This window comes from Vigna unguiculata, chromosome 3, assembly GCF_004118075.2.
Source record: "Vigna unguiculata cultivar IT97K-499-35 chromosome 3, ASM411807v1, whole genome shotgun sequence".
In the NCBI taxonomy this organism is placed as follows: domain Eukaryota; kingdom Viridiplantae; phylum Streptophyta; class Magnoliopsida; order Fabales; family Fabaceae; genus Vigna; species Vigna unguiculata.
Genome location: NC_040281.1, coordinates 53,101,708 through 53,172,782, shown reverse-complemented (window position 1 = coordinate 53,172,782; position 71,075 = coordinate 53,101,708). Strand labels below are relative to the sequence as shown.

General features: G+C 31.7%; 8 protein-coding genes across 18 annotated transcripts in view; 6 read left to right on the top strand and 2 right to left on the bottom strand.

Moving 5' to 3' along the window:
* The first annotated feature begins 10,810 nt into the window (after nt 1-10,810).
* Nucleotides 10,811-18,647, top strand: LOC114174972 (probable aldehyde dehydrogenase). Its single transcript, XM_028059707.1, has 16 exons — nt 10,811-11,056; nt 11,924-12,003; nt 12,440-12,543; nt 12,931-12,998; nt 13,300-13,357; nt 13,502-13,615; nt 13,876-13,959; nt 14,740-14,844; nt 15,168-15,281; nt 15,458-15,589; nt 15,676-15,765; nt 15,914-16,003; nt 17,420-17,629; nt 17,745-17,855; nt 18,128-18,207; nt 18,293-18,647. The coding sequence occupies exons 1-16, from the start codon at nt 10,974-10,976 to the stop codon at nt 18,429-18,431; spliced, it is 1,662 nt and encodes a 553-aa protein (XP_027915508.1). The 5' UTR covers nt 10,811-10,973; the 3' UTR covers nt 18,432-18,647.
* Nucleotides 18,648-24,714: 6,067 nt separating this feature from the next.
* Nucleotides 24,715-27,495, top strand: LOC114179212. 4 transcript variants are annotated; one of them, XM_028065465.1, is made up of 3 exons: nt 24,715-24,979; nt 25,073-25,118; nt 26,098-27,495. In XM_028065465.1, exon 3 carries the CDS (start codon nt 26,103-26,105, stop codon nt 27,288-27,290), a length of 1,188 nt encoding a protein of 395 aa, XP_027921266.1. In that variant the 5' UTR covers nt 24,715-24,979; nt 25,073-25,118; nt 26,098-26,102; the 3' UTR covers nt 27,291-27,495. The 4 variants fall into 4 exon arrangements, with proteins under 4 accessions (XP_027921266.1, XP_027921265.1, XP_027921264.1 ...); XM_028065464.1 differs by having other exon boundaries at nt 25,060-25,118; XM_028065463.1 differs by having other exon boundaries at nt 25,060-25,140.
* A 1,898-nt stretch (nt 27,496-29,393) lies between these two features.
* LOC114176352 (YLP motif-containing protein 1) lies at nt 29,394-37,852 on the top strand. 2 transcript variants are annotated; one of them, XM_028061374.1, is made up of 13 exons: nt 29,394-30,357; nt 30,447-30,603; nt 30,856-30,959; nt 31,091-31,192; nt 31,864-31,933; nt 32,365-32,420; nt 33,415-33,465; nt 33,699-33,803; nt 33,936-33,980; nt 35,334-35,433; nt 36,379-36,584; nt 37,036-37,122; nt 37,376-37,852. In XM_028061374.1, the coding sequence occupies exons 1-13, from the start codon at nt 29,545-29,547 to the stop codon at nt 37,538-37,540; spliced, it is 2,061 nt and encodes a 686-aa protein (XP_027917175.1). In that variant the 5' UTR covers nt 29,394-29,544; the 3' UTR covers nt 37,541-37,852. The 2 variants fall into 2 exon arrangements, with proteins under 2 accessions (XP_027917175.1, XP_027917174.1); XM_028061373.1 differs by having other exon boundaries at nt 29,395-30,357; nt 30,856-30,968.
* Nucleotides 37,853-47,483: 9,631 nt separating this feature from the next.
* LOC114179241 lies at nt 47,484-48,853 on the top strand. Its single transcript, XM_028065506.1, has 2 exons — nt 47,484-47,855; nt 48,135-48,853. Exons 1-2 carry the CDS (start codon nt 47,738-47,740, stop codon nt 48,755-48,757), a joined length of 741 nt encoding a protein of 246 aa, XP_027921307.1. The 5' UTR covers nt 47,484-47,737; the 3' UTR covers nt 48,758-48,853.
* Nucleotides 48,854-51,186: 2,333 nt separating this feature from the next.
* LOC114178023 (protein QUIRKY) lies at nt 51,187-54,541 on the top strand. The gene has a single exon (XM_028063697.1). The coding sequence runs from the start codon at nt 51,318-51,320 to the stop codon at nt 54,375-54,377; it is 3,060 nt and encodes a 1,019-aa protein (XP_027919498.1). The 5' UTR covers nt 51,187-51,317; the 3' UTR covers nt 54,378-54,541.
* A 6,181-nt stretch (nt 54,542-60,722) lies between these two features.
* LOC114179022 (mitochondrial outer membrane protein porin 1-like) lies at nt 60,723-62,654 on the top strand. 2 transcript variants are annotated; one of them, XR_003603419.1, is made up of 6 exons: nt 60,723-60,864; nt 60,953-61,039; nt 61,200-61,261; nt 61,514-61,740; nt 61,857-62,299; nt 62,440-62,654. XR_003603419.1 is itself a non-coding variant. In XM_028065209.1 (5 exons), exons 1-5 carry the CDS (start codon nt 60,816-60,818, stop codon nt 62,167-62,169), a joined length of 738 nt encoding a protein of 245 aa, XP_027921010.1. In that variant the 5' UTR covers nt 60,723-60,815; the 3' UTR covers nt 62,170-62,654. The 2 variants fall into 2 exon arrangements, 1 of the variants encoding a protein (XP_027921010.1); XM_028065209.1 differs by having other exon boundaries at nt 61,857-62,654.
* A 116-nt stretch (nt 62,655-62,770) lies between these two features.
* Nucleotides 62,771-66,924, bottom strand: LOC114179021 (hypersensitive-induced reaction 1 protein). Of its 5 annotated transcripts, none has more exons than XM_028065207.1 (7): nt 66,657-66,865; nt 65,877-65,920; nt 64,889-65,086; nt 64,329-64,449; nt 64,146-64,237; nt 63,956-64,052; nt 62,771-63,527 (listed from the first exon to the last, which is right to left on the bottom strand). In XM_028065207.1, exons 3-7 carry the CDS (start codon nt 65,075-65,077, stop codon nt 63,172-63,174), a joined length of 855 nt encoding a protein of 284 aa, XP_027921008.1. In that variant the 5' UTR covers nt 65,078-65,086; nt 65,877-65,920; nt 66,657-66,865; the 3' UTR covers nt 62,771-63,171. The 5 variants fall into 5 exon arrangements, with proteins under 5 accessions (XP_027921008.1, XP_027921006.1, XP_027921007.1 ...); XM_028065205.1 differs by lacking the exon at nt 66,657-66,865 and adding an exon at nt 66,133-66,267; XM_028065206.1 differs by lacking the exon at nt 65,877-65,920 and having other exon boundaries at nt 66,657-66,924.
* A 3,741-nt stretch (nt 66,925-70,665) lies between these two features.
* Nucleotides 70,666-71,075, bottom strand: part of LOC114177060 (protein NRT1/ PTR FAMILY 4.6-like) — a 3,323-nt gene continuing 2,913 nt past the window's right edge. For both annotated transcript variants that reach the window (XM_028062291.1, XM_028062290.1), the window contains exon 5: nt 70,666-71,075. This exon is cut by the window's right edge and continues 741 nt beyond it. In XM_028062291.1, coding sequence (XP_027918092.1) covers nt 70,845-71,075 — 231 coding nt within the window. In that variant the 3' untranslated portion in view covers nt 70,666-70,844.

The window sequence follows — 71,075 nt, the reverse complement described above, 5'->3', positions numbered from 1 at the left end:
TTATGAAAACATTTGTTGTCTCCTAAGATCACCCAAAACATAATATTAATGAAATCTTAGTTCAAATCATATTAAATTTATCGCTATTTATTTTCATATAATAAAGTTTAATTTTTTCATTTTTATTTAACATAAAATTTGGACTTATACTTAAATTTTTAAAACAGCGTTCATCGTGTTAAAGAAAAGAAGAAAAAAAAAATCATGAATTATCGAAGCAAAGCAAAGTAAATTGTCTTTCATAACTGTGCTGTAAAATTGTTTAGTTAGTCTATGAAAAATTATTTATATGATTTTTGGTTGAATCCTGGTCTTTATTTTTGTAAGAAAATTTCAAGAAAGTTTCTTTAAGTTCTTAATTCGAAAATTTTGTTATATTTAAGTCATTTCTATTAGTAATACACTAATACAGTTAAGTATGTATCATTTGTCTTTAACTGTTTTTCTTTTCTTTTAAATATTTTTTTAAATTTTAAATTTTGTTATAATTAAAAATAATTGTCACGTGTCATTCATTCGTATCTAACTACCTAGTTCTTTCTAAACACATGTTAATTTTTCCAATAGACAATTGAAAATAAATGTAAATATAGGAAACTTTAAAGTGATTCTTTCAAGTTTCAATTTATCTCACCTCAACTAATACTACTCTTGATAACGTATAAGGACCAACTGTGCCAGCATTATAATACGAAGAAGTTATATGGGGAGCTAGAGGATTTACGCATAATGTACTTCATATTCTCCATTTGACAAGTATACCAATTATTATTTCCAGTAATAAAAATATCCATCATAATAATTAAAATGATCGAATATCAATTTGTTGATATATTAAGGTTGAGATATTTTTAATTGAGATAAAAATAATTCATTTTAAAATTAACAAATGTACAATGATATTATGATTTTCATTTCTTGATTTTCATCTTTTATTTTACTTTCTGACGTGGTATGGTATAAATCATTGATTAATATACTAATATCTTTTTTTTAAACAATTAATTATCCATACTAATTCACGTCAGGACACAAAAGAAGAAAGTACAACAAATAGGAGTCAAAGTATAATTTTTCTTAATAAAATTAAAAAAATAATAGCTAGAATTATAAAAATCAAATTCAGTTATTCTATAAAAACATTGGAGAATTGATTTTGAATTCTTTCTTTCTTGTATGTTTCTGTCCTTTTCAATTTATGCAAGTATTCCAACAATCTTTTCAGTTAATTGGAGATTTTTATTCCTAATTCCTTAGGTAGTAAGATGTTCATTAAACCTAAATTCCTAATCCCTTGGGTAATTTAGGAAAATGAATATAGTAGTTAAGAAACAATAATCATCTCAAATGGAAACTAATCAAGTGTGTTCAATTTCCCATTTGCGAAAATTCCTAAAATTTAAACAGTGAAATTGCTCATAGATAAATAAACAACTATAATATATATATAAAATAAGGATAATTTGAATAACTTAACGTCAACAAAAAATTTATATAGACATATGCTAACTGGATAATATTAAGTAACCTCCACCTGTAAGCATTGGTCTCATTCTCTAGCGATGTATATATAATTGCTTCTAACCAAAAGCCCCTCTAATTGTTTAAATATTATCTTCCTCTAAAACCCTTTTTCGTAATTTAGGTAAATTCTACATTAAAATACAAAAAAAAAATGTTCTTATGAGAAAAACAAAATATATAATATAATAAAATAAAAGAGTGTAATATATAACATAAACAACTTATGAGAAAAAAAAATAATTCAATTATATATTCAAACAAGTTAAATGAAAATTTAAAATAAAATGTTAACAGTATAACCGTTATGTTTTTTTTAAGGAAAATGATATTTTAACCCACTTTTTTTGACCCACTTTTAACTCATTGCTTTAATCACCATTAGATCATCTTTTTTTATTATTTTTAGTGATGTGATGTGATGATCTAATGGTGATTGAAGTGGTGGGTTAAAAGTGGGTCAAAAAAAGTAGGTTAAAGTATCATTGTCCTTTTTTTAATATAACTTATTATACATCGTAAAATATTATAAATACTAATAAAATATTTGTATATAATCAATTAAATGAATATTTATATAGATTATATATAAATTTATAAGTGAAAGTTGAAGCTCTCAGTTTCTTTTTCATATTTATTATTTATTTTATTTATCATTTTATGTGCTTTTATTTTTATTTTCATTTTTTTCCTTTGAAATAAAATTCGGGAAAAGAATTATCGACAAATATCATTGATTATCACTAATAAAATTTATCGATGAATATTATATTAACAAATATTTTATTATTAATTTTGATTTTGCTAACGAATTTCTATGATCATCATCGAATTTTAACCGTGATTTAATCAATTTTTGCTTATAGAAGTTATAGCTTTTTGTTATGAAATTACTTATTAAACTCAATATCCTGATGCTGAATATAATTTCAAATTTTAATAAGTTTGATTGAGTCTGAATAATTATGATTAACAAAATACTATAAAAAGCATTTAAAATTTGGTAGAAGATATAATTGAATTTAAGAGTTTACGACATATTTATTAATTGAATAGTGTTAAACCTTTTTAAGATTGTATTAACATGTTGTTTTAGTGTTTGAACCTAGATTTTTTTTAATTGATAACCACATAAAATTGGATAAAAATGATTTTGTTTTGATGGTTAAAACTATACTATAAATAATTTAATAATTGCAAATTTAAATATTGATTAGCTTTTTGCATTTTAACTTACTCTGAAAGTAGTTTATTATCCTAATAGTAGAATCACATTTTTTTTAATTTTGTAATGTTTTTATTAAATGTTTTAAAATAAATTTATATTAAACCAGTTACTTGATCTTGATGATGTTTACGTTAACGGTTGAAAGTAGTGAATGAACGAGACTAATTCTGAGATAAACAAGTTGTTGCTATATTCAAAGAAATCCATTATTTTCGTTTCATTCCTTTGGATTTGTCAGTCTTTTATGAATGCCTGAAACATTGGGAAGGGGAGAGTGTTAAAAAGATGAATTTGAATGATTCTCTTAAAAATTGAATCTAAAGAAGGATAATGATACTATTATTATTTTTTTTTTCATCTATAATAATAAACTCTTTTTGTGTCCACGTTTCATAATATCCGTTTTACCCTTAATTATTTTAAAAATTAATTATCTATATCTATATCTATAACAATAAATCTTCTAACAATAAAGGGGATTCTTCTTTTTGTGTCCACATTTCATAATACCCGTTTTACCCTTAGTTATTTTAAAAATTAATTATTTTATAAATAAGTTACTTTTAATCATTTTTCTACATATCTAATTTGTTTTAAATCATCATTTATTTTTTTTATTACATATCTTATTTTTTTATAATTTTATATTTAACAACTATTTTAAAAATTATATATTTGTTATTGATCTTAACTTTCTTGAAAATTAAAAAATGCGAATACACAAGCGCGACAGCGACTGTGTGTTCGCTAGTAACAATAAAGGGGATTCCTCTTTTTGTGTCCACATTTCATAATACCCATTTTACCCTTAGTTATTTTAAAATTAATTATTTTATAAATAATTTACTTTTAATTATTTTTCTAACAATAAAGGGGATTCCTCTTTTTGTGTCCACATTTCATAATACCCGTTTTATCTTTAGTTATTTTAAAAATCTATAACAATATATAAAGGGGATTCCCCTTTTTGTGTCCACTTTTCAAAATACCGATTTTACCTCTTTAAATATAATAATTTATTAAATTTTTAAAAATTGATCGTTACTTTTACAAACTTTTTATAAAATCAGATGTTTCTATTTCTTCTCTTTTTCTTGATTTATCAGGTTATTCTTTTATTTATTCTGATATATTTCACTTTATTTTTAATAAATATAATTTTAATACACACACACACACATATATATATATATTAACTTAATAACATTATAATATTATCACATATTAATATAATATCACGCATATTTATAAAATGTATACACACAGACGCTATCGCGCTTGTGTTACGCTAGTAACAATAAAGGGGATTCCTCTTTTTGTGTCCACATTTCATAATACCTGTTTTACCCTTAGTTATTTTAAAAATTAATTATTTTATAAATAATTTACTTTTAATCATTTTTCTAACAATAAAGGGGATTCCTCTTTTTGTGTCCACATTTTATAATATCTGTTTTACCCTTAATAATTTTATAAATAATTTACTTTTAATTATTTTTCTACAAATCTCTTTTGTCTTAAATCATCATTTAAATTTTCTTTTTACATATCTTATTTTTTTATAATTTTATATTTAACAACTATTTTAAAAATTATATATTTGTTATTGATCTTAACTTTCTTGAAAATTAAAAAATGCGAATACACAGGCGCTGTCGCGCATGTTTGTTCGCTAGTATAATATAATATGAACTATTGATTAATATATATTTTTTTAATTTAAAAGAACCCATAATTCATATTAAATTATGTCAAAAAATAAAGAATGAGAACATAATTTTCCAACGATAAAACTAAGCAAAAGTCTTGAGATAGTTGAATTAGAATGTGTACATGTTTGACTAATCAGATAGTTTAGACATCTTCGTTTTTGGATTGTTGCTTTCTACACCACATAAATACTTATCTTTAATTTTTTCATTGTAGAATGAATATTTCGTAAAGTATATATATATATATATATATATATATATATATATATATATATATATATATATATATATATATATATATTTCAAAATACTTTTCCTGCACTAATAATACAATTCAAAATAGAGTTTCGAGATGTGGAAAGGATGTCCATATTTTGGACATTTCTATTACAATTAAACAATTTTTTTAATTGAAAAATAATCCGAAAATATATAATTTGGATGTAAACAATTACATGTGTTTTTTCCTTCGTATCCTTGTTTTCGGATTGTTGCTTTCTCAATGCATTCTAGTTGTTTCTTCTTGCACCTTCTTTTTTTTTTCTCCACCCATCAATTTTAATATTCTTATTTTACTCATGGAGTCATGCTAGATTTATAACAAAATAAGAAAAATTCAACTTGCACCAAACACTAAACTTACGGATAGGGATGTCAAAAAAATCCGTATCCACGAATATCTGTGAATAAAATTCGTAACGGATAGGAAACATATATTAAAAGTGGATATTCATTACCCGTGGGTACGAGTATTTTGATACTCGCATATTAACGGGACAGTACGGGTATCATAGTATTCGTACCCATGGATACCCGTACCCGCTGAACTTTAATTCACAAAAATACTTATATATATATATATATATATATATATATATATATATATATATATTAGTAAAAAACATTCTGAGTCTTCATTCAATAATAGTGGTTGGATTCTTACCCCACATTGGATTAGAGTAGATTACTTCCACTGTGGAGGCATTGATGTGTCTCCAAGATTGGTTATGGACCAACATGGAAGGTAATGAATTATTTTAATTGAGAATTAAGTGATTGTTATGAATTTTTAATGAACTTCTTATGTTTTCAAGCTCTTCTAAATTAAAATTGGACAACATGAAACTTTATACAATGTTGCAAGAGGTGGACATTTATGAAGTTAATAATTTCTTTAATATTTCATTCAAAAATAAATTACAATATAAATTGTTAGTGATTTTTTATTTGTTTATTTTTTAGAATCAATAGGAGAAAGTGAACTTGTTGATCCAAACATTAATTATGGTTAAATATTTGCATTTTAATATCTTTTTGTAAATACCTGCGAGTACCCATGGATACCCGCGGATATGATAAAAATAGACAGGTACCCGCATAACGGATACCCGACGGATATGGATACGAGTACGGAGCGAATATTTATCCAACGGATAGATACAGGGAAGCTATTACTCGTACCTGTCCCGTTGACATCCCTACTTAGAGACCTTATATCCGGATAATTCGCTCACAATTCTTAAGAGAATACAGAGGATACACAAAACTAACACTTCTTCTTGTTACTTCACAAATAACAATTAACCCTATTTATAATTTTGGTTTATAAAAGAATCTGTTTTCCCAAACCAAAATTACCTAACAAGCAAAGAAGATAAATTTTGTTTATAGATTATTCATTACCGGATCCGGAAAAAAAAAATCATCTTACTTCTTCAATTGGGGAAAACAAGATGGATGAAAATAGAGCTGACTCCGCACAGTGTAAAAGGAATAAAAAAAGTTAAGATTGAGGAGACGTTAGAGACTGATGGTCAGGGTCGGAAAAAAAATTAATTTTTTTATTTGATTAATTTTTGTTTTAATTCATTTAAGATTTATTTTATTAAAAATATAGGATATTTAAAATTAATTTTATTGGATATAAATTTTAATTATATATGTATTTTATATATTTTATTAATCGAATATTCTTTTTCTAAATTCAGGTTTTCAAATATAGATAATAAAAAAAAAATTAATTCAAAATTTTAATCTAAATTTGTAGTTAGGTTAGGTTAAAGTTCGAGATGAACTAGTCTAAATTTGGTCGTTTTTGGTAAAGTTAGTCTTGTACGAAATTTGGTCATATTTTAATGAATTCAGTCGAGTCGACCCTGGTCGATATTTGGCCCAATCGGCTTTAGACCAAATTTGCTCTATTCGACCAAGTTGACCTCGATCCAAATATGACTATATTGGACTGAGTCAGCCCTAGACGAAATTTGGTACTATTCGATCGAGTCGGTCACGACCAAAATTTGTTCATATTCAACCTAGTCGACCCCAGACGAAATTCGGTTGAATTCAGTCGAGCTGATCCTGACGTAAATTTTAGCTGAGTCGATCCTGATGTAAATTTTAGCAGAGTCGACCCTGACCCAAATTTGACAATATTTAGTTGAGTCAACCACGACCGAAAGTCAGTTGAGTCAATCCCATACTAAAATTCGACTGGGTTGGCCTTGGCCAAAATTATGCTAATTCCAATCGTGTCGGTTCTAAAGACACGAGTTTTAAAAAATTTAATTAAACTTCTTTTATAAAAAATAAATTTTAAATTTTAAACTTTGACCCAAATATTTATATCTGAAAAAGTGGATTTAAATTTAAAATGAACGTAAATTGGATCATTAAAAATGTAATCAACCTAGCATTAGGTGAAAACATTTATACGTAGAGTTTTTTCCTGTTTTCTCTTAATTTATTCTCTTTTGTTTTCTTTACTTTTCCCATCTTTATTAAAAGTAGCATTAGTAACACAAAAATTGGAAACTGATTTAATTAACAAAATGCTTTTTGTGAATTGGAAAATGAATTATATTTATGAAACACATTAAATATTTACGTGAGAAATGTTCAGTTGATAGTTAAGAACTTTGTCTTTTGACTTTTGCCATTTTAGGTTAATGGAATTTAAATTTAAGAGAAATTATATCTTAATTATTTTATCAACGAAGCTAATAACAAATATTGAATAATATTTATTATGTTAAAAGTTGTGGTTTAATTTCTAAAATTTTTAGCACGAAAATCAAGATAAATTTATAATATCTTTTGTACAAAAGTCAAACTATCTTTATTTCTTTATGTAGGTTTATTTAAAAATAATATTTATTTAAGAATAACTTATATTAATATCTATATCTATCTGTATACATTTTTTTAATGTTATCTTAAATAATTATTTTATTAATTTTAACTGTTTGTTTAAATTTAATTATATTTTTTTGTTTGACTATTTTTTTAGATATAACTATTTTTTAATTTTAAAACTACTTTTAAAATAAATAAAAATATTTATAATAAAATTACTAAAATTAATCATATATAATTTTATAATTATAATAACAACAAGAATAATAATATTTTTATTATTATAAGAAAAAGTTAACACATATCCACTAACGCATATATTTTCACTTAGTATAATATCTTTTTGTAAAAATCAATAAAACCAAATTAGAAGTTATTTATAAAAAAAATGTTATCTCAATATGTGTTACGTATTCATGTGTTATTTAAATATAAAAATAACTGTTAAACTTTAAATAAAGTGTTTTATAAATTGAATATACACTTTATAAACAATTAATGCATCTAAAACCACATTAAAATAATATTTCATTTATAAGTAACTTCTCTTATAGGTAAGTTTAAGAGTGAAAGTTGTTTATAAATAAATGTATTATTTTAACTTGAGTTCCTAAAAGGCTTGAATTTTAAAATAGAAGAAAATTGCTCAAAATTTTCAATTTATAAACAACTCTCTTCAATGATATTTTTCAAAGTTTTGCTTTGTTAACTATGATTTATAAAATTCACATAATTATATATATTTTATTATATTTTTTACAATTTTTTAAAATTAATTTAATTAGATAAATTTAACACCAAAAGTCTAATAGAAGCCCCGATCGTAAAATTTAATACTTCTCATTAATTTGTATCTCAACCATTTTTATTTTTTATTGGGTTAACATTTAATATATATATTGTTTTTATATTTTGATATATAACTTAAATGAAAAATATATCGCGATATAATATAAAATACATGTTTACACGAAAGAGAAGAAAAAAAGGAATATAACAACATTAAACAATAATTAAATATATAATATATTTAGTCAAACGAGTAATTTATATTATAGTCTTCTATCGTTACTAAAGATGACAACTTGGAACATAAACGATTATAATGATCTCGTGCCTATTTTTAAAGAAAAAAATACAATTTAATATGTAATGGGTATAAGATTTTTGTTTTATCCACGTTTTTATTAGATAAAACGTATATTTCTGACTTTTTCCATATCTATTTTGTTTTTTTTAATATCGATTAATTATTTTTTATAAAATATAAAAATCAAATAAAAAATATAATATATTTTTTATATTTTCATATTTAGAAATAAATTATAATAATATAAATTTCAAATAAAATATCGAATAACAATTACATGAGAGTGAATTAATTATATAAAATATCTAGCAATTATTTATAAATAAATTTTAATGATAATAAAAATACTTTTTAATTTTACCAACTTTGTTTATAAACAAAGTTGGTAAAATTAAAAAGTATTTTTAAAAATTTATAAAAAAATCATTTAAGTTTAAAAATATTTTAAATATTTATTTATTGATTTCTTTTTTTATACACAATATTGTATTGAACAAAATCACATTGAGGAAAAAATTAAACTAATAATAATTTAAATATAAACATGAATGTTTCATTTTTTTAACTTCTTTTTATGTTGAATGATATAAATAAAATTTATGACATTAACTTTAAATATATTAAATTATTATATTATAGTAAATAAAATATCTTTATAAAATAGTAATAGAAAAATTACACATATGATATAAGAGTGAATTAAAAAATAAAATAATTATATAAAATTATCAAAATAATATTTTATATAATAAATATAAACAACAAATAAAAATATTTAAAAAATTAAAAATTGTCAAACGATTTGATACACCAAATAAATTTAAACAAAGGAGCAAAAGCGTATAATTGAGTATGATAAAATGAAAAATATATCAAAAATGATAATGTTTGAGTAGAATGAAAGTTCTTTAAATAAAACAAAAATTAATGATCAAAGAGAATAAAAAATATAGTTTTTTGTATTATCGACTAAATTAAAGATCGAGGGGATTAGACATTTGAAATTGGAAGTCAATTTTTTTTACGTGAAAAGAGATAAATAATAAATAAAAACATTAACAAGAGAAAAAAAATCAAATATGAGTTTTAAAATCTATTTTATTCACTGAAATTGATAATACATCATTTAAACATAATTACGTAACAAAAAATATTATAAAGATTGTAATATGAGAATATATATATATATATATATATATATATATATATATATATATATATATAATAAACAATTTGAGATGAAAATAAGATGGATAATATTTATTAGTTAGGTTATCTAATAAAATATGATTACTTTTAGCAATGTAAACGAAAATGATATAGTATTGGCACGGAGCGATATATATGAGATCATATCCATTTGGTTTCTATAAGAATTGAAAAAATCGGGTTTTATATACGTTTAGATTTCTCATTGAACCAAGGATGAGTTCCTTTGTCACATATGAGAGATATAAGTAAAATAAAAGTTTAAATATTTTAAAGAATATAACTAAAAACAAAAGCAAGAACATAAAATATATATAAGTTGTTATAAATTAACAAATTTTGTCTTATTATATTTTTTAAATTAAATATGTTTTTATTCTTATTTTATAGTAAAAATTAAAATTAGTCGATATTTAAAATTTAAATTTATTTTAGTCTTTAAATTTTAGAAATACATAGATTTATTCATTTCAATTTTAAATTTTGTTAAATTTATTTGATATTTTATATATGTTTTATAATAATATTTAAGTTATTTATACAATTTAGCACATTTTTACTTTGATGTTAATTGATAAAAATGTTTGGAATGTCAACTAAATTTAACAAAATTTAATTAAAAGACTAAATTCATGAATTTTTAAAACTAAAAAGACCAAATTAATTCAAAATTTTTAAAATAAACTAATTATAATTTTTACTAAAATTTAAGAAATCAAAATCATATTTAACTTAATCTATCTTATAAATATTGTCATATTAGATGTTTGACCAGAATTATTTATTCTGTTCTTCCGAGAGAAGAAAATTCAACTAAAAAAAAGTATTTATGAAAAAAAAATAGAAATTCAGAAAATAAGTTATTTTAGGAAATAAAAGGGAAATCCGGAGTCTTTTCAAATCTGTTACTGGGCCGATGAGATCTCCACGTGTACTCACCTGTGCGTGTTCAACACGTGGGGTTTTCTTGCTAGTTCTTTTTCCGCATTCTTGCACGCATATATAGAAGATAGCATCACACCAACTTTGCAAACTAAACAGACCAGTAAGCGTTGTAGGAAAATACTCATCGATCAAAATGTTGAAGCTTTTGGTTAGTAGAGGAACTAGGGTTTCGACTTCACGCATCCACAACGGCTTTGCGGCATTCAGTTTCCCTAGGTATCTCCTTCTATTTCCCCTGGAATTGACTCGCCATGGATCCCAGTTTGTTCAATTGCGGATCCTCGTTTAGTTTCTGAGTTTTAACCACTTCAATCCTTAATCGGTTCGATACTCAGCCTGTTCTGTGATTTGGATGAAATCACCGCTTGTTGCATGTGAAACGTTGAAATGTGCTTATTGGAAAATTTATTCTTTCGACGATAGACTTGGTTTCTCTCGTTAAACATGTTAGAAATTCGTATTCTCACATGCATTTAAGTTTCTCTCAACAGAAGAGAGAAAAAACCTTGTACGTTTATGGTTAAGTCGTTTTCTGCTTACAAACAGCGACATATACGAGGATATCTTTTGTTACAGAACATTTTAAAATGTTAGTTCTGTATATAAAAATTATACGAGTAACTAAGGATTTAGGAAGAAGGCATTTAGTTTGTCACTTCCTAAGCTGAGTGCTGTCCAGAAATTAGCAAGGCTAAAATTAGAAAACGGATTCATTGATTTATTTGTAACATAATCACTCCATCTTGGTCTGCTATATCTATTCAAACTGACTGGGTTAGATCATTTTTTTGGAATTCAGGTCAAGAGCATCTGGAGCATTGTATTATTTTATATTGTTTAGTTAAAATAACTCATAGAAATGCTGTCAAAGTCATTCTGTAATTCCATCTGATTCACTTCTTAAAATTAAAAATTCAAAGATAGAGTATTAGCTTTAATTGGAATTCCATTTTTTTCGTCATATTTTGTTTTACGCAATCTTACACTATCTGTTTATTACTTTATTTCATTAGATTTTAACTCAAGTCTTTTTGTGTTTTCTGAACTCTGAATTCTTTTTTTTTTTTTTACATTATGTTGTAGATGTGTTCATTCATTGCAATTTGCAACTGTAGAAGCAGAAGAGATATCAGGTTCCAAGCCTGCTGAAGTTTTGAACCTGGGTATGCATCCTAACGTTTGATGTTTTTGTTCTTTGCAGATAGGCATTAGTACTCTTATTAATGTCATAGTATTTTGTGATAAATTTGGTGATCCAAGATTTGAAAAGGGTTTACCATCATAATCTGTGGTTAAATCCTTTTCCATCTACATTTTTCATGATTCCGTCTGCAAGGTGTCAAACCTGCTTATCAAGTATCTTTCAAATCCAAAAGCAATCTGTTAAATATCATGTTCATCAAAGAATTTGATATGCGATGGAAGCGAAAGGATTCCTGAATGTTTTTCCCATAATTCTTCTATGTATAAATATTTGAATGTTACCGAGTGCTGTCATACATTTCTGTTCCACATATTTACCAATACATTAATTTCTTTTATCAAACTTGTGCTTTGATTTGTTGGCTATCACTATGAGTGTATTATCTCCACTTTCAGTGCAAGGTAAATGGGTTGGAGCTTCAAAGTGGAATACAATTGTAGATCCCCTAAATGGAGACTCATTTATTAAAATTGCTGAAGTTGACGAAACAGGCATTCAGGTGCATCCCTGTAATATATTATTTGCCTTGTTAACTAATATTTATTTTGAAATATGTTCCATTTATTGCACAAATAAAGAGCTTCTGCTTAATGGGAATTCTGCTTTATATGTTGAAGGCTGTATTCTTTTTATTACTTACTCATCCATCAAACTAAGAAATTTAGGGCGTTTATTAATCACCATCCTCCACACCTATTTTTTTGAATAGGAGGTTCAAGTTCAAACCTTGAATCTCTGTTTGTGAGGCAGGGCTGTCACCTTGTGAAAACTTAAAATAAATAAATTTCTATTTGAAGGCTATATTTGAGTTTGTACTTGATTGGAATTCAACAGTACTTTGTGACTGAGATATTGACTAAATTTTTCCTTTTGTTGGACGTATCAGCCCTTTGTGGAAAGCTTGTCCAGCTGTCCCAAGCATGGTGTACACAATCCTTTTAAGGCACCAGAGCGGTAGGTGCAGAGATTCCTTTGTATTTCTTCTTCATTTTCTTTGTAGAAATATAAACATATGAAAATATATGTTTTATTTGTTGGATTTATGTTTGTCTTGATCAAAAGTGAAAAAAAAAATGATGGGATCCTCATCCTAGACCTTTATGTCACAGCTTTCATTTTCACTCCAAAAAAGCAACTAACTTGGGCATTTTAGTTGCAAGTATTTTATGCATTAGTGCATGATATCAATTCTTATGTTCTTATTTTGACTATCTTTATGAAATTTAATTTGGTTTATGCTATAAACCTTTTGCAGATATCTCATGTATGGAGATATATCTACCAAGGCAGCTCACATGCTATCACTTCCTAAGGTTTCAAACTAAAGAAATATTTTTTTAACTTTATCATTATTCTTTTAATGGTACTTGGTTATGTATTGTTACCTGTAGTATTCAACGTCAACTTTTTCTTCTTTAGTTGAATGCTGTGATTAATTTATACTACATGACCTTCAGGTTTCAGATTTTTTTACAAGGTTAATCCAAAGAGTTTCTCCAAAGAGCTACCAGCAGGCTTTTGGGGAAGTGTACGTGACACAAAAGTTTCTAGAGAACTTTTGCGGGGATCAGGTATATCAAAATAAGACATGCTAGTGCTAAATAAGTGAAAGTATGCAATTTTTTGTGTGGAATGATGGACGAATCTAAATTACCCATTGACTGGTGGATATTGATCAATTTCATATCTTCTGTTGATGCCTAGATTCCTCATTCATTAATGAAAAAATATAACACTGATGTATGCACATGTGCAGAGACACTGACACATAACCTCACAATTCCTGTAATGATTTCTTCTTTTTTGTTTCATTTCAATACAATCTTGACAGGTTCGTTTCCTAGCGAGGTCTTTTGCCGTACCTGGAAATCATCTTGGGCAGCAAAGTCATGGTTTTCGTTGGCCATATGGTCCTGTAAGGATTATGTTTTGTTTATTCTGTCATGATTATAGTTTATATGTGTGATATGCTATCATACTATGTACTAAAGGCAAAAAATTAGTCTATCGTTCTATCATAAACAGTGTTTTGTTTGGTGTATCTAAATTATCAGTCACCTTTTGGTCACACTAGTCAGTCTATGAGTAATTGGTTAAGTGTGCTCTAAGGGATGGAAGAAATGAAAAATAAAAGCAATTGTTCCAATATAAAACCTAGCAAAATGTAATAATTCTGTGACTTCAAGTTATTATTTAAAAGGTCGATTATGGTGTAACTGTTAATATGTCAATTCAGTTGCATAAGCCCATGTACATCGATGACCTTGGCAGGAGTGGCTGATTTCCATTTGGTTCTTTTGGTCTTTTATCCCAAAATGGAAAAAATTAACATTGCATGGAATTTCAATAAGTTACATATGATAATAAAGCAAAACCCTGAATTCAGGTATTTTTACCTACTAGAAAACTTTAAGTCTTTTATGCTCTGATTGCTATTTTTTATCAAAGGTAGCTTTTTGTTTTCTACAAAAAAAGTTTATGTTTTATAGATGTGACTTGACTCCTACTCATGAAAAGACATTAAAAATAATGAGATGCTTTCTGATGTTGAATTGAATTTTGCTTAGATTAGTGATGCAACGTGAAGAAGTTTGAGTTTTTTCATGAGTGCCCGATTAGATTTTTATTTTCACACACCAAAAACATTTACCTTTCACTCTTGTTGTAATCTTAAATCTGGATGTGTGTTCTGTAGGTGGCAATTATTACTCCTTTTAATTTTCCCTTGGAGATTCCTGTTCTTCAATTGATGGGTGCACTTTATATGGGCAACAAACCAGTCCTTAAAGTTGATAGCAAGGTGAGTTCTTTTGGAAATGATTTTTGGATACTTTATGACATTACATCTAATTCAAAATTCATACAGGGCTAGCTTAAGGATGCATGAAATATCAATGGCAATCAGTTATCATGAAAATAGTTGTGATGCGATGTTATTTAGATGTGTGAACTTGTGTGTTGGGGAGGGGTTCATGCCTAAAGAAACCATTGGATTTATTGCTTTTTCACATTCTTGTCTTGGCCCTTTCAAACTGTTTGATTTCTGAAATGTTAATTTTTATATGCTTTCAATATTTATATCTTTGTGCTTATAATACTGGGTATTATTGACTATTGTTATAGGTGAGCATTGTCATGGAACAAATGTTGCGCCTGCTTCATTCCTGTGGCTTACCTGTGGAAGATGTTGACTTCATAAATTCAGATGGGAAGACAATGAACAAGCTGTTGATGGAGGTTGTTTATTCATCGAATGCTTTTGATTTTGTAGAGGATTATATTTATGATTCTATTTCATTGATCTCCATGTTAACTTAGATTGATCTCTGTTTATAATTTTGTTGGATGATATTTGTACATGGTTAGATCTTCCTTTCGTAATATTGGATCATGAAGTAGTATTAAATTTACAGGCAAATCCTCGAATGACCCTTTTTACTGGAAGTTCAAGAGTGGCTGAGAAGTTGGCTGTTGATTTGAAGGGCCGTGTTAAATTGGAAGATGCTGGATTTGACTGGAAAATACTGGGTCCTGATGTCCATCAGGTTTCTTGCTATTTTTTTTGGATATCATAAAGGCACTAATTCAATTTTCAGTTTTATAATAGTTTCTCTATGGTTTCTTGGTTTAGGAAGATTACATTGCGTGGGTATGTGATCAAGATGCATATGCATGCAGTGGTCAGAAATGCTCGGCTCAGTCATTATTATTTATGCATGAGGTTTGTCACATTGGCTATCTTGAGAGTTTTGTTCATATTTAAATATCCCTAAGAACTACCGTGAAATGGACATCGGCTTAGTATTTTGTAAAATGCACTGATGTATTGTGTCTTTACTAACTTCACGGTCTCTATCTCTCTGGTTCAGAACTGGTCTAAAACTTCGTTGCTATCAAAGTTGAAAGATCTTGCAGAAAGAAGAAAGCTGACAGACTTGACAATCGGCCCAGTCCTCACAGTAAGTATTACATGTCTGTCATTTTTGTTTTAGTAATTGAACCAGGATTTCACATTTAAGGTTTTTATGCGATCTGCTTGAAGTTTGTGACAATCTATGATACACAGTATATGTAATGTTATCAAAACTGGACTTATCATCGGCTCGGTAAAGGTACCAAGTCAATACTTACTGTGAACCAGTAGGCCATTGCTTAAAATACATGAACGGATATTTATTAAAAATATAAATTTTGTGGAGAAAATTTAGTATATAAATAAATTGTCATACACTTTCCGATCAAATTAGCTTGGTGGTTATAAATTCATTTACGTTGTATAGAACTGGTGTTGGATTCCCACTCCATTCACTAAATTCTTTTACTTCAAATGTTAGAATTTAAAAAGTGATTCTCCCTGGAGCCGAGTAAAGCAAGTTGAATGCAATGTCCCGTTTGAAAGACAAACCGAACCGGTTATAGGTTTACTGTTCGAACATTTCAGTCCAAATTAAAAACACAAAAAATATAGTATGCATCTGGTACAACACTTCAATTATTCTAAAATTATATAGGATACATCGGGGAGGATAAATATCTACATATATATAAAACATAATAAATAGATATTTAATTTTAATTTTGAATATTTAAATCAAGAACTGGCTTCTTGAAAATTACTAAAAATAAAAGTTATAAGTCACTGGCACCATAAATGCTTCGTATTTCCATTATAAGAATACTATAAACTTCATTCATTTCACGAAATCATCCAGACAACGGACAGTTTTCTTTTTGATTTCATGAAGAGATAATATTTCCATGTTCTATATTATACATACATGCATTCTATGTCTCATATTTCTCATATACAACAAGTAGGTGAAGTACCAAAAGTATGTACTGGATGCCAATACATGACACAAATAAAAGTATTTATACTTAATTGTTGGAAATTTTCTCTTGAAGTAGATGAAAGATCAACCACTTTGTAATACATTTAAAATTTAAAATTTAAAATTTAATTATTTAATTATATGAATGTATTATATGTGCAATGTGCAATGTAGTAGTTTCAATTGTCATCCTTTAATCCCATTACTTAACATTTACAAAATGCAAGCTATCCATGCTTTTCTGTAATGATTAAAGAAGGGAGAGACTTGAGGTGAGTGGGAGTAAAACAGAAGGGTTTGCTTGCAGGTTAACTACCACATGTTGCCAGCTATGCCGTTGATTTGCCCTTATAGCCATTTAGACCCGTCTTTTAGTACATTAATTTGACATTACTAATGAAGGTCTAACCTTTGTATATTCAAAAAGAAAATTTGTTGGAAGCTATCTATCTGGGCATCCAAATAGGATACTGTAATATTTATTTGCTGTTTAATTTACTTGATTGGGAGTTCTTGATGATATTTATCTTCTTATATATGCAGGTTACTACTGATTCAATGCTTGAACATGTCAATAAATTGCTTGAGATACCAGGATCAAAGCTGCTTTTCGGAGGTCGACCTTTGGAGGATCATTCAATTCCGTCTATTTATGGTGCGATTAAACCAACAGCTGTTTATGTTCCTCTTGAAGAAATTATGAAGGATAAGAATTTTGAGCTTGTGACAAAAGAAATATTTGGACCCTTTCAGGTATGGAAAGAGAGACTAAATATATGAAAATAAAGTTTGCAGATGCATGTTTGAAGAAAAGATATATTAGTCTATTCTATTGCTACGGAAATAATTTCTTTTTATATTTTTTCAGGTTATTACTGATTACAAAAATAGTGAACTATCAGTTGTATTGGATGCTTTGGAAAGAATGCATAACCATTTAACAGCTGCTGTAGTTTCAAACGATGTTTTATTTTTGCAGGTAAGATTTTGATCAGTTATTTTCAAATGATTTAGTCAAAAATCATTTAGTCCTCGCGTTTTCATATTTGATTTATGAGACAAAATTAGAGGTTTGGCTATTGGACTATACATCTATACTGCACATACGTAAAAGTATATTCTGTAATAGGTCAAATTGCCTGCAAAATTTTGTTGTAATTGGAGTTCAACTCCAAAGTTTAGATAACTTGTTTGGAGAGCACATTAACAAATGTAATATGAAATTTTCTGAAACGTTGTCATGAATTGCAGGAAGTTATTGGTAATTCGGTAAACGGTACTACTTATGCTGGTTTAAGAGCAAGGACTACCGGAGCACCACAGAATCACTGGTAAATTGATTTTTTTTTTTTAAATTATCGTACTTGTGAAAAAATAACTAATGGTGTTGTGCTGAAAATAATAATTTCATTACAGGTTTGGACCCGCCGGTGATGCAAGAGGTGCAGGAATTGGTACACCAGAGGCCATAAAACTTGTATGGTCTTGTCACAGAGAAGTTATCTATGATATTGGGCCGGTGCCAAAGAATTGGGAAATTCCTCCATCCACTTGAAAACAGATTCCTATGATAGGAATAATAAAAGGAAGAATGCAAGACTAAGGATCCTATTTCTGACAGAAACATTGAGATTAGGATTGTAAATGGGTAGGTTATGCCGTGTGACCCTCGCTACATTTTTGGATTTTTAAATAAGTTTATGGAAATCGAGTTTTGATTAGGCTTTTTTAATTATTAATATAATGTGGTTGAGGTTTTGACATGATAAAATGGAAGGAACTTTTATTGCTGCCAAACAGACTAGAATAAATCATGAACGTCTAAGCAATTTAAAGGCTTGGATAGGTATTTCTTTTGCACAATCTAAATTTTAAGTTTCTGCCAAGCGTGGGTGTAATAGCATGGACGCTCTGACTAAAAAGATGTCACTGAAAGATATTTTTTTCATTAGTTTTTCCTATAAAATATTGTATTACAATACAATAACAATTTATATTAGTAGGTTAAATATAAAAAAAGAGATATATGAATAAATTATGGTCTGTAATATAATAATGTGAATTGAAAATTTAAATTAAAAAGTAAAATAAATTTAATTAAATATTATTATTTTGAATTGTTAAGTAAGTGTTTTTATTTTATGAATGTCAATATATCACTGTACATTGACAAATATATTATTTTTTGTGAGTTTTTAAACATTTTTTTCTTTTTTTTTCAAAACGATTGAAAAAAAACGGAAGAGTTTGATTTTAAAGTTAAATTATTTTTTACACAATACTTTATTATGAATAATTTTAAATAGTTATAATGATATTTCTATGTATGGGTCAGAGTGTGTTTCACTTTGAACGGTATAGTGCAATGAGATGAAAAATTGCAAATAATGTACAACGGCAAACTTATAGATCAAAAGAGAGGATAAACTAGTGAGAATGCTAAGGGAGAAGTCTAAAAATATCCATTTTTAAACTAGCTATATTTTCTTTAATAGAAAAATAAGTTCCATTTTTTGTGTTAGAATAATGGAGTGGGAAATATATTTTGTGAATATATTATTCGAAACGAGAGTCTGTTCATTTGGTGACTTCAAAATTGCAAAGTTAAATAGGGAAGACAATGCAACAGATCTATTTGCCTCAACAGTTGACATAAAAGAGTTTGGTGATCATAATTAATATATTAATATATCATTTTGTGTACAATAGTACATTACCATTTATGTTAGAGGGTGTAACACAATATATTTTAAAAGAAGTTGTGTGAAATCTTAAGCAATTTCTGAACTGAATTAACATCTTGTTAGGATCAAGGTTAACATAAAAATGGAAATGTTTTTTTCTTTGTCTTCTTTTTATAGTTTTCATCAGTCTTGTATAACATAATGATAACACTAAACCTTACGAAACAATCTAAATAATATATATTTAAATAGATAAATTAATCAAATATATCTATGTTTAAAATAATAGTGTCAATTATAATATCATAAATTTAATACCTAAAAACATTAACACCCAATTTTCGGAATACTTAAGAAGTGTTGTTCATTTCATGACACGAGGCAACATAAATAATTTTCACTGACATTCATTCACACCAACTACAAAAATCGCAACGGAGAAGGGAAAGTGACAAACACAAACAAAAAATAGTTACAAATAGTTGTAAATATGAAATTTCAATTCACACATGACTGAATGATGAATTTATCATATTACTGCTAATTTACTATTAGTTAAACGTAAACAAAATAGTCATACTAATTTATTTTGTTGTACTCAAAATGTAACACATATAAATGTTGTTTCTTACTATGTCAAAATTTTAAATACTTTTTACTTTTTTTGGTTTGACCGAAAAAGTTTCTAAATATTTTGCTTCATTTTATACAAATCAAACACACATTATGTTTTACTAGCGTAACACATGCGACATCGCGTCTGTGTGTATATATTTTTTAAATATGCGTGATATTATATTAATAGGTGATAATATTAAGATAATATATATATATATATATATATATATATTAAAATTATATTTATTAAAAATAAAGTGAAATATATCAGAACAAATAAAAGAATAACCATTGATAAATAAAGAAAAAGAGAAGAAATAGAAACATCTGATTTTATAAAAAGTTTGTAAAAGTAACAGTCATTATATTTAAAAGGGTAAAATCGGTATTTTGAAAAGTGGACACAAAAAGGGGAATCTCCTTTATATATTCTGATTTTATAAAAAGTTTGTAAAAGTAACAGTCATTATATTTAAAAGGGTAAAATCGGTATTTTGAAAAGTGGACACAAAAAGGGGAATCCCCTATTCTGATTTTATAAAAAGTTTGTAAAAGTAACAGTCATTATATTTAAAAGGGTAAAATCGGTATTATTATAGATTTATTCTCTAAGTGGGTTTTTTTCCTTCCAAACTTAATTCATTACTATAAATATGAGATTTCAATTAACACATGACTTGAATTATGAATTTATCATACTACTGCTAATCTACTATTAGTTAAAATAAATAAAATCTTTAAAATATCTCAATTATCATATTAATTTATTTTTATTGAGTATTATTAAGTTATTGCCATGATTATGGTGATCGCAATAATTATCACCATCACTAATATCATTTTCTAATAACATTTTTTTATTATAACCATCGCCAAAATAATTATAATAATAATAATAATAATAATAATAATTATTATTATTATTATCTATTATCTAGAGATATTAACGGGGCAGGTAGGGTACGAGTAATAATTTTCTTGTACTCTATTCGCTGGATAAATATTTGTCTCGTACTTGTACACATATTTGTGCGGATATCCATTATACGAGTATCCATATATTTTTTTAATATCCATGGGTACCCGTGGGTATTTATGAAAGAAAAATTTAATATTTAATAATAAATTTTAACCATAAATTCAAATAAAAATACAACATATACCATTTATAAAGTTAAAATAAGATGCAAATAACTCATTTAAATAATATTGAATGACTGTTTACAAATAAATAAAGATTTTTTAAAATCAATTGATAAAAAAAATAACACATTCAAAATCAATGTGTTAATATTTTAATCATTTTTTTTAATTTAAATTAGAATATAGCAGGTACAAGTATCCACGGGTACATATACTATGATACTTGTATCCGTCCCCAAGGGAGGATTAGGTATTTTTCTAACAGGGGATCAAAATGGTTTTCCTTGTAGATGGAAAATTTATCCACCCAGTTTTATAAATTTGCAAATTCTCCCTCAATTAGTTAAAAGAATGAAATTGGTCAATGTTATGACAATACAATGTAGCATAGATATTATTATGGGAGAAGTTAATCGTTAAAATGATAATTGATTTAATAGAAATATAACATATACATTTTTTTTTTCAGATTGTAATTTTTGAAAGAGATGTATGGAATTCTTTGGGTATTTGTGCCTATTCTTATTTTTATATTAGGAATTACAATAGATGTATACTATCAATTGTATGGTTAGAAAGAGAAATATATGCATGTATACAACAATGTATTGGACAAAGTTCAGATTTTCTATTGGTTTTCTTGTGTTGTCATCTGCTGAGCATTAAAAATACACTATGTTGCAATTTTAAATATTTTTTTTAATATATTTTAAAACGTCAAAATTAATGGTAATTAGTGTATTATAGAGACACAATAGAGAAACAACACAACAAAATCCAGTAGAGAATCCAAATTTGTATTGGACCTGAATACTCAAGTCCTTTTTGAGTTGTTCAAGTTCAAGCAGATGGAACAAAATTATATGCAGGTATAAAAATACCTATACCTGTTGTCTGCGGGTATCTATTTTCAATATCCATTTTCTAATTTTCTAGTCTTTTAATTATGGTGGTTTTGATTAAATAATAACAATAAAAGTTTCGAAGACAAAATTGATTGCAATATGTGATTAAAAAATGTCCTTATGTATATTTTTTAAAATAGAAAAATTTATTGGTTAAAAAATATTAGTTAAAAAATGAAAATAATTTATTTATTAAAAGTATTATTGCATTTGAAATATCTATTAATGTCCAATACTAATTATAAAAATAATTAAAAAAGAACCCAATAAATAAAATTATTTTAAAAATAAAATATTAGATACAAAAATAAATTAATAATTAATCTTCACAAATCCGCCACTATTTCCATCTTAAACTTTATTTTTTTATATTTAGATTTTTTATTGATGTTAATTTTATATTTATTTTTACTTAATTGAATTTCATAATTTTTTTATTCAATTACGTTCTCTTTTTTTTTTTAATTAATCTGGTCTCTTTTTCTAAATTAACATTAATATAATTTGAAAATATGAAAATCTGGATCATCCCTCCGTGTGAAAATGCTTAATGTAAAAGTTATTTACTTGTTTTTTTGTTTTCTGTTTCTCCCCACCTTTGGTTAAATTACTGAAATTTTGCTATCTTCTTTTTATCCTTAGACTTATAATGCATTATCAACTTAATATATAGAATTATCAAAACAAAAGTAAAGTAAATGAAAATAACAGTAATAATAAATAAAAATAGGCACAACAAATAAGTACACGACCATAAAAACATGACAACTAAAGAGTATATATAAAATGTTATTTTATTACTTAAAAAATAGTAATAATACATATTAAAACATTAAATAAACAATATAAGTTAAACAATTATAATTTAATCATAAAATATCAAATATAATAATTTTTTATTTTTATAATAATTGTCTTAAAAAGTGTAAAATAATTAATTAATATTTTACTGTTTGACGCTCATAATAAAAAAATAAACTATTCTTTGAGATTAAAATGACAAAACCCTAGATCCCATCATGTTTTTATGGTCGTGTACTTATTTGTTGTGTCTATTTTTATTTAGGCTTAAATACTTATTTGGTCCTAGTTTTGGTCAACTTTTCTTACTGTGGTCTTATTTTTGAAATTGTTTTTAATTTGGTCATATTTTTCGTTATATTTTTTCAATCAATTCCTTTCCGTTAACTCCGTCTAAATCGTTAACGGATGTGATCACGTATCATTTTGTGATTTTTTAATTTTTTTAATTTTAAAAAAATATACATGTGTCAAACTCATATTATGCCATATTATACCACGTGTCATTTTTTATTTTTTATTTTGATTTTTTAATTTTTTTAATTAAAAAAAATTCACGTGTCAAACTAATATCATGCCACGTGTCAGAATCAAATTTTTATATTCAATTTGGTCATAATATTCGTTATTTATTTTCAATTTGGTCCTAGTTTTTTTTAATTCAGTATTTTTGTTCCCCTCCAAAGACAAAATATAATTTGTATATAAATGTTATATGAATATTCTTATTAAAATACATATTTTTATTAAATATTTTTAATTTAAAATTAGAGTTGGTTTAAAATTAAATATTTTTAACCTCTTAAAATTCTAAATTAATGGTGTTATTTCTTTTTTTCGTTTTAATTTTAAACTAACTCTAATTCTAAATTAAAATATTTAACAAAAATATGCATTTTAATATATACAAATTAAATTTTGTTTCAATTTGGAGAGGAACAAAAATGTTAAATTTAAAAAAAAAATTAGGACCAAATTGAAAATAATTAACGAATATTGGGACCAAATTGAATATAAAAAACTGATTCTGACACGTGGCATGATATTAGTTTGACACGTAAAAATTTTTTAAATTAAAAAAATTAAATTTAAAAACAATTAAAAAAAATAAAAAATAAAAAAATGACACGTGACATAATATGAGCTTGACAAGTGTACATTTTCTTTAAATAAAAAAAATTAATTTCTTTTAAGAAATAAAAAAAATTAAAAAAAAATAAAAAAATCACAAAATGACACGTGACAGTTACTGTTCGTTAATAATTTAGAAGGAGTTAACAAAAAAAAGTTGATTGAAAAAATATAACAAAAAATAAAACCAAATTGAAAACAATTTAAAAAATAGAACTAAAGTAAAAAAATTCGATCAGACGGAATGACTATTTAAACCTAAATAAAAATAGCCACAACAAATAAGTACACGACCATAAAAACATGACAACCAAAGAGTATATATAAACTGTTATTTTATTACTTAAAAAATAGTAATAATACGTATCAAAACATTAAATAAACAATACAAGTTAAACAATTATAATTTAATTATAAAATATCAAATATAATAATTTTTTTATTTTTATAATAATTGTCTTTAAAAAGTGTAAAATAATTAATTAATATTTTACTGTTTGACGCTCATAATGAAAAAATAAATTATTATTGGAGATTAAAATGACAAAACCCTAAATCCTGGCATGACAATAGAGAGGGAAAGGCTCTTGCACCATTTGGTTCTTATTGCCGCCAGAGAGGAACAAGTAGTCGCTCCTCCATTTTTCTATTCTGGAATTCTCTCCCGTCTCCCCTCACAGCGGCATTTCTTCGGATTCCTTTAAGTTTCGAGGCGTTTTCGTAATCTCTTTTTGAATTCTTTCTGTATCTTCCTCTATTCTGCTTCCTTCTATCAACGCCTGTCAAATACCCTTCGAATTGCGCCTGTGACTGTTGCAGAGGTAACTCTTTATTCTCTGTCTTCTCAAACCTTGTTCGCTCTGGTTCTTAATGAAAAGTTGCTGTTTCTAATTTCTTCCAGTGCCTTGTGTTAGTGCTCTTAGTGTGTTGGTCTTTGACTTTGCCAAAAGGTTGTTGCAGGTGATTCAGTCCTTTTCATCTGGTACATGTAATTTTGATATTTCTATTTACTTGCCATATTGGAGATTCGACTCTTCTCTATTACACTCGATCATCTTGCATCTAGTCTGTTAAATCTGTCTGATGCGAAGTTTTAGTTATAGATAGCATATTTTACACTGTAAGGAACTTTGTTTGAGGACATAGCCTATAGACTGTTGTACTTGTATTACTTTTCCTTTATTTAAAATAATCATTGTCTGCTGGAACCTCTTGACCTGATAAACATTTATATATCACCAGTCTGCTTGTATAACTATTGACTCTAATTGCATCTATAGTACACACCTGGGAGCATCGTCATCTTATGTACCTGTACCGATTCGTTGGTTTCCAACCATTATTACTGTATTATAAGCTTTTGATATGCCATTCAATGCCACCTTCACTGCTTATCAGAGATTCTATATGGTTCTAAAATCTTCAGAATGATCCGCACTTTCCATTTTTTTTGTCTCTTTTGATACACACATGAGGGGATGTACTGCAGATGCCATCGAAGCTGTTTTTATTCTTCTTCCATCAAACTAACTAGTTTTGAAATTAGATTGATAGGCCTGCTTACCTATTTACAGGTGCTACCACAAAACAGACCTTTAGACAAACTAATAGGCTTGGATAGGCCAGACATTTACGTAGGTCAGGCTAAGCCTTTTAGAAAAGGCTTATGATTGGTAAAGTAGTCGGGATTAGGCTTTTGGTAAAAGTCTTGGTCCGATTTGATCTCTTTCCACTCGTGTACTGCCCTCCGCTAGTTTGATCTATAATTGCGTTTTGTTTATTAGCTTTCGTCACTTCCCATTCATTGGTTTTCCTATTTTTGGTTTTCCTGTTCTGAAACTACATAAAATGAAATGTTTCTTTAATAAAATGAATTCCTTTTCTGGTGAAGTGTTGTCATGCTGAGTGTCTGAGGTTTATTTCTCTGTTTGTTTTGCAGTAATCATGACTTTGTTAGAAGTAATTAAGGATGCTTCAATCAATTCAAAATCGCTTGATTCACCTTTGGACTACCCAATTGTTCTGAACCCAGATAGTATCTTACCCACTTTAAAGGCCGAAGTTAAAGATGAATCTACTTCATCACTCGTAAGGCCCCTTATTGGGTGGCATATTGCACCAAAGGATGCTGAGATCGTTGACATTAACAAAAAGTTCTTTACAGAGCTGAATGCTAAGGTCAAGAACACTAATAATTTTGATAAGGGTGAGTTTATTAGTAGTTTGAATTCTTATCTGGAAAACATCAGGGACAAAGCAGGGGTTGTGATTGAGGTTGATTCATCCCGGAGTGAGTATAACAAGACTTTGATCGATAAGCTTGGAGTATACATGGGTAAAGATGTTGCTAGCCTGGTATTGAATGGGTGTGTTTCTTTGGAGATGTGGGAAGTGGTCGAGGCTTTGATTGTTAATGCTATTATTGACCATTCTTGCTATTCAAACCTGATCACCAAATTAGTGGAAAAAAAGCGGTCTGATTTGATCTGTTTGTGCATAAAGCATGCTTTCGATCTTGGTTCATCAGAAATACTCACCATTTTGAGGTATTTTCTTTCTCCATCCAAAGATGCTTATAACAGTATGCTAAGTGTGAAGATTGAGTGGGAGAGGCAAGCAGTGTTAGCCATTCAGATTTTAAATGATAGCAAGCCGAAGAGGAAGAAATTGCTTTTGGCAAAGGAGGCTTCCATTTTGCTTATGATGGCCTATGATGGTTTCTCAGCGTCTGAGACTTGTTTGCATTATCTGATTGCATCATCCAACATCAATGACGTGATGCTATCCCCTTCATTAAGTAAGTTGAATGGGAAAGAATTACTAAATTTGATTCGTTATTTAGGCAAGTGGTTGAAGAAATACGAGAGGTTTCCTCAAGCAGGACCATGTCCAAGAGCATCATCAGTTTTGCGTTTGGAGGCTTGCGATTGGGTTCCTAAACTTGAAGATGTTATAAAATGTCTTGGCTTACTGCTAGATGAGAAATTTTCTTCATTGGTGTTACATCCACTGTTTCACGAGGAGTTGAGATCAATTGAAGGAGTGGTTAGTTGTTTAACTGCTGAAGCCAAATTTTGTCACTTAACGGCTGATGTAGTTGGCAAACTAACGATCGAAGCTAAAAATTTGTAAGCCTCTTGAGCGAGATTAATCTGATTTGTTTTTTCGCTTCTTTGCAAATGATGTAGTCGTACATGAACAATGGTCAATGGGCACAGATTTTTATTTCTGTATTGTCTTTCTCAAAATTCGCCGATAGAGACCGTAACACTACCCTCGTCCAATTCAGGGTGTGTATTTTTGTGGTTAAGGATCATAATTGCCATTCTTTTAGAGATACATGTCTTCACGCGGTGTGTCTGATATCCATGAAAAATATTATCTTGAAAAGTGCCTTTTATTCATTTTTTTATTTATATTGGGATAAACTCTAATACTATTTGAAGATGAAATAGGGAACCGATATGAATTGGTTATATACTTGACCACCAAGCTCCGGGAACTACTGTAATTTTATAATATTAATACCATCATTTAACCTTTGTCTGAGTCACTTTGGTATTTGTATGTCTTACTTTGTGTTGCATATCAACTTTTTTGTGATCCACATTTCTGTTGTCACTACTTCATCCATTACAGTCTCGTGTTAGGCTTTGAGCTTTGAATTGAGTTATCTTTATGACTTACCCGGTGTTTTTGTATGTATTTTGTTGCCTTTGCACAAAGCAACCAAAGGAAGGTAAGCTGAACTGAGTACTGTTACAACTAGTGAACTGTGTGGTAATCCGCTGAGATGAGTCAAAAAAGAATTGATAAGCTATTTCTTATGTTAAATATAACATGTCATTTGTAGACTGTATTGATAAATTGTTTTTCAAAATTAATTTAATTTGCCATGATTATCTTATTTATGTAGTGAAAATAATCTTTTAAGAATAAGTTTTATTATGATTAGTCCTTACCCTCAATCTAGTTTATATGATTAGTCCTTACCCTCAATCATAAAATTTATATGATTAGTCCTTACTCTCAATCAAGTTTATATAAATTTGCTGCGAAGGTGCAAAAAAAGTTGCTTAACAAGTCTTGATATTCGCAAAAAAAGTTGTTTAACAAGTCTTGATAATATTATAGGGTTGCTCCACGGGGAATGGTAGAACAAATTACTAATGTAGAAATTGATTGATTTGTGTTTTTAGAGGTCGATCATGTCGTCCTAATTTATTGATAATTGTACCCTACAATGATTATTTTCACATCTTCTTTGAGCTTGACTTGGTGCCATTTTTTAATTAGTTCAAACTCACGTAAAAATGATATTGTTTTGAATTTTTGTGTTTTTCTTATGTGTCTGTTGTATTATGCATCTTTTTTGTATAACAGCACCATTTTTCTTTCACATATCTTTTAACCAACCTTTTAAGACTATTAGTGATCGAAGATTCGTATATCATGTTGAATGATGCATTCGGAATGATTCAACTTCTCGTCATCACCATTAATGTGTGTCTAAGATAGTTTTAGTAGACTTACACATTACATCATTACATGTCAAACATACAATACTTTTATGTCCTAAATTATTGAATACTTTTATGTCCTAAATTATTGATTTTATTAGAGAAAACCTTCCAACAAGAGATTAATAAACAAAAAGAAATTAATAATAATAATTCAAAACTTAAGAAAATAATAATAATAAATGTTATTATTATAATTATGAAATTAAATATAAATAATTTTTATAATTTTATTGTAAATAATTTTTATTTATTTATAGGTAGCTTTAAAATTAAAATAGTAGTTAAATATTAATAAAATGTCAAATTTAAAAAACAACATTGATAAAAAAAATTATTTTAATTTAAGAAAAAGTTTATTTTAAAAGTAAATTTGAAAAGAAAATATAAATATTAAAAAAAATACCTCTTATATATAGGTACAAATTATGATTACTTTACATAAAATTTTAATGTATAATAAAATCAGTAATGATAATTAACATTACTTATTTAAAATATCAGTCCAATATTTTATCAGATATTATCCCTAACAAATTTATATTATTAAGAATAAAATAAAATAAAAGTAAATAGGTATTTCAAAGATGCGTATAGGAATATATAATTATGATTTATTTAAAAAGTTGGGAATATATCTATGATTAGTGACTGATTTAATTTATAGGCCTGAGACTATAGATAGTATTATTATAACTCAATTGTTTTATGAGATTTGATTTTAGCGGTAGTGTGATATTGCGAGACAGAAGAAGGGCAGGGAGCATAAATTGTGGGTTTTACTGCAGGGTTAGTCTCTGGTTTTTCAGAAGGGAAGGGATCAAATCTTCTTCTTCTTCCAAAACACAGTGTTGTTGCAGTTAGCAATGGATCATCGGCAATGGCGTCCCACTCCACCCCCAAATCTCTGCCCCACTTGCTCCCTCTCCCACTTCCCCTTCTGCCCCGCTCCTCCGCCCCCACCCTATCACCACCCACACCAACCCCCTCTTCCTTACGCCTCCGCCAACCCTAATTTCCAGAATTTCAAGAGACCCCGAATCCACGACAACAACACCCACCCTCTCAATTTCTCCGACGACCAGCGCAGGTTACAGCTCATTCGCGATCACGGAACCAACCCCTCTCTCCCCCACACTCAAAACGCCTTCCATCCACACGACGCCGTTCCGCCGCACCACCGTCACAATGCCCAATTCAGATCTTCCCCGCACCCCTTCCACCCTTATCCTGACCCCTCGCAATGCTTTCCCGACGTTTCCCCCGCCCCTTACCATCACTCCCACGCTCCTCACGTTGGCATGCAGCCACCACCACCGCCTCATGTTAATTTCCCCTCTCACGAAGGGAATCACCACAATCAACACAAGTTGAATGGAAGAGTTGGTCACTATCCTTACCCGTACCCTGCGGGTAACAACAGCAACGGTTCTTCTGATAATAACATGGAAGCTTCTAGATTTCTCAGGGGTCACCCTCAGCCTCCTCTTCCTTCTTCGCCCCCGCCACCTCTTCCTATGGAACCATCCATGAATCAATACAAAACGTACTTTTCACCGCCCAAGAAACCGGCTTCTCTTTTTCCCGTTCAATTGAGCTCATCCCCTTCGTCGTTCTCGCAAGTCCCCGAACCACATTCTTTACCTCAACCCTATCACCCCACCGGTTTTCCTTCCGAGGTAGGTTTCTAATTTTTCCCTGATTTGTTATTTTGAGTTGTTACGCTTGCACATTTCTTAGCTTGACGTGTGTTTATTCTTTTGAATAGGAACCGTCGAAGCACTACTTGGGAGATTCCCAGCCTTTTTCATTGAACCAGTTTTCTGCCGACAGACCTAAATTTATTGATGCTGCAAATTTATTTCGGCATCCTCATCGGGCTTCGCGGCCTGATCATTTTGTGATAATCTTTCGGGGCCTCCCAGGTATGGTCTGCGCTGGAGTTTCTTTGTTTGTTTGTTCTGTGCATTTGTTCGTGCACAGTTCTTTTATATTGTTGTGTTGAGGGAGTGCTGTTGTGCAAGTTTTCTCTGTTTGATGTTTTTTATAAGTAGATAGACAAGTTTTTTTATATAAAAGGAATAGGAGTAGTGTGGATGCAAATTCATCAGTGATATGTCTGTGTTTGATTATTTACTTCTGTTGGGATCTTTATTGCGTGTTTGAATCTGTTACAGGTAGTGGTAAGAGTTACCTGGCAAAGATGCTGCGTGATCTTGAGGTTGAAAATGGCGGTGATGCACCTCGAATTCATTCTATGGACGATTATTTTATGACTGAGGTTGAAAAGGTTCACGAGTCCTCTTTGCTTTTTATTTAGACTGATTATTCTTATTGTCGTCTATGTGGTTTTGATCTGTTCATAAGTTATGGTGGAAGTTGTATTGATAGTTATATATTTTCTCTTAAAAGGTTGAGGATAGCGAGGCATCAAAATCTTCAAGTTCAGGCAGAAACAAGAAGCCTGTGACAAAGAAGGTCATGGAGTATTGTTATGAACCTGAAATGGAGGAGGTAGCGTTTGCATATATTGAGCATTGTATTTTGTCATTTGTATTACAAATTTTTGCTGTCATTTGTTTAGAATTTTTGTACTATATTTTTGTTTGTTCATGCAATTTCTCTGATTGGAAATGAGTTGTAGAGAGGGCATTGTGTGATTGATTGTGCCTAGTTTATTGTTTTATCTTATGACCTTTTTTTTTCTTTTAAATTTTATACATACACACACACACATACACACACACACACATATATATATATATATATATATATATAATTTGATCACGGTAAGACTTCTTTTGTGCTGTAATTTTGTGGGAATAGATTTCAAATTGAAATATTAGAAACTGTGATGATTGGTGCATAGGGGGCAGTGGAATGTACTCTTTGCAATGCAGAGTGTTTGGGGGCTGGCTTGCATGTTTTATGGTAGAAAAATGGGAACTAGGCCATGGCAGGTTGGTTGCTGGGGATTTTTTTTTTCTGTCCTTTATATTTTATGTACTTGTCATCTATAAATTCGTATTTGCTTGAGAAATACTTCAAAAGTCAACGTTTAAGTTCTATTATACTAACGATTGTTTGTGATATTATGCATTTGCTTCAAGTTCTCTGTGAATTCCTTCATATGCACTTAATTACCTTCTCTGCTCATGTTTTTGTTTCACACCCTGTCATGACAGGCTTATCGGTCAAGCATGTTGAAAGCTTTCAAGAAAACTGTTGAGGAAGGAGTTTTCACCTTCATTATTGGTATGCATCTCATTAAAAATACGTTAGTAAGGTCATTCTTAACAAATGATTTCCACTTTTTTCAAATATTATCTTGTTCAGATCATTGTTTTGCTCTGCATAGAAAATTCTGCCTTTTGTCCCAAGTTGCATATTCATTTATTGTGAATTATCAACGAATACTGATTTGATCTGTTCTGGTATGTGTTTATGTGAAATCAAAAGAAATTATTTTCTTAGGTGAATTATAGTAACTTAAGCTTAGAGTCAGAAAATGGTTGGGGATCTATGGCGGCTTGTTAAAAAAATTAATAAGTTCAATGATGTGGCTTCATTTTAGATTAAGTGGTGATGCAGTGTGCCTGCACTGCCTATTTATTCACTAACCACAGATGCAGTTTTTTGTTCGGCAATGTGACACTTTTCTTGGTGGTATTTGTGCCTCATCTTAGTGGATGACCGCAATCTGCGGGTAGCTGATTTTGCTCAATTTTGGGCAACTGCAAAGGTATACCCTTTTTTCTTTCTCGCAACCTCTGGCATGTGTGCTCAAGACGACTCACAATATCTTTGCAATACTCTCTCCTAATCTCTCAGAAATAGGTGCAGAGAAATGTTTCATATGCCTTGGTAGTTTACCTAGTTTTGTGAAGCATATACAGTTTCTTATCATGATCATGCATGGAAACTAGCAAAGACAAGGGTAGAGGATAAGAAGTGCACTTAGTATTAATAATAAAGACAAAAAACTAAGTTTTACCATTGAAAGTGGTCTATAATTGTGCTTCATGGTTGTTTTGTCTTGTTTAATTATGGAGAGGCCAATCAGTGACTGGCCAAGGACATTGATCTAAGATGTCGAGGGTAGGGTTTAATTGGTTTACAGCAGAAGAAACCCAAGAATAAACTAAGCCAAGGATATGTAGCTTATTCTGTTATATTCTACTTTGCGTGTGATCCACCAATAGAGGAGGAGTGACTATGGGGGAAGTGTGGGGATCATGATTTTCCTTTCTGTTATTATTTTTGGCCTCTAGCTTTGGCAGGTATAGTTGTCCACATGGAGCATAGCTCTGGGGTTAGGGAGTTAACCATTTTCTGGGATGATTCTCCTACATTCATACCTTATTGCAAGTTCAATACGACTGTTCACTCATTTGGCTCCCATTGTGAGACTTTGTATGACTCATTTTATGCACGAGGCTGTTAAAGATAATAGAAAATGAACTGTAACTTTAAATAGGGAGGATGATACCACTTCCTGTACCATGTTCTTTTGTTTTAAATGTGCTACAACCTACTGAAGTTATAGTCTATAAGTATTTGAATTAAAAGTTGGTTTCTTTTGAAGTGCATGAATAAATGCTAGTAGCCTCTGTGTACTGTTACAGTGATGAATACATATTTCATTCCTAAATATATGCATGAATTGAAGAGAAGGTACATGAGATCTGTTTGTTCAATATGTTTCCTTTGCTGATAGACATTCCTCTTGCTTTCAGAGATCGGGCTATGAAGTTTATATTTTAGAAGCTACGTACAAGGACCCAGTGGTGTGTTTGTCTGTTCTGCCTACCGAGCATCATTTTATTTTTCTTTTAGCCTTTGAACCAACCAAAAATTTACTATCATAACAGAGAGCCTTTCCTTCTTTTCTATTTATCTTTCAAAACATGGGATTAACTTTTTGTATATTTAGTTTAAATGCTTTGGTGGTTATTGATGACTAAGTCCTCTTATCTTAGCAAATATTTTTTATAGTTGCGGTTTTTATATTTTTCAACAGGGTTGTGCTGCTAGGAATGTCCATGGATTTACTCAGGAAGACATAGAGAAGATGTCTAAGCAATGGGAAGAAGCTCCATCCTTGTATCTGCAGCTTGATGTAAAGGTTTGTTGTATATCTGGTGTTATTTAATATTTGGTAGGAAGTATGGCATTATAAAGCCATAACATTAGTGCAAGCTGTATGATAACGTATTCTTACTATCGTCTTCATTTTTTATCTTTATTCACTTGACAGTCCTTATTTCATGGAGATGATCTAAAGGAAAGCAGGATACAGGAGGTAATTGAAATATTTGCACATATTTATCTCTTTAGCCTTTGTGTGCTATTTAAGTGTCAAGAATTTCAAATATTATTCTATTTTTTGAACTGTGGGTTAAAGATGAAGCTATGGAGTGAAAAGAGAAAAGGCACAACCAAGGTTAAATAATAATATTTCCTGGAAAAAAATTATGTAGAATGTTTAGTCAAAGGGGATGCAAAATGCAAGAAATTAGTCCAACCTCCTTGTGAATCAATCAGAAATAGTAATAAACACAACACAAAAACTATGAAGATATTGATGAGGATGTGGACCTCACTACTTCTAGTGTTACCAAAGTTTGATTTAGTAATTCTTGCCAAAGCTTTTGGATTGTTTCAAGAGATACTGCTTAAAATATATAAGGAAGGATACACACTATGTTACCAATACTTCCAAAAGTTTATTTTAAAGCAAAGCAAAATAACTTGCCAATATTGTAAAAGTACATGACATACAACAGTAGAGAGATGTGAGGTATATGAAGTCAGTACCTTGCATATGGAAAAGTCATTCTGGAATTTTGCAAACTTACTTCTGTGTATTTGTTAGCATTCTAGTGACCAAGTTTTTTATTTTTTTTGTGGTTACACCTGGATACCAAATTTAATATGGTAAACATTAATACTATTTGTTATCGTATTAAATTACTATATAAAACATAACATGTTTAAAGGTATACATGAATCTAACTTATATTCATATTTTTTCTAAATTTATATATATATATATATATATATTTTTTTAATTTTACCATAAAAATATCTTTTAATAAACATCATACAGATTTCTTGGTGATCCGTCGTGTGCTTATGAAGTGATCAAAGGAGTGGTTTCTAATTGAATGATATGTGTGGTTACCATATTAATTACAGTACCATACATGTTGCAGGAGATATTTTATTTATTTCTTTTAACGCCTTCTGTTAATAAGGTTCAATTATCTGTCTGGATTTCTGGGCACTGATTTCGGTTCATCTGAATTCATGTATCTTTACTGTGATTTTCATAAGACTGTGATTGACACAGGCAGATTATTTTTAATTATGAAATGCTTTACAAAATACAAGTGGAAGTATCTTAGTTTCACTATTTTATTTGTTGTTATTCATTTAGCCATCTAGCTATAATAATAACTGGATTTGTTTTAATTTGTAGTATATTCTATTTTTTATGTCCTTGTCAAATGTGGAATATGTGCTAGTCAAATACCTACGTGCCTTTTATTGCTTTGAATTCTATAATATTTTCCAATTAGAAATTCTGTTTGTTCATACAAAATTTTCAAGTATCGGGCTTGGAGTGATTGGTTTCATATTGCACTTATTCCAGGTTGACATGGATATGGAAGATGATATGGGAGATGTATTACCTCCAGTTCAAGGAAGAGAAGCTGAGAAAGTTGTTGACCCTACTGTTGAGGAAGATGCGAGTAGGGTGCTCTAACCAGTTGCTATTTACGTTGGTGTTTCTTTTATCTATTATTACGCTGTTAATTTGACTTTTTTTATTTTTTTTTGCGGTGCCATCTCATCACTGATATCCATCTCTGCTGTAGTTGTGTATCGTCTTTTTATTGGATTTGATTAGACTTGCATAGAGTTGTAACTTTGGTATGCTTAACCTTGCTAAAGGACCGTCAGTATTCAGGTTTAACACTGGGATGGGTGGTGTCTCTATCTTGATCTTTTTTCATCTTCCCCCTCTTTGGGATAATCCCTTTCACCCCTTTATCTGTGTCTTAAGAACAGTGTGACAAAGTCATTATACTTTTTAGGGGACGATGTACAATTTGTACTGATAATCGGCACATGATATAAATTTCCATCCAGGGTGGACATGGTTAGAAGGAAATCAAGAAAAAATTAAGAACTATTTTATTTTATGTATTTTGTAGATGAATTAAACAATTTGGTTTTAAAGTTGTGTTTTACTGTCGCTTGTCCTTGGATTTGGTTAAGTTGAGAAATATTTAACTCTCTACAGTGGAGTCTTGTGTACTGACTACGGTGGAGTCTGTTTTACTATTTTTTATGGGATTTCTTGAGTAGTTCACTTATTACAGTGCATCTCATCACTTCCCTACTTGTTTGCATGTGTTCAATTTCATAATTTAAATATAGCCTTGTTTTCGGTTTACTAAGTTTCAGGTTTAGGCCCCTTTTTTTAGTAATGTGTAAAATTATGTTTTTAGCAACTTAGTATCAACCCTTTCCTCCCTTGAATTGGGAATGCATTTATTTTTAACTTTTTGTACAAATTATATATTTCCAAGCTATATATCTCTGGATTATAATTTGATTAGAGTTTTTTGGGTGGGTTTAACTACCTTGTTTGTCAAGTTTTTTTTCGGTTTGATTAAGCTTTTGAAGTTCAGGTTTCCTGGAAAAGACTGGGAAGAAGTGGGATGCTGAAGGGGAACATCCAACAGAAGTCAGGGAATTGGGTAAAAGCAAATGGTCAGAAGATTTCAGTGAAGATGACATTGGTCAAACGGAAGGTATGAAGGGCAATATTAATGCTCTGTCTGGGTTAATTCATCAATATGGCAAGGAACGAAAATCTGTACATTGGGGTGATCAGGTATGATATATTTGTTTTGTGCTGTTATCTGAAGCTTAGAAAGTACAATTTGAAGTCTCCTTCAATCTTATATTTTAGTACCAAAAATAGCATTCTTGTTTAAATTCCTCTGGAAAGAAGGAAGGGAAAGGGGGTGATGCAGGGATTGAATGTAAGACATCAAGTGCTCTATGGTAAAGATGGAGGCATGACCCATCAGTTCATTGGTGTCCCTTTTTTTAAATTTTATTCATCTTTCTATTTTTTACTTGCTTGAGGCGTCGAGGGTGTCGAAATGTAGAAAAAGGAAAATGACTTAAACTATTATATTAATATCATTATTAGGTTTGGCGTGTGTTGAAACACGGCTACAACAAACAGTGGTAAAACCTGCTTTTTTTGGCTTTCATTCCTTAGCCATTTCCTTAATCTCCACATTCCCTCTCCCCTTTCTTTGCAATTATCCTTTCAGGGTGGCAAGACAGGATTTTCAATAGGGGCTGCCAGGAAGGTAAATGCTTTGTCTATAGTGATCGGACCTGGTGCTGGATACAACCTGGTTAGTGGTTTGATTTGATGTTCTTAAATTTCAGGAACAGCATTTGCTATTTAGTTCTCATTTTCTTTTTTGGTTAGTTCTGACAATAATATCTCTTTCAAGATTTTGTATTGTCTGTTTTCCTTCCTTTTCCTGTTCAATAAATTCTATTAGCTGATTTGTCCCAAGTTGAAAATTTTCACCAAGGATTTGAGCACTTTTTCAAGGGGGGAGATCCTGTATGTAAACACTTTGAATTTGTATTAATGTACAGAAATCGAATCCGTTACCTGAAGAAGATAGTCCAAGTCGTAATAGTGTGGAATCAAAAAAGCATAGCATATTTCAAGAACGAATCCGGGCAGAACGAGAATCCTTCAAAGCGGTCTTTGATAGGAGACGACACAGGATTGGCGGACTTGATGTGGAGGAAGACTAAAAGAGAGCGACGGCAATGCAAAAGGCGTTCACAAAGTATGCACTGGATCGATTATTCCAGGATTTTAACCCGTCACAAGACAGACACTTCTTACCTGATGAAATCAAAAACAGACGGGTTAGTCTCATACTTTGAATTGTTAGAGTAGTTTAAGTGAGAGAACAGAGCTGAATTGTTTGGTTGGCTGGAAAAACAACCTGATGCCACAGCCTCTCCTTTTTGTGAAACGATGTAAATTTTATCCAAGGATAATATATATACACACCGGATGTATCAAGCTCGAACTCGGCGTCTGAGTGTGGGTTTTTTTTTTTTTTTTTTTTTTTTTTTTTCTTTTCCTTGTACAAGCTCTTTTTTTTGAGTCACTGTTATGGTTTCATCACTTACAACAACCCATAATACTTGAAATAACTAAAAGCTTTTTTATTTTCACAATCTGAGACACTGGTGGATGAAGTCAAGATTAACTTCATACATAAACCATTGTCTTGTAGTCATTGTCGACCATATGAAAGAAAACCCTCTGCACCGTTGGCATCCTCCGAACCAATCCTGGTTTAAAGCAATTAAAACCAGAGTTGCTTGCATGACTTGATCTCCTGAGAGTAGGAATCACTCCCACCAAATAACATAGCCTGCATGACAATATGCACATAACAAAATATTTCTGCAAAGTTAGTTGCAGTTACATATACCAACAACAAGATAATGATGAGGTTCTGAGAAAGGTGTAGTAAAACTAATGTGTACTATATATCTACCAAAAAGTAAAAGAAAACGTTGCTCACTGGGTTTATTGAATTGATAACCCTTTGTTCCTTATCAGGTTTCTTTTATATAAAGTTAAATATGTGCATATTGTGATGTCTCATTTAATAGAAATTTATAATAAATAAAAGATTATATATTATATTAAAATAGAGCCTGCGACAATAAATATACGAGAATTAACCTTTAAAAGTTATTCAGAATATATTGAACTAGAAATAACATGAGCGCAAAATAATGCCATAGACATGTTTTAAAATAGGAAACAATTTGGCAAAAGATTGTTCCGCTGAGCAAGGAAACTACAAAGAAAGTAATTCTTCAAAAGAGGCTCAATAATGAACAAGATTTAACATGTCTAAACTAAACAATAGCATCTCCATCATCTTGTTGACCATCATGAGTCTTCACATTTGCTCACACTAACATTGGTGATTATTGCAAAAAGGAAGATACAACCAGGAACCAAACACAAAAAGAAAGAAGGAACCATATACAAAAAGAAAGAAGGGTAAGTCAGTGAACATAATTTTAATAAATAAATAAATAGATTATGAGCAAGCAAGTTATTGAGCACAAACATGTAATAACAACCAACAAAATATGCTATAACTCGATTATCCAGATACATGTAATAAAAATCATATTCACTAGTTGTTTGCACTTGTGGTGACCTCTACTCTTCGCTCTGCAGAGCTATTGCTAATGGGTTCTACCCTACCACACATAAGGTTAATCCATGATCATCTAAGACCATTATCCTGCCAGGGATTAGGACCTCCTACTCCTCTCACCACATGAACCAATTTACTCTACGTGAGTCACTCTACGTGAGTCTGACTGATTCATTAGAGTGTCAAAATGCAGCCTTACTTGAATCCTTAAGTCATCACACACGCTACTTTATCATCAAAAGAGATTTCTCCATGAAATCCCACACTAAGTCCACATGTTATCTCAAACATTGTCATTTCATGCTAATCATATTAAATATAGTCCCAATACACCATATCATACATGCACAACATCATACATCATACTTTTGAGGAGTAAAAGAATCAATCATAGAAGAGATCAAGTAATGAAACATGTCCCTGCATCAGTTTCGTTCTAGCTAGAAGCCTTTGCTTAAGCGACAAAAGTTCTCTCACTTAAGCTAAGCATTCTCGTATGGGCAAGAGCTCGAACAGTGGGCACTATGAGTTTCTGTGAGTTTTCGCTTAAGCGAGACCTTCTCGTCTGATGAGATTGCTCTTCGTTCAAAACTGAAGTTCATTGCTTGAGCGACAACTCCAATATAGACAAGATTGAGTTTTCTGCTGTTTTTGCTTAGACGATGGTTGCTCGCTTGGGCGAGAATAATAGATTTCTCACTTGCTCATGCATACAAACCCCAGAAACACAAAAAAACGACATCTAACTCATTCCCATACAACACAAACATCAAACAAGTATTGTAAACATGATTCATGACCAAATGCAAATATAAGTAAAAAACTTTGAACCATAGTTTGCCTTACCTTGGCAGATGCTAAACCAACAAAACAAGTCCCCAATGGAAGGTTACTAAGCTCCAGAAATAAACTACAAAGTTAAAAAACACAAGAGCATAGGAAAGGAGAGTGAAACTCCATACAAGATCGTAGCACAACCATAACTCCAGAACTGAAAGAGAAGGAAGATGAAGGTTCGAAGCTAGACTTACAGAGAGCTTGCTTGAAGATATTCTACCAACCAATTCGGAAAAGAATTCCACAAAGGTCCTAGCTAAGTTTCTGTTTCAAGGAAAGCAAAAGGGAGTGAGCTGTTTTGGGGGTGGATGAGAAAACTGAGTAAAAGTTGAATGGAGAAAACTGAAGGAGTTTTTTTTGAAAAAAAAAGCAAGTGAACTGGCATTGGTCCTTTTTGATTAGACTGGACCCAAAATTTTAAAATTAGAAATAGGCTTTACACATATCAATCATCGAATACAGACAGGGGGCTTCTCCCTACACCTCCAATAATCTCTCTTGTACCCCCAAAAAAAATTTTATTTCCATGTTTGCCCATGGTAAAAATGAAGAGTAACTCAGTCTTTTTTTTCACCACACCTCTGCACTCCATGCACCCCAAAAGCATACACCCTCACCCTGTCTCTGCACCCCAAAACACACCCCAATAAAGCAAAGCATCAGATTCCCCTGCACCCAATAGAAGAATCTTGACCTAGGTGCGCGCCTCCCTCTTCTCCCACTGGTCTTCTCCCACACAAGGAGCCTCCCTCTTCTCCCCTCCCTCTTCTCCCACACAGCCTCCACACACCGGTGTTCTCCCCATTTCGCAGCATCATTTTCTCCTCCACAGACCGTTCTTCTACCCAGCCTCCTTTTCTGGTTTCGCGGAAGTCCTAAGGCCCCATCTTCTCCATTTCCATTTGCACAGTTAAGTCATGCTATTTTAATATTAGTAGTGTAATTATATTTTAATTGGTTCAATTGATTTTAGCTTAGAAGATCTACGGAAACAGAAACGGAATACGAACGCCGTTTTGGTTTGAATATTTTCACAAAAACCCCAAACGGAATACAAAATCCATTTGGTTTTTTTTTAAGGAAACGGAATGTGGAATCCGTTTCTCAGAAACCCCAAACGGAATACAAAATCCGTTTTGTTTTTTTTTTTAAGGAAACGGATTGTGAAATCTGTTTCCCTTTTTTTTAGGTGAAACGGATTGTAGAAGCCGTTTCCCACACTGCTGAAACGGAACCTGGAATCCGTTTTGGCTGTGATTTTTGGTTTTCCAGGAGTGTGAAATCGGTTTTAGCATGTGATTGACGTTGTTGAATGTAATTAAGGAGTGAGTCTTGATTTTGATTTGGAGCTGCATGTGTTTGAAATGGGAAAAAGAAAGAATACAGAAAGTGCATTTGGAGAGAAAGTGCATTTGGAAACGAAATTAAAAATCCGTTTCATGTTTTTTATTTAATTTTGTTTTTTTTTTGTAATGAATTTAATACCCGTTTAATGTTTTTTATTTAAATTCGTTTCATGTAATTAATTTGATTGTGATTCGTCTACAATCAACAAATATCAGTCTTGCATGAGATCTACATAACTACGATCCACTACGTGTAAATCTAGGAATGCTTGCATCCTATCTCTATAAAATGATGCCCACCCTTTTGCCTTTGGGTAACAATTGCTAGATGATATGATATCCACTGTCGTTAATGGACAACCTTCTTGTAGACGAACCTGTAAATACGCAATTAGTCAATAGAGAAATAAAGTTCTTTATAAAAATAATATATATATATATATATATATATATATATATATATATATATATATATATATATATATAAACATATATACCTACACAAAATGAGAATTGTAAACATGTCCGATACAAATTAGTCGATGTTGACTTTGCGAAATAGGTGGGGATGTACGAACAATCTCAAGTAATGACAACCGATATTTTTTGGTTTTATAGGTACTATCCATTAAGAACACAATATTAAATGAATTTAACAACTTCACAGCATCAGGATGGGTCTAGAACAAATCGCTAACCATATCAGATTCATCAAGACATCTACTGAAATGGATGTAGTGATCACATTCCAACATTAAAATTAACTGTTGTAACTCAGTTCTTGAACCTCTTATTGAACGTTTGTACCTATATCTTGCATTATACACTTGCTTCAGAGTTGTAACATTACACTCATCTTTTTCTTTGAGAGTGAGAAGTATATTTGTTGGTTTTACTTGACTTTTAGTCATATCAACAAGCAACGACTGTTCAGTAGACTTCAACCTACCCGTATAGGGGTGACCAACTAGAGTAGAAGAGACATCGTGATTATGGTAACCACATTTTACGTTCAACACCCATCCCTCCCCTTGAGAGATGAGTCTCCCTCTCAATCAAAAGGAACAATCACATTTTCTTGTCCCAGATAAACTCGGTTCTGCATCACACTTGTATTTTCTATATTTTCCACCTCTTTCACAACCTAATAATACATGGGTCTTTCTTCCTGGTTGTCCATTATATTTATCCGATCTTAGAATAATAACAACAAATCCAAGATTATAAGCAACCCCTCTAACCCATTTAATTAAATCTTCACGTGTTGAGAAAATATCATCGGTTGTAAAATGAGATGTATAATCTTGTTCGTAGATATCATGAACAAAATCAGAAAACTCTGACATGAGACTACAATTTAGTTGAGAATCCGCTTGAGAATCCAAGAAACTCAAATAACTAAAATGATGATCTTCCATAATGAACTATAATAATAATAAAAATTTTAATACGTAAATAACCCATCGAGGGTAACCACATAATACATAAGAATATTAAAAAATAATGCAATTAAAAAAAGAATGCATAAAGAATGCAACACGAATCAGAGAAAAAGAGTGAATACAACACGTATCAAAAATTGAAAACTGATTACATGCTGATATTCATAACTGATTGCATGATTTAGGTTAGAAAATTCACCAATCACACAGTATACATTCACTCACATTAAAAATTCACCAATAACACAACATACACGTATCAACATTCAATACTAACACACAAAATCCAAGTATGAAACGGAATACCTATTCCGTTTCACAAACATATGAAACGGATTCCAAAACCCGTTTGATAAAAAAGACAGGCAACTTGGTGAAATGGGTTACAAATTCCGTTTCACATCTTTAAGAAACGGATTATGTAATCCGTTTGGAAAAAAAATTTTGGTTTCTATTTGATGTTTCAGTGTTTCGTCTGTCGCACAAAACAACCATGCAAATAAGGAGCAGGAATTTGAACGAAATAACTGATTCAATTCTATTTCTAAGACGAGGACAACACGTACATGCATGCCACCAATCGTATTCACGACTTCTTTTCTTTAAATATTGTTGTCGGAACTCGAAATGGAATCAAGAAGAAAGAAATGGGGTGTGGGTGTAATTTTGAAGAGATTATGATGGAAGGTTTATTTACCACTAAGGTTTAAAAGTAAGGTTTAAAAGTAATGGGGTGAGGGTGTCATTTTTTTATGAATGGTGTAAGCAAAAAAATCAAAATTTATCGGAAACGGCATACACTTTCCATTTCATAAAATTGTGAAACAGATTCCTCTTTCCTAGAGAAAAAGAAAATCCTTATCAACTCTCATTTATCATCTAAGAAACGCATTAGGCTTATGCCTTCATTGAATTAAAACACCAAAAACAAATGTCATTGTAAGAAACTCTATTAAATTAAGAAAGGTGACTTACAACATCCCCACAACCGGCTACGAACATGAGTCATGTACATATATATATATATATATATATATATATATATATATATATATATATATATATATATATATATATATATATATATATATATATATATATATATATATATATATATATATATATATATATATATATATATATATATACCACAGAGTACGAACATGAGTAATGTACATATATATATATATATATATATATTATATTTATCACAGAGTAATGTTTAAAAGTAATGGGGTGGGGTGTAATTTTGTAATGAATGGGAAAATCAAAATTTATGGGAAACGGAATACAAATTCCGTTTTATAACACTGTGAAACGGATTCTGTAATCCGTTTCATAAAAAAAATTGCAATTTTTTTATGAAACGGATTACAAAATCCGTTTCACAGTGTTATGAAACGGAATCTGTATTCCGTTTCAAAAAAAATTGCAATTTTTTTTATGAAACGGATTACAGAATCCGTTTCATAACACTGTGAAACGAATTCTGTAATCCGTTTCATAAAATTTTATGAAACGGATTACAGAATTCGTTTCACAGTGTTATGAAACGGATTCTGTTTTCCGTTTCCCATACATTTTGATTTTTTTCGTGAAACGACTTTTGTATTCCGTTTGGTAAAAGTTTGAAACGCATTCCAGAATCTGTTTCATAAAAGATTTCGTTATATAGTTTATGAAACGGAAAACAAATTCTGTTTCACATCACAAGCAAACAGAAAAAACTTAAACTGGTATGAAGGCTAACCTGGATGGGAACTACCACCTGGAGAGAAGATAACGCAGTTACTCACAACCACCTTCCTTCAAAGAACCAACAATGACACAACCTTCAATCACAATAACCACAACGCAAAGTAAAGACACTGAGAGAATAAACAACATTCCTTAAAAAAAATAAATGAAAGTGATACAAACCAGAAGAGGGACCACCACCACCAGAGAGAATGAACGAATGAAGGACAGAAAAATTAAAACTCTCAGGAACCACGGACCACAGAGAATGAGAGCAAAATTTTAAATGAAAGCCGACATTGGGATGGAGAAGAAACGAAACGGGAGTAGAAGAAATACTAATAGTAACGTTTTAGGGGTGCAGGACGTTGGCGACACAGTAAATGAAATTTACTGCGTCCCTACCCACTTTCACCTGTATGGTAAATAAGGGTATAACAGTAATTTTTGGGGGTACAGAAGAACTGTTGGAGGTGCAGGGAGAAGGCCCCTACAGGACAACATACATTTAACACAAACAAGTTACCTTAATTTACCTCCCTTCGTCATAATATTTTCAAACACCGAAATTAAAGTTGTATCATTATATTTTGTTCTACTTACGTTCATTTTATTTATTTTTAGTTTCATCTCTCGCTTTTCATCAATCCAATGACGACCTTTTTTTTTTTTTTATCATTTATCGTTGGTGAAAGTGAAAAGGTAGATTATGTAATTAAGTGCATGTATGTTAAAAGATAAATTCATTCAAAAGTAACAATTAAAGAAAGAATGTTTTTGAAAAATTTCAGTTAGGTTTACAATAAGTGAAATACAAAATAACCTAAAAGAGTCAATAGAACTTTGCAAATCCGGTAAAAACATTGTGCATATTGACCATAAATCTCCCAAAGAAGGAAAATTTTCACAATAGTATTTACATCATAATTGAACTGGCAATTTTTTCTTGCTAACTTTTTATTAAGGGTGGGCAAAAAATCTAATTTTATTGATCCAATCCACTTTTGCTCCAATCCAATCCATTTATAATCCATTTTATTAAAAATACAATCCATTTAAAATCCATTTAATGGATCTGGATTTCAATCTAATCTACATTTTACATATTTTATGGATTGGATATCCATTTTATAAATTAAGATTTTAAAATATGGATAATCCAAAAAATTCAATCCAAATTTTTAATTTAAAATTTTAGTTGGGTCAGACTAAAAGTTGAGATGGAGTATGCTAAATTCAGACCTGGACAGGCCTTGCTCGACGATCTATACGGATCGGGCAGGCCCGACGACCATAAGAGGTTGGGTAGGCCTAAAGATATGAACGGGCTAGGCGGGCCCAACAAATCGAACAAGTCAATCGAGCCCAACGATCCAAAAAATTCAAGTGAGCCCGATGATCCGAACGGGGCAGGCGGGCCCAATGACCTGATGAGCCAGGTGGGCCCGAAGACCCGAACGGGTCAAGCGAGCCCGATGACCCAAATGGGTCAAGCGGGCTCGAAGAACCGAACAGATCAGGCAGACCCAAAGACCCGAACAGGTCAGGCGGGCCCGATGACCCGAACGAGTTAGGTGAACTCGAAGAATCGAACGGGTAAGGCGGGCCCGAAGACCCGAACGGGTCAGGCGGACCCGAAGACCCGATAGGGTCATGCGGACCTGAAGACCCGAACGGACCAGGCAGGACCAATGACGAAAACAGGTCAGGCAGCCCAAAGACCCGAACGAGTCAGGCAAGCCCAAAGACCTGGACGGGCCCAACGATCCGAACGGGCCCGAAGACCCAGATGGGGCGGATGACCTGGACGGGTCCGACGACCCGGACGAGTTTGACGACCTACACGGAGCTTACGACCCGGATTGGCACGACGACACGAACGAGCTGGACGACCCGGATGGGCCCGATAATCCAGGCAGACCTGATGACTCAGACGACTCAAAGGGGCCCGACGACCCATACGAGCCTGACGACCTACAATGGCCTTACAACCCAGATGGCATGATTACACGAACGGGCGCGTCAACCCGGACGTGCTCTACGACCCAGACGGGCTCGACGTCCTGGACGAGCCCTACGACCCGGACGGGCCCGACGACCTGAACTGGCCTGACGACCCGTACTTGCTCGACGACCTAGATGGGCTCGACGACCCGGACGAGCCTGACGACTGAAACGTGCCCGACTACCCGATTGGGCCCGACTGTTTGGAAGGGTTCGTCCGGGTCGTCTGGTCCGTCCAGGTCATCGGGCCCATTCGGGTCATCCAGCCTGTTCGTGTTGTCGAGCCTATTCGTGTTGTCGGGCCCGTCCGGGTTGTCCGGCCCGTCCAGGTCGTCGAGCCCGTTCGAGTTGTCGAGTCCGTTTGGGTCGTCCTGGTCATCGGGCTCGTTCGGGTCGTTGGACCCGTCCGGGTCGTCAGGTCCATCCGGGGCATTCAGGCCTTAATGATACAAGTTTTAAAAAATTCAATTTAAATTTCTTTTATAAAAAATGGATTCTGGATTTTGAACTCTATCCAAATATTTGGATTGGATTTAAATCTTGATCTAAATATTTGGATATGGATTTTAACAAAATCCAAACTACTTTTGCTAAAAAAATGGATTTTGGTCAAAAATTTAATCCAATTATTTAGATCTAAAATGGATGTGGATTTTAAAAATCCAATCCATGCCCACCCCTACTTTTTATTTGCATGTGCTTAAGAACAGGAAATCCCTTATTTCATGATTTTGGTTCGATGTCACATGTTATGACGTACACATTGTTTCTCCCATAAGCACATAAGAATATATGGTCATTGCTAGTAGTAATTCATAGCGCCGAGTAGAGCATATCAAATTAACCCTCCAAGCTAAAATTAACAATTTGAAGTTTTTGTTTCAGAAGTATTTATGTATTGATTAAAGAAACGACAATAAACAAAGATATTTAAAACTTCAAGATATTCATTTATTTACAATGTAATAAATATTCTTAATTAAAATTAGCAATCCACCTTTTCCCCTTAACATAAGAGGAGAGATGTTAACAAAAGCTAAATATTTTTTTTACTAGAGTGGTCCCTGTAAGATAAGAAAGATAGAAGAAGAAACAATGACTTATGGATGTGTTGAGACACCGCCGAAAGAGGGTGGGTGGAGATAAGCAACGCAAGGAATAGTATACTTTTGCACGTGTTACAAGACTACATAGGTCAATACTCGATACCACCCAAAACTTTTATGTTCGAATGACTCAAGTTAAGAATATCAATGTTCAAGCAAGTAAAGCAACCCAACCCATCATCTTCATCATCAAGGAAACATGTAAACAAAAGCACGCATCCACACCACCATATATATATGCCATTCGCAGGTTGCATGCAGAATATAACATTCACGTTTCTGAATGGACACAATGGTTGGAGGAAGAACGTGGGCAGGAACTCCTGTTGTACAACAGATAGTACCTAATTCTGGATGGACACAGGACTCTGCAGGCCATTACCTTCTGGTGGATCTTCCTGGTATTTCAAACACTATTTCACTTTTCAACAAAGAATATGCGTATGAACTAAGAAGAATCGATAAACCCAATTGAGAGATTCCAATGTGAATAGTTTATCTATGCTTTTAAGGTGCACGCGTGCCATGTTATTTTCTACCAAGAAAACTATTTGTTTAGTAGTTATACATTTGCAATTGGTAGGACTTCTTGTGCAGTTCTCAATAAGGATTGATTTGATTCCAAGAAAGCGAGAATAACTGATTTTTGTTTTATTCTTTTGGTGGTCTTGCTTCTTCAGAGTTCAGGAAGGAAGAGGTGAAGCTCCAAGTTGATAGCTATGGCCGTATTGTTGTGAAGGGAGAAAGGCAAATAAATGCCTGGAAACACGACCATTTTCGTCTGACTTTTCCTGCTCCACTGGACTCTGATATGGATAGGATAGCCGGAAAGTTTGATGGTGGAGTCCTTTATGTCACTATCCCCAAGCAAGTAACGCAGCATAGCAAAGTGAGTGAACTCGGGAAAGTTGGAAATGGAAAAGTTGAAAGAGCAGAGGAAAATGGTAGCCATCGACATGGAAATGGTGAAGTTGACAGAGCAAAAGAAAACGATGGCCATGAAGTTGAAAGAACAGAAAAAAATGATAGCCAAGAGCATGGAAATGGCAAAGTTGAAAGAGCAGAAGAAAATGATAGGCATGCCAGTGAACATGACAAAGATACAGAGGAAGAAGTAAAAAGAAATGAAAATGAGTGCATAAAAGAATTTCCGGAACAAGTAATAAGGAAGTGGGAGCAAGAATCCATGTTAAAAGGTGCAGTTGAGGTTTTGAGGGAAAACAAAGGAATTGTAGTAACAGCTGTTGTAGCCTTTTCCTTAGGGCTGTTGGTATATCGCAAATTCAACAACACTGTAAGTTAATGCTTTGACCTCAATCGACATATGTATATCCCTTACTTGTATGTAAATAGAATAAACTACCATGCAAATACTCAAACATTAATAATAATAACAATATTTTCGCTTTATCCTTTGTTCTTTGCTATCTTAAAATCTGCTTTCACAATATGAATTAGTTTACGACGTCATCAATCTTTTATCACATTAAATAAATCAAGTTATCACCAATATTCACCGTTATAATTTATATTTGCTCATATTGTGGTCTAATATCAAATGGCTACCACATGAATTACTCAAAGTCTTGCCTCGTAATTAATTAATTCGCATGTGTTACGAGTCTAAAATGGTTACCATACGAAAGGTGCAAGTCTGGACTCGCAATTAATTCAAATAGAATTGTGAATCTATAATTGCTACAATTTACCCTGACAAAGGACATATATAACTTATTCATCAGCTTGTTTATGATCAAAGCCAAACATTAACTTCTAACAATCTAATCTAAACAAAGTTTTTGAAACCAATCCAAATTTCATGTATACAAAAGGGAAGAACTAGAGAAAGAGGTTATGCATATCAGATACAGTTGGTGCATCTCACCAAGGTAAATCATAGAGAAGATAAATCAGAACAAAATTATCTTGCTCAAGAGTCCCATCCTTTTTCTAGAACGCTCAGTTTTTTCTCTCAAGCTACTATTCTACAACTTATGTGGCTTCCATACTGTGATGAATCCTATCAAAATATTACAGCTTTAAACCAGATGACATCACCTCTTCTTTTCAACACCTCCTTTGCATATATGATTTTTTAAACTACAGTGTCTTTTCACTGACCTCATCTTGTATCTTGATCCATATTAATTCTGCCGATTTTGGAATAGCATCATATCCCCAAAATTTACTTTTATCTTACAGGATCAGATACCGCAAGTAGTCCACCAATTTAAAAGAGCAAAAGACCGCATTGGATGTTGATTCGGAAAAGAGAAGCTTCTTTGGCATATGTGCCATAAAGTTGTGAATTGTGACCTAATGTTCCTAACTCGCGAGAGTTTATCTAAAATAACCAAATAAAGCTTCCCCATCCTGAGCTTCACCCAGAACCACTTTACTTACAGAACTCAAATTCTCTGCCTGCCTGCTTCTTCCGGGGTCACACTATTTTCTTTCTGTTTCTGCTTTCTCTTAAAATATATTAATCTATAACCTTCAAAAAGATTTTTCAAATTTCTTATTGAAAGACTATGATACATCAGAATAATAGAATCGAAAACCTCAACGAGGAAAAGAAAGAGCTTGTTGAACACAGTTGGGATATAGGGGAATTGTACCTCCAGGAGGTTTCGGAACACTGGTACAACAGTAATAGACAATAGTTGCTTGACTTAGAAAAAGCAAAGGTGCTTAGAGTTTGGAGATATAGATGTTGACAAGCGATGCATGGTGAAGAATAAGAAACCAAAGGAGGAGAGGGGTATAAAGGTGATGCTTTGTCGTTGAACTTTATTCAAAATGCAAGTGCTTTTTGACAAAAGGGAAGGGCCCAAGGTTGGGACGCGGAATCATGTGCTTCCTGCCAACCCTTTTAACTTCCTTTGACAATTTCATACGGTTATTCACTCAAGATCCTGGTTAAAGAGGGCTAATTACAACTGAACATTCATATAGTTATGAACGGGGATGGACATGGCACAAGTAAAGGTGTTTTATATATGGGAATTAGTACACACAATCTTGTAAGAATAATATGTTTTAGTATATTTTACAAACCCTAAACCCTGATATGAATACTTGCTCTTGAATGTAAGAATAAAATTTCACAGCTCAACCGCACTTGGAAACCAGTAACTTTAGATTACTGGATCAAGGGCACAAACAATAAATCATAAATCCAAAGTGAAGGAACCGTGACCAAGAAAAAAGGCGAGGATATATAGCAATATGAAAATAACGAAGCTTTAGTAAATCCAGAATTGAAACATTATTACAAAAAAGCATAAAAATCTTCTCTGAACTAAAATATAATGTAATGATCACAAAGCGCACATGTGCATTAGCAATGGATGTCTAAAACATACATATATATTTAGAGTGAGGACTTTATGTACGTGACTGGGAGATCAGTGCAACAGAGAGAATTAGGAATAGAGAAAGGAGAGGTACTTGGGTCATTGTGGGAAGCCATTGAAATAAATAATAAAATATAGAATCTTAGTCCTAATATATATTCTAAAATAGAAATCAAGAAAAAGTGTGAGGTGGATAAGGAAGGGTGAGTGGAGGGAATTGAAAAAGTTGGAAAGAAATCCTTGGCGAGAGAGCATGGAATCTGATGTACCCACTGTCATCACAACAAAGTTCAAAACCGTCCTCCATCCAAAAAAAAAATATATAAAATATAAATAAATACAATTAAAAACAAAAAAATACACCGCACAACGCAAACGCAAACGCGAAACGAACCTTTCCTCACCTCTGTCAAACGCTGATCAGAGTCAGTGACCGCTATCAGCGGCCTACTGTGTAAGTTCGTTTATCGACATTCGGCGCATCCAAGGCTCAACCAAAATGATAAGATGACGACGCCGTTTCAGCAACCACCCCAAACCGTACGGAGACTGGTCGTAGAAGTCATCGACGCGCGCAATCTTCTCCCCAAAGATGGCCAAGGTAGCTCCAGCCCTTACGTGGTCGCGGACTTCGACGGCCAGAGGAAGCGAACCACCACCCGCTTCAAGGAGCTGAACCCGGTCTGGAACGAGCCGCTCGAGTTCATTGTGTCCGACCCGGATAATATGGAGTTTGAGGAGCTCGAAGTTGAGGTCTACAACGACAAGAAGTTCGGCAACGGTAGCGGACGCAAGAACCATTTCCTCGGGAGGGTTAAACTGTATGGTACTCAGTTTTCTCGAAGAGGCGAAGAAGCTCTTGTTTACTACACGCTGGAGAAGAGGAGCGTCTTCAGTTGGATAAGGGGAGAAATTGGCCTCAGGATTTATTACTACGATGAAATGCTTACTGAAGAGGAGAAACCGCCAACGCAGCAGCCGGAGGAGCAGGGTGAGAGACCGGAGCAAGAGCGGAACAGGCCTCCGCCGGGAATGGTGGTTGTTGAGGAGGGAAGGGTTTTCGAAGCGCCTGGACCGATGGAGCAATGCGTGCCTCTTCCTACTGGTCTTCCTCATTCGCCCCATGTAGTGGTTGTGGAGGAATCGCCGCCACCGGTGGTTCATGTCCCTCAGGATCCGCCGTTGCCGGAAATGTCTGAACCTCCGCTGTCGGAAATGCCGTTTCATCCGGAGGTGAGGAAAATGCAGGCCAACAGAGGCGAGAGGGTGAAGATTTTGAAGCGGCCGAACGGGGACTACTCGCCTAAAGATATTTCTTCAAAGAAAACAGGTAATGAGTCTGAGAGGGTTCATCCGTTCGATCTGGTGGAGCCGATGCAGTATCTGTTTGTCAAAATCGTAAAAGCTCGCGGGGTTGCTCCTCCCAGTGAAGCCCCTTTCGTGAAGGTCCGAACGTCGAGCCATTACATGAGATCGAAGCCAGCGAGTTTCAGACCCAACGAGCCCACTGAGTCGCCGGAGTGGAACCAGGTGTTTGCGCTTGGTTACAACAAGACCGACGCTAACAGCGCCACCCTGGAGATTTCCGTCTGGGATTCCTCGACAGAAAATTTTCTAGGCGGTGTTTGCTTCGACCTTTCCGATGTTCCAGTGAGAGATCCCCCTGACAGTCCCTTGGCGCCGCAATGGTACCGTCTTGAAGGAGGAACCGCCGATCAGAATCCCGGCAGAGTTTCCGGCGACATTCAGCTCTCTGTTTGGATTGGCACGCAATCCGACGACGCATTCCCAGAAGCGTGGATCTCGGATGCACCGCATGTCGCACATACTCGATCCAAGGTTTACCAATCGCCAAAGCTATGGTACCTTCGCGTGACGGTAGTGGAAGCACAAGACCTTAATATTGCGCCGAATCTGCCTCCACTGACAGCGCCGGAAGTGAGGGTGAAGGTGCAACTAGGGTTCCAATCGCAGCGAACAAGACGAGGATCAATGAACCACAGAAGCTTATCCTTCCACTGGAACGAGGACCTTCTCTTCGTGGCCGGGGAGCCTCTGGAAGATTCTGTCATCCTTCTGATAGAAGATCGCACTAGCAAGGAAGTGGCTCTCCTAGGCCACATCGTGGTTCCCCTGAGCTCCATCGAGCAACGAATCGACGAGCGCCACGTGGCGGCGAAATGGTTCCCGTTAGAAGGTGGGCCCTACTGCGGTCGAGTCTTCCTGCGTCTATGCCTGGAGGGCGGGTATCACGTTCTGGATGAAGCGGCGCACGTGTGCAGCGATTTCCGTCCCACGGCGAAGCAGTTATGGAAACCGCCGGTGGGTATTCTAGAACTGGGGATTCTGGGCGCCCGAGGGCTCCTTCCGATGAAATCAAAAGGCGGTGGAAAAGGCTCCACCGATGCCTACTGTGTGGCCAAGTATGGAAAAAAGTGGGTCCGAACCCGCACCGTAACCGACAGCTTCGATCCACGCTGGAACGAGCAGTACACGTGGCAGGTTTACGATCCCTGCACGGTCCTCACCGTTGGAGTGTTCGACAACTGGCGCATGTTTGCTGACGTGCCAGAAGACAGGCCCGATTGCCGTATCGGTAAGGTTCGCATACGCGTCTCTACGCTTGAGAGCAACAGAGTGTATACCAATTCCTACCCCCTCCTAGTCCTCACACGAACCGGGTTGAAGAAAATGGGGGAAATCGAGTTAGCGGTTCGTTTCGCCTGCCCCTCCTTGTTGCCCGACACCTGTGCAGTTTACGGTCAGCCACTGCTTCCACGAATGCACTATCTCCGGCCACTCGGGGTGGCGCAGCAGGAGGCGCTGCGTGGGGCAGCGACAAAGATGGTGGCGCAGTGGCTGGCCAGGTCAGAGCCACCGCTGGGGCACGAGGTAGTTCGGTACATGTTGGATGCAGACTCACACGTGTGGAGCATGAGGAAGAGCAAGGCGAATTGGTTCAGAATCGTGGCGGTTTTGGCTTGGGCCGTTGGTTTGGCGAAATGGTTGGATGATATAAGAAGGTGGAAGAACCCTGTTACCACGGTGCTGCTCCACATTCTTTACTTAGTGCTTGTTTGGTATCCAGATTTGATTGTCCCCACAGGGTTCTTATACGTGGTCTTAATTGGGATATGGTATTACCGGTTCAGGCCGAAAATACCGGCTGGGATGGATACCCGGTTGTCTCAGGCAGAAGCGGTTGACCCGGATGAGTTGGACGAGGAATTTGACACCATGCCAAGTTCTAAACCACCGGATATAATCAGAATGCGGTATGATAGGTTAAGAATGCTGGCAGCTCGAGTCCAAACGGTGTTGGGTGATTTTGCAACCCAGGGAGAGAGGGTTCAAGCCTTGGTTAGTTGGAGAGATCCCAGGGCTACCAAGTTGTTCATCGGAGTATGCCTTGCTATAACCCTCACACTCTATGCAATGCCGCCAAAAATGGTGGCCGTCGCCCTAGGCTTTTATTACCTCCGCCACCCGATGTTCCGGAACCCAATGCCCTCCGCCACCTTAAACTTTTTCCGGCGACTTCCCAGCCTCTCCGATCGCTTAATGTAGATTATTCAAATTCAATCGCTAGTTTTATTTTTTTATGACAATTTTATTTTGAAGGTGACATTTTTTTTAGGGATGGGAATTATTATTTTCCTAGATTGGAACAGCGAGGGTGTGAAAACTTGAAAGGAACAGGCAGCTGTTTTGTAGGGATAGTGTTTGAAAAAGGTGTCTCAATAACATTTTAAGGAGAAAAAAAAAAGTGGGAAAGTGGCTAGTTGTCATCATTTCTTTTTGTTGCAATCAAATTGATTGACTGTAGCCACTGTTGAATACTCGAAATAAGAGAAAGAGAGAGAGTAGGGTGAGAGGGAAGAGACAAACACGGTGGGAGAAATTTTGGGTACTGCAGTGCTTGGCTCTTCTGTGGTGGGGACTTTTCTGTCAACCTGTTTGGGATGGGAAGCCATATAATATAATATATTATCTCCCTCTAACATTTCAAAAAATTTAAAATTCCATTGCGTCAACAGTTCCTTTCCCTCTTTCTGTTGTTTCTCTATTTTGTTCTCTAATTTTAATTTCAACTGCCACTTTCCACATTTTGGAATCACATTATCTCAATTGCTATTTCAGTTTCTTCTTCTCTCACATTATATATTATTTTCATTCACGAATTCAAATACGTTTTAAAAAAATAAACTATTTGGTGTTGTCTCACTTTTAATGTTCCAACACATGCTTCCTGTCAAATACACTTTCCTCTTATAAAACTTTGCAGTGACACTTGAATGCCAATTTTAATTGTGAAGGTTGGTAAGTTGTGTGCAGAATTCCAATATCTAACTGGAAATGGGAAAACATTATAGGTGGAAGGGGATGGCAGAAAACTGAATTCATATGAAATCAGCATTTGAGAGGTAAGTTTTGCTTTCAGCAGATTTTGAGGCAGAAAATATTTACTTGATGGAGGCATTTATTGGGAATAGTTCACGTGTGAGTCAAAGTCCCATATTGAATAGAAAAGACAAAGTTAAACATTATATAAGAATAAAGGCTCATAACAATATTGTTTTAAGGTTTTGGTGTAAAAGTGGTGTCTAAAATCTTATATGTATAAGACTAATGTCATATAACTATATAGAACCACAACCATGTCTATAACCCATAACCTATATGAAATATATATAACTTATCAGCATTGTATAAAGTTCAGAGTGGTGATCAAGTTTTGGTGCCACTGATTTGTCCAAACATGGCCTTCCTCTGTAAATTCTTCAGTGTGCAATGGGAACAAACTCTTTCTGTGACACGCATTCCGTAAATGATGTATTGATTAATACACTACACTAGTGCGTAAGAAAAGTAAGGCCCCATGACACGGTTATCTAAAAACCAATGTCAGGTCTATGTTTCTCTGTAATGGGTAATATTTTACTGTAATGTTATATCTATTTCTATTCTAAAAAAAAATAGAATTATAATTATATTATAGCTATAAAACAATGTTAATTTTGTTGTTTTTCCCTCTATTTTTTGTATTCTTTAAATTTTGGTGAATTTTACCTACTTTTGGTTAAATAAAAAATAATTTAGAAAGGTGAGTTCAATAACTTTTAACTAATAATGTGACGTATATATCTGCGCAGGGTAACTAATTGCAGTTAGCATGCTTCTATCGTCAAATTTCTGTGTGACCCAAGAAAAATAGTATTTTTACAGCCATTCTTTAGGAAAGACCTACTTTATAACTTCTTATAATAATAAATAAATATTGCATTTAGACAGTAATAATAAAAATATTAAATATAAATAAATTTTGAAATAAAATAATATTATGGTTAGTAAAGGGTTTTAACAAGATATCATCATTCATCACCCAAACTTACCTAGTTATGTTATTTAACATGAAAACACTTGGCATAGCAGTGGCTTTAAGGGTTACCATTCTCTTTGTACAACAATACTTATAAAAAACAATGAGGTATAGGCCCTGAAGGGAGCTTAAACACGACCAAAGTTCATCATATCAACATCTTTTCTACATACATATCGTATTATGAAATTTTATTTTATTTTATCCGTTAATCATGCCACATTACTTTTACAACGTTTTTATAATTTCAATGTAAAGGTTGTGATGATTGGTTATAAAATTAAAATTATGATAATGTTGTGAAGAGTATAAAAGTTAATTTACTATTGCGTGTGTGTATATATATATATATATATATATATATATATATATATATATATATATATATATATATATATATATATATATATATATATATGTATGATAGGAATCTAAGTATAAGTCTTATTTAGGGATGACAACAGGGCGGGACGAGTTTCGCTATCCTATGCTCATTCCCGCATAAAAAATTCATCCTCATCCCCATACTCAAACCTAACGGGTATCAAACTTTTGTCTCATCCCCATCCCCAAGGTTGACAATAAGTTTTTTCAAAATGGACTATTTGTCCCTCTGTTAGAGGTATTCCAGAAATGTCTGCGATCGAGTAAATAGCTCCACGAACGAATGGATCGTATCGAATTGGAAAATGGAAAGATTTGTAGAAGTTATACCCTTCGTCGCCACTTTGCGGAAAATCGTTAGGTATCAATATGTTAGATACTTGTAACTCATTATTTCGATGAGTCATTTCTTCGGACAGAAGAAGATTATGGAAACACAATTACCCGTACCCATGTTCTAACTACTTCAATATTAATTTTTATAAAAGAAAAAAATTGCGGTAAAGAAAACATAATATTATCAAATATTCAATATTAGGAGGATGATTGTTTCTTCCATATCAAATACTTTGAAATAAATTATAATTGTCTACATTTTATATTAGAATACCAAATAAAATTTCATGAGAACCAAAACATTTATATTAAATTTGCAAACTACAACATTGATTAACTTAGTTGATAAAATTAAAAAATATTTCAATAAAATATAAAAGGAAAACAAATATTCAAATTAAAATATATTTTAAATGTTTGTTTACTTCAATTTTTTAAATTCTAATGAATCTATTTTTTATACACTAATAAAAGTGATAATACATCACTTGATCAAAATGACACAAAGAACAAAATAAACATAATAATAAAATTTTGACATAGATTTTGTATCTTTTGAACTTCAATATATGCTGGATAGTGACAAAAAAAATATTCATAGCAATTACATTAAATTTTATATTGTAGTAAATAAAAGTTATTTATACAATTAAAGTGTAAAAATTATAGCATGATTAATAATGAGTTATAAAATAACAAATAATTAGATAGAATATATTGAAATATTATTCTACATAATGAAAATAAACAATAAATAAAAATATTAAAAAACTAACAAATGTGTGTTTACAAATAATTTGAGAGACTATTGAAGAAATCGCACAAAGGAAACCAAATGTATAGTTAAGGTATGATAATATGAAAAATACCTTAGAAAACTAATTATTAAATTATGTTTGAAGTGGTTAAAATTAAATAGAAATATCATTAGTGACCAAAAAATTTGTCATTAAACTACAAATAAATTAGTAATTAAATTGGTCACTAAATCAAGTACCGATTTGATCATTGAATCGGTCACTAATTTAATCATTGATTCAGAAATAAATCAACTACTATCACTAATGACGAAAAATAGTGACTGATATGGGTTACTAACTAAATCAGTCACTATTTTATGTTTTTCTTGTAGTGAATTATCATATACTATTCCTAAATATTATTATATATATATATATATATATATATATATATAATTTTAACCACTTCAAACATAATTTAAAGTGAAAAAATTACAGTATGATTAATAATGAGTTATAAAATAAAAAATAATTAGATAGAATATATCGAAATATTATTCTACATGATGAAAATAAAAACAATAAATAAAAATATTAAAAAACTAATAAATGTGTGTTTTAGAAATAATTTGAGAGACTATCGAAAGAAATGGCACAAAGGAAATCAAATGTATAATTAAGGTATGATAAGATGAAAAATATCTTAGAGAACTAAGAAAACTTTTCAAATATCAACATATATACTCAATGGTTGGAAAATAACGAAATTATTTTAATGAAACAAAAGAGTTCTTCAAATTAAACAAAAATTAATAATAATAATAATAAGTAAATTTTTTTATATTACCTTAAATTGAGAGTATAAACATTCTCATGTGAAAGGAAAATATATAATAAATAAAAATATTAAAAAAATAATAGAAATATTCAAATGTGAGGCATAATTTTTTTTAATTAACATACATCATTTTAACATAATTACATAAAGGTTATGATAAGATAAAAAATATATTGGAGATGCGAATGAGTTTCATGACAAACCAAATAATTAAAATAAATAAAAAATAGAATATATATACATATATATATATATATATATATATATATATATGTATACATATACACATATATATATATATACATATACATATATATATATATATATGTATATGTATATATGTATATATATGTATATATACATATACATGTATATATATATATATATATATATATATATATATATATATATGTATATATATATATATATGTACATCCTCATACCCATCTCCATACCCAACTGAAAAGTCGGGGATTCCCCATACCCATACCCATACCCATACCCAGTTAATGCGGGGATTCTCCGTCAAAACAGGGACGGATTCGGGCAATACCCACGGGGACGAGTTTATTTGCCATCTCTAGTCTTATAGGCTAGAAATAAGAGACTAAAACACTATATAAGAATAAAGACCTATAAATTTATTGCCTTAAGGTTTTGGGTTGAGAGTACTGTTAATGTTTTATGTGGTTTGACTCAGGTCTGGTGTTTGTTCTCTCCAGTAAAACCCCTCTTTAAAAACTTAACAAGTGGTATAAGAGTCAAAATCATATAATTCTACTTTAAAATGACAAAACCTACTAAATGCACTTTATGAAGATTAGTCTAATTGAACATATTTGACAATCATTAGATGTAAGACATGTTTTAGAGCCTGGTAATCTAAACATTTTAGAAGGGTTGCCTACAATTTGTTAAACGGGTTGGAAAGAGGGGTTAGAAATGCTCTTTATCATGTGTGGCAATTGACAAGTTAATGAGAATAATTAGGTATTCTTTAGAAATTAGGACATGCTTAGCATGATTTACATAACCTCGCAAATTTGTTTGAATAAATTTCCTTTTAAGAATTTTTAGGAAAAGATTCATCGAATAAGTTAAAATCAATTTATGAATAAATTAAAAATCATCAAAATAATTAACAAAATAATTTATGTACTACATAAATTAACTTTAGTTTCACTATTTTTTTGTATTTTTATAAAAAACAATTTAAATAAATCCTTATCTTTTATTTTATATGAGCCGTTCTGTAATTAATCTATTGCAATCTTGGTTTGAATGTGGAAGACAATGATTCCAAGGTGAAGAAGAGAAAAACTAAGGAGAAAAAGACGAAGATTCAAATTTAAATATGACTTCGTATGTACTATGTATGTAGGCATTACAATAATTGTAAATTTAATCAACATTTTTCATTATTTTAGTCATGTAAAATTAATTGTGATACAGTAAATGATTTAAGTCTCACTAAAACATCGATGATAAATAGTTAAACTTGAGAACTGACTGTGAAATGTTAGAAGTGATTAAATTTATGATTAAAATGATAATAAATAATTAGATTTAGAGATACAACATTGAATATGTAATTATGTAAGTTGTTATTGAGAAGCCCACTGCAAGCTGCTCTTTTGGTCTAACTGAGGTGCCACGACAAAAAGACAAACAAAACCAAACAAAAAGAAATTTAAAAAATGAAAAACATGTTCTGTTATGAAGTCTTTTTCCAACACTCAGTTCTCAACTGTAGTGAAGTGCAAAAAACATGAAATTAATTTATGCTACAGCTCAAAAAGTAACATAAATATTAATGTCCTATAGTTTTGGTATGAAATTACACACAAGAGTCGAATTCAAGATTAAAATGTAATTGAATTTGATTACAGTACAGTTGATAAACGGTGACACAGGATAAAATGGTTCCAAAAAAGCTTAAGCTCAAAGCAACAATGACTTTACTACAAAACGGTAACGATTAGATTTTGCTCCACTTGCCTTGTTGACCAGCATCTTGGGTAGTTTCCAGAAACAGTGGCAGTGGTTGTCAATTGTAGCTTAAGTTTTACTTCTTGTCAATTTGTCATAGTCTTTGGATGTCTTTTTCTGAGTACGAAATAAACGGTGCAATATTGGTTCATGGAAGTTTCGTTACATATGCAGGTTTCAATTGAGTCATTTTGTATGGATACCAAAAAAGTGACTCATATTGTACAAGAGGAAACTTCCTTTGCCCTTCTTTCCCTCCCAATAAATTATCATCCCAACAAATCATGCAAAGGTGAAAGATAAACAAATTTCTATTTCTGACCTTTCGTTTAAGCGAAATGAGCACCAGTCCAGGGATATATTTTGATATTGGCAAGAAGGCTAAAGGTTTCTTCAACTCTTTGTTATTTTCATTTTAATCTTTCAGCAGAATGAATTCTAATTTCACACAGATTTTGCTTGCTTTTTGTATCAGATGTTCTGCACAAGGACTATTCAAATCTATCACCAATTCACTTTCATTACCAATTCATGGACTACAACGTAGACCTCTCTTGTCAATGTAATGTGAATATCAATCAACTCAATCTTTCTCTTCTTTTCAAATCTACTTATGGTTCAAAGTTGAAACAAGTTCATAGTTTAGAGTAGGCTTAAAAAGCCGTGGAATTGCATGCAACATGTCTGACTATATGCTGTTTTTGGTGTCTCATTCATTACAGTAAATGAACTTCTACCTGGATTCAGGAGCCTTTTCAAATGCACCATACCTGATTCAGGGAAGGTATAATTAATTTTCTTTCCTACATACTATCAGTATCAACACACATTGTTTGATAAACTTGTAAAGAAGATGTTTAACTAAAAGGTTGAGTTTTTCCAGCAAGTTAAAATCAAATTATGTCATTTGGTTTTAAAGAAGTTAGGTGCATTAAGTTGATTTTTTCTTATAAATCCTCATTAAGCAACTTATTTAAACATGGCCTTAAACATTTAATTTTTTTGCTACATCTGATTATTTTCTGAATCATCGTAGGTAGAAGTACAACACTTGACTAACTACACTGGAATCACTGGATGCATTGGACTGGAAGGAAACTTAGAAAAAGGATATGATCCTGTTCTGAACTTGTCGGGTCTTGTGGGAACAAACATCTTGTCACTTGGAGCCAATGTTGCTTTAGACATACCATCAAGAACATTCAGTAATCTGAATGCTGGATTAAACCTCAACACTCCCTTCCTTGTTGCTTCCTTGACCATGTGAGATATGTTCTAAAAGAAGTATAAACCTAAATTTTATAAAAAGACATTAACTTGTTCTGTATAAACTAACTAGAGAGTTTAATCAAATTCTCTTGTTACTTCCTATTGTGCAGGCATAACAGTTTCGACATTCTGAAAGCTTCCTGTTATCATGAAGTGAACCCCCTAAGCAAAACTGCCATTGCAGCAGAGCTGAAGCATAGCTTGTCAATGGGGGAGACTAGTGCCACCATTGGTGCTCAGCATGCAGTTCTTCCCGAAACGTTAGTAAAGGCTCGATTTGACACCTATGGCAAGGCAGGTGCTGTTGTTCAACAAGGGTTCTGGGAGAGATTTTATGTGGCTATGGCTGGAGAAGTGGATTTTAAGACCACAGATAATAATCTGCATCCCAAGGTTGGAGTCTCTGTGGCTTTGAAACCCTAGTCAGTGCCACTGAGATAAACTTCATCTCCAATTCAGAGGTTGTTGGTTGTAAAGAGACTTCTAAATGATGGCACAAAACGGATGAAACTCGTCGATCTTCGCCATCCATTTTCTTCAATATTCAACAACAGTATGAGTACCAATGTGCCATGTCTAGTTCTACTACTCATACACAATTTTTATAAATAAAAGTATTATAATACTAGTGATAGATATTTTTTATCTTCTTTACCTGTTCCAGTTTAACTTAATTCGTGCTTATTCTTGCAGTTGAGTCTGTGAAACAAATAGCTCCAGAATTACTTCTTTTCTTGGATGAGATGGTAGCTTCCGTGTTACTACTGTTCTTTATTTAGTTGTGAATGACTATTATTGTAAAATGGAAGTAGTTTCATATTTTCTTCAGAGAAAAAAGTTAGCCCTGCATTACAAGCAAACCTTCAGATTCCGAGGGAAACTTTTATAACATTACTTCATCGGTAGCTAATTAATTAAATGGAGATAATGATGACAGGAAGCATTTTCCATTTGTGCGAAAAATTAAAGGCTACAAAGCGTAGAGTTTAATTTAAGGATTAGCACGAATCATTCTCTAACGGTATGTAAGAAATTTATGTGCAACTTCCACTATCCAGACAACAGAATACACAGTATTTACTTGACTGTCTGAAAGTATAAATAAAAAAAATAAGAAAAATGAAGTCCTTAAAATGATCATGCAAAGATTTTGGCCAACAAATCAATCCCTTAAGGATACAAATCAAAGACTAATTTTAGAACAAAGGTTGGTAAGTCTCAGATATTTTGGGACTAATTTGAAGGCAAAATTCTTTACAAGATTAATCAGTTGATGTTATAGTTTTTGGAGAATCAATTTAGCAGTTTATTCTAAAACCAAATCACAAAACACTGCACAGAAACACAAGTATATAACCACAGGTGCTATAGCTTCACCATTCTCCCATGCAAACGAAATATAAGATCTTGGAGGAGTAGAAGAAGCTACTGATGAGAAGCCTGAAGAAGGCCATCACGAATTTGGGTAGCAACATCGCGAACAGCACCAGGTCCATGTGGAATGAACACAGCAGAAGACTTGGAGGCAGCACCAATTTCTTTCATGGTGTCAAAATACTGAGTGACCAGGACCATGTCCATAACATCTTTTGCAGACGTCCCAGGTACATTGACCGAGAATCCAAGCACACTGTCTCTCAATCCATCCACAATTGCTTGACGTTGGCGAGCAATACCCAACCCAGAGAGATATTTAGATTCAGCCTCACCCTCTGCTCGTTTAATTAGCAAGATCTTCTCTGCCTCTGCCTTCTCATTTGCTGCCACCCTCAATCTTGCAGCTGATAAAGGACAAAAAGCAGCATAAAAAAATAAGTCCATCCATCATGACCAGAGGAAAGATTGCTCCACACCCATGTTAGCATAAAGCAACCATCAGAGGAATCAGGTAAACTATAATCACAAGCAATCTTTTGAAGTCCAAAATTGCACTTCATACTATTTAGTTAATATATAGAGTTGATTTAATGAAGACAACCTGACCCATATTATATAGCGAAAATAACAAAATGTAATGCCTAAACAATATTTCTGTGATAAATTAGATTTTGGATCTAATACTCAAGAATAAGAGTTTGCAAATTACAAGTAGCTGCATATACCACGAGGAAATGGAAGATATTAGTCATATTTCCAAAAAATAATCAACCCTTTTCGAAGAATAAATAAATTATGGGAAGAAACTGAACATAAAAGATTCATAGCATACCAGCATTGATTTCATTCATAGCTCGCTTCACATGCTCATCTGGGTCTATATCAACAATCAGTGTTTGAACAATTTCATACCCATAAGCTGACATAGCCTATGAATGAAGACAACAAAGCACTATATTCAAATTAACATAAATTCACAGTTCATCTTATAAGTAAATACTATTTTTACATTTAAAAACAACCTTCTCAAGTTCTTCCTCCACAGCTCTGGCAATTTCATTTTTCTGCTCAAAAGCATCATCCAAGTTGAGCTTTGGAACACTTGCCCTAATTACTACAATGAGAATAGAAATTTCACTTTAGCTAATCAAATATGCTTAAACCACTTACTGCAGGCTTCTTTTACTGAGCATTATGGTTTATACCATCAAAAACATATGCCTGAATTTGGGACTTTGTATTGCTAAGTTTGTAAAAAGCATCATTGGCCTTCTCTGCCAAGGCACGGTATTGAATTGAAGCAACAACAGTAACAAAGACATTATCCTGTAAGCATACAAACATTTAAACTGATCAACTTTAATTCAACGGGAAAATATAAGAAAAATGTTTCCGGAATAACGTGTACCAGTGAAAGACAAACAAACGTACAACAACAAATAAAGCTTTTTCCCACTGGGTGGAGTCAGCAAGACAGCTACATAGACTAAATGATGCCATAGTAAAGTATATTATTGATAATCATGTCTTAGACTAATCATTAACCTCGAAATCCTTTTCAGTAGTTTGCCTATAGTTTTTCTAGGCCTCCCTCTGCCTTTTGCAATAGGACTGCCCTCTAGCAGAAATCGAAGCACAAGAAATGACAACCAAATACACTTAATAAAAAGTATTCATGCTAAAATGAATGTATTCGTGGTGATTAAAGTCCAAGAATGCCTTAAAATATTTGGTCATAGTTAAAGTGTTAGGCAAAAACAAAAACCTTTGTCTTGGTCTCACACCGAAGATCCAATTGTTGTAGTCGAAGAGAGAGATGACCAGCAAGTCGTTTCCCGAAGAACCATGGCATGCAATGGCATCCTGGCTGAAGCACCTCCTCGAATCGTCCAAATTTTTCTTTGATAGCCACTGTAGATTGCTCAACTTGCACACAACACAAAAGATTTCCCATTGCTGTTAACTGCAATATTCGAATGTATCAGCACTAACTCAACAAGATGTAGAATTTTGAGGATGACAATTGTAATATGCATGAACCAATGCAAGAAATTTGAAGGATTTTGACTAAACACGAACAGCCGATACACAGGCTAAATATGGGCACAAGGTCAACTACAAATTATTTCACACGTTAGCAAAACCAACAGCAAAATCTATGGGTACACATTGAGTTACAGTCCTCAGCAGGAGAGAAACCAGTGTTCGTACCAACAAAAGTCCAACAAACCTCTACTTTAGTACTTATTGTTTAATTAACTAGAGTATCAATGCTCTGGAAATAAAAAGCAATAAGGTTGAAGATGAAAAGCTTTGGTAACCAAAATATTTTATCAAGGAAACATTGATTGTGATAATCCTACAAGCTATTCAGTGAAGGGTACGCAACATGAATACGGCAAAAGAGTTTAACCAGTAAAAAGGACGACCAAGACTTGTACTCTTTTACAGCAGTATTTGAGAATTCGAATTAAAGAAGGCACAATACTGGACAATGTAAGTTAGTTATTATATTGTGTCCCCAACAGCAGTCCCAAAATTATTATCACTGGTTAGACAAGTATTAATTTTAAGAAAAAAAAAAAGCAATAGTGACTGTCAAGAAAACAAACAAACAAAACCAAAGGCAGTATCAGAAAGCCTTGCCAAATTAATAAATTCACCCCATAAAAAATTACTAAGCAATCTGGAATCCAACATCAGATTATTTAATAATCATATCCAAATCATGTAACCCTTGTATCTTAACTCACCTACTCCAGGGACACTCTTTTGTTCCAGTGATGAAAATTTTCTCCTGTCATAATTGTGGAACAAGAGGGATGACAACTACTCAGAAAACATAACAATCAATCAATGTGGATATGTTTTGTATTCTACAAAAGAATTCATCTCAACTCTCCAAGAAAAAATACAATCAGATACTCACATGCACCACATCAAACACATAAAATTGGAAACACGAAAAGATGCAACTTAGAAGAACAATACAGAGTATCAAAATGGCACCTTAAAGATAGAGACTTCCAAAGCAAAGCTGACTTGGGAGAGCTCTTGCTTAGATTGTAAACAAGAAGGAGCTCTTGAACAATGAGAGTAGACAAATACTTGCCATTCTTGACATATTCATCACCACCGTTAATCATGACGTATTTGTTTTAACCCTATATTCTATACCCATTGGCATACACATATAAAATTTATATATTGTCTGTCAGAAAGCCAGAATTGCAAGTTAACTGGCATGATAGGCAAATTACAACACAACTTCGTCAAGGAGATTTTACCTATCACAATCCTCCTGCTGATACAACCTAGAAAAGTACTTATTGCCTTTTTTAAATTCACTTGTGGGACAAGCCTACACAAAGTCCAACCTTAAAATTATATAAATAATTAGCCAATGGATAAACACTAGCAAACATTTCACACATACTACGCAGAGTTCGGAAGCAATACCTACATTCCTCGACCAAAAAAGTTTAAAAGATGAAATTGAATTGCAGTGGTAAGAGAACTTTTTTAATTATTACCTAATATTCAGTTTTGCTGAATCAATCAATTGATCCTCCAAAGCACGCAACAACTATGCTGTTGGGGATTTTCCGATTAGCCGATTTACAAAGTTCGGATCAACCAACGACAACTCCAAAACCAGTTCAAGCCTGAAAACTGTGAAGTCAACATGAATGGGATAATTATCAACATTATCTACGGATCAATCTCACTCACTCGTCACAGGTTTAGGTCGGATTATGCTAGAAAACTTTTATTAATTGGTAAAAGAATTACGAAAAAAAAAGTAAATAAAAAGTGAAATTAAAACTTTAATTCACTAACCATGTAATATGTATTTTGTATAAACTGAAAGAAGTTTAAACCTGATGAACTTTGAGGATCTCAGAGTTGGTGTAATATTTTTAATTCTTTAATTCTTTAATTATTATAAGCAATTTTTAATTCTTAAATATTAATTACGTTATGAGATATGAATTGTGAAGTACTAAACTTTATACCTTTTATTTTGTTAAATATAAAAAATTAAAAATATTCTTTTACTTTTTATATTATTTTAAATACCAGGTGATATTGGTGTATATTAACTCTTTACGAGTTAGATTGAATTAACATTTTTCTTGGATTGGAAGTGAATTTGTTCCAATAAATTTTGTTTATAAAGTGAGACCAAACATTCATTTTCATAAATATATTAAGTTGGGTTTGTTTTATATTGATATTAATATATTTGTATGCCTGTTTATTTTTTTCACAATAATAAAAATAACACAATTATTTGTTATATTATAATTATAAAATTAAATATAATTAGTTTTATAACTTTTTAAAATATTTTTTTACTTTTTTTGTTTATAATTTTTTAATTAAAAAGTAATTAATTTTAAAATCGGTCAAATAAAAAAATAATTAGAATTTAAAGATATGGTCACTATAAAATTGGTAAAGTAATTATTGTAATTAAAAATAAATAATTTACAAGATAAAATGGGAAAACAAACTTAAATACAAAAAAAAAATCTTATTTATAAATAGTATTTGATATGGGCCGGTCGAGTACTATTAATTTCCGGATAGTTTTGTCTTGTGTCGCTACTGTCTCTTGTTTATTCGGTCTCTAAGGTTTTTCGTTCGTCCAACACCGCTCGAATAATACCTGTGTAAAAGGTATTAGAATGCTAAAGTCAATAAATGACCAATGGAAAGGGTATTAAATGCAATGATGCATATGTTTGAACAATCATATTTTAGACCTTTACTTATATTAGTTGTTATGATCTTTTACCTTTTTGTTTGTCTAATTCTAGTCTAATCATACACCATACATTCTAAATTATCATTTACTAAGTGTTAATCTGATATTTATCCTGCAATTGATTGGTTTTGTTAGTCGATTGGGATGGTCGGCCCACCAATTGATCGGTCAGTCTACCATTAATCAATCGAGTAGAGATAGTTGACCAACTAATTTATCAGTCTAATTTATTGACAAGAAACAAATATGTACAATACAAACAAATATAAATTATGTAAGTTTTTTCATTTGCTAACCTAATTCCAATTAATTATATAACAAATTAGGTTTTTCCAAATATATATATATATATATATATATATATATATATATATATATATATATATAAATAAATGTAATCGACTTGGTTTGATATTAAATGTTTTTTTTTTATCAATACGAAACTAAATAAAAAATAAACAATGTCACTGAAATTTAAGTCCTTTCCAAATTATAGGATATTTTATAAATGCAACTTAATGTATCACAAAATTATGTCTCCTTCATCATTGTAGGAGTTCGGTTTTGTTCTTATATAATTTTTTGAAGTGCTTATTCTCAAATACCTACTTTCACACCATTTTAAAATCTTTGAAGGATTCTAATGAAATACTTTGGCCAATTTGGCCAATTCAAACACATTCATTGATCACATGTGAATGAGTGATCAAATCCAAATTCTTGATAGTGAGTTAAAGATTCCTTTTATTATCTACTGCATTTAAAAGTATTTATCATGATTGTCAACCACATAATATATAATTCAAAGAACAATGTTAACATTTAATTTTTTTTTTCAAAATTAAATATCTATGTATGTTTAAGGTAGTCAAGAAAAAAAGAAAATAATTAGTAAATATTCAATTATGTCTTTCTTTTTAAGTCACAGAAAATCTTTTCGTATTATAACCAGTGAAAGACATGAGTTTTACTTTTTTTATAATAAAAAAATTATAATTTAAAAATAAATATAAATAATTTTTATAATTTTATGATAAATAATTGTTTATTTATTTTGTAAGTTATTTTCTTCTTATAAATATTTATTTTAATTTAAAAATTAATTCATTTGAAAGTAAAATAGTTAAATTTTAAAAAAATTACTTAAAAAAATAAATCTTATAAAATAATTATTTTAATTTGAAAAATATTTATTAAAAATAAAATCAGAAAAAAAAGTGAACACGAAAATATGAATCCTTTTATTATATATATATATATATATATATATATATATATATATATATTATTTTGTTGGTAACATCTTGTTATATCCTAAGTATCATAACCTGGTATCTTACTCGAAAGTTAATTTTGTTTTATGATATAAAAAAATGAGGACAACTGGCTTCTAAAGAACCCTAACCCGTTTAAATGCTACAAAATAGTTGTAGATTTTAAATCTATTTTTAATCCTCATAGGTTTATCTGATTTTAGTTTCTGTAAAAATATTTATTTGATTTCAATTCTGACATTTTTCTAACATATCATTTATAGTCTTTATTATTTAACTATATTTTATTTTAATATTAAAAGTAAAAATATTAATTAATAATTTAATTTTAATCGTTATAGGTTTATCTGATTTTAGTTTCTGAAAAAATGTTTATTCGATTTTAATTCTGACATTTTTTAACATATCATTTATAGTCTTTATTATTTAACTATATTTTATTTTAATATTAAAATTAAAAATTTTAATTAATGTAATTAAAATAATAAAAAAATATTTCAAAGATAATAATATTTTCTTATACATTTATTTTAATTATTTAATATAAATAAGATTATTAAATTTACTATTTAACTATATGTATTTTTTTCTTTTTTTTATTAGACTGTATTTAGTGATAAGAATGAAAAAAATGGTTAGAAAATTTCAACGATTTAAAATTAAAAAAAGAAAAAAATTTAGGAACTAAAAACGTCATATCTAAATATAACTATAATTAAAATTTGTTTTTTATGAAATAATAAAGTATTTTTTTTAGAATTTAGAGACTCTGTTTATGTACAATTGTTATTATATTGATTGATACTATTGTTATTGTAATTATCGTGTAGAAATTCAATAATTAATTAGTATATCAGATATCTTTTATTAGCATGATTCGACCTAAATGCTTTAGTCATGACGATTTCTTGATCGTACTGTCTCAAATTAAAATTAAACTATCGTTTTAGAGTAACAGTATAAATATTATTAATATTAAAAAACCACTACGTTAACACTTTTATTTTATATATGTATGGAAAATTATCTATATCTATATTCTATCTTAATTAGGTATAATTTTCAGGTTTAATATTAATTTCGTTAGAAGCATTGTTACTTTGAGTATAATAATTCAATCATCTTGGTTACTTTTAATTATATTAACTAATGTTTTAATATATATCATATAATAATTTAATTATTATTTTTTTTAAAACTTAATTATTAATTAATCTTTTTACTTCACCATTAGATGTCCAAGTAGTTAAAGTTAGAACACTTCCATGAAAAAATTTAAAGAGGAGAACATAAGATTTAGCTTGATTTTGATGATATAATCATAGAGAAATGATAGATTGACACTTACATTTGACTACTTTTCTTTAGCACTTTAAAATTAACTCGTAAACCAAGAAAAATTAACTTCTAACCTATAAAGATGATAAAATAAGTGATTAAATGTCGGTGTGAACCTATAATTTCTCATAATCGTATTCATAACGGGCAATGGATTAATTTATTTAAAATTAAAAGTGGGTACATAGCACCAAGTAATAGTAGAGTGGAACATGATAAAGATAAACTCTGAATCTGCTAATTATTTCGTCATTTGGGTCCGACCAGAAACTAGGAAGGAAAGTTATCAAGTTACAATAAGCAGTGTATATATATGTATATACGTAGGTGTGTTGTAGCTAGTATCCAGGCTTTGGTGAGTGTTTGTATTTGTAGGAATTGGCCCAGAAGAGAAAATGAATGAAGTTGAGTAGACTGAGAACACACATCAACCAGTAAAACCTCTCAAGGTGATAATGATTCAAGTTGGCACCCAAAAGCCATGGTGTGTGGCCAAAAGCTCCTGTGACCTTGTTGATGGTGGACACAAGAACTGTGCTGAGGAAGTACCCCATGGCCAGTGAGGCCCA

What these genes read in the sequence shown, in the direction of transcription:
- LOC114174972 (XM_028059707.1), top strand. Translation starts at nt 10,974, where the DNA reads ATGTTGAAGCTTTTGGTTAGTAGAGGAACTAGGGTTTCGACTTCACGC. An exon ending in AAATATTTGGACCCTTTCAG is followed by an intron (nt 17,630 to 17,744) that starts GTATGGAAAGAG and finishes ATATTTTTTCAG; the next exon opens with GTTATTACTGATTACAAAAA. An exon ending in GGAGCACCACAGAATCACTG is followed by an intron (nt 18,208 to 18,292) that starts GTAAATTGATTT and finishes ATTTCATTACAG; the next exon opens with GTTTGGACCCGCCGGTGATG.
- LOC114178023 (XM_028063697.1), top strand. Translation starts at nt 51,318, where the DNA reads ATGACGACGCCGTTTCAGCAACCACCCCAAACCGTACGGAGACTGGTC.
- LOC114179021 (XM_028065206.1), bottom strand. Translation starts at nt 65,077, where the DNA reads ATGGGAAATCTTTTGTGTTGTGTGCAAGTTGAGCAATCTACAGTGGCT. An exon ending in TCAGGCATATGTTTTTGATG is followed by an intron (nt 64,238 to 64,328) that starts GTATAAACCATA and finishes TTCTCATTGTAG; the next exon opens with TAATTAGGGCAAGTGTTCCA. An exon ending in TGGAGGAAGAACTTGAGAAG is followed by an intron (nt 64,053 to 64,145) that starts GTTGTTTTTAAA and finishes CTTCATTCATAG; the next exon opens with GCTATGTCAGCTTATGGGTA.
- LOC114179022 (XM_028065209.1), top strand. Translation starts at nt 60,816, where the DNA reads ATGAGCACCAGTCCAGGGATATATTTTGATATTGGCAAGAAGGCTAAA. An exon ending in TATTGGCAAGAAGGCTAAAG is followed by an intron (nt 60,865 to 60,952) that starts GTTTCTTCAACT and finishes TTTTTGTATCAG; the next exon opens with ATGTTCTGCACAAGGACTAT. An exon ending in CTTGTTGCTTCCTTGACCAT is followed by an intron (nt 61,741 to 61,856) that starts GTGAGATATGTT and finishes CCTATTGTGCAG; the next exon opens with GCATAACAGTTTCGACATTC.
- LOC114176352 (XM_028061373.1), top strand. Translation starts at nt 29,545, where the DNA reads ATGGATCATCGGCAATGGCGTCCCACTCCACCCCCAAATCTCTGCCCC. An exon ending in CCACCGGTTTTCCTTCCGAG is followed by an intron (nt 30,358 to 30,446) that starts GTAGGTTTCTAA and finishes TCTTTTGAATAG; the next exon opens with GAACCGTCGAAGCACTACTT. An exon ending in TTATGACTGAGGTTGAAAAG is followed by an intron (nt 30,969 to 31,090) that starts GTTCACGAGTCC and finishes TTCTCTTAAAAG; the next exon opens with GTTGAGGATAGCGAGGCATC.
- LOC114179212 (XM_028065461.1), top strand. Translation starts at nt 26,103, where the DNA reads ATGACTTTGTTAGAAGTAATTAAGGATGCTTCAATCAATTCAAAATCG.
- LOC114179241 (XM_028065506.1), top strand. Translation starts at nt 47,738, where the DNA reads ATGGACACAATGGTTGGAGGAAGAACGTGGGCAGGAACTCCTGTTGTA. An exon ending in CCTTCTGGTGGATCTTCCTG is followed by an intron (nt 47,856 to 48,134) that starts GTATTTCAAACA and finishes TTGCTTCTTCAG; the next exon opens with AGTTCAGGAAGGAAGAGGTG.